The sequence below is a fragment of the Petromyzon marinus genome, unplaced genomic scaffold (genome assembly GCF_048934315.1).
Source record: "Petromyzon marinus isolate PM22_M1 ecotype Great Lakes invasive population unplaced genomic scaffold, UKy_Petmar_22M1.pri1.0 PM_Scaffold_19, whole genome shotgun sequence".
NCBI classification, from domain to species: Eukaryota; Metazoa; Chordata; class Hyperoartia; order Petromyzontiformes; family Petromyzontidae; genus Petromyzon; species Petromyzon marinus.
In genome coordinates, this window is record NW_027423157.1 from 1,400,827 (window position 1) to 1,472,915 (window position 72,089).

The window sequence follows — 72,089 nt, forward strand, 5'->3', positions numbered from 1 at the left end:
GATATCGCCTTGAAGGCAGAACGAGAAGTCACGGATGGTCACGTTTGGTCAATAGATTTCGTTAACTGTGTTAATGAAGTGTTCAACCTCACGGATGTTTGTCAATGAGGTTTACCAAGTAATTTAACCGCGTTATCGATGTTCACTGACGACGTTGTCGAAGTGTGCTCCCGAATGCGATCTTTAAGCACACAGAGCGCGCGTCCACCTCCGTCTGTAACGATCGCCCGTTGCTAAGGAAGTGACGTCACTAGTTGTTAAGGTAACAAACCCCGGAAACCACGTGACCCACTGTATCCTCCAGGCCTCATTAGTTACACGACTGTCAAATTTTTACTTTAAACTTTCGCAACTTGCAGGAATTCATAATTTTTGGTTCTTTCGGTAAAGTCACGTAGATAGAAAATAACATTTTAAGTTAAGGCAAAAAACCCACGACGTTTCGATGGCAACACAAGCGGTCTTTATCACGTGTTGCGATCGAAACGTCTTGGGTTTTTTGCTTTTATTTTAATTAATTTTTATTTTATTGTTATTATTTTCTATCTACGTGACTTTACCTGAAAGAACCAAGAATATAGTAACGATTGTACCCTGGTCGTCACGGATGAAGAGGCCGAGCGGGCTCGGTTCAACTGTTGCCAGGTACCTCCACCACTCAGCTCGCAGCACACACACACACAGTGTCCACTATGTACGGTGTGAAAGAAGTCTAACATACTGTAAACACGTACGGGCCAGTAGTAGACCCTGTGTGTGTGTGTGAGTTGCACGTGCGCGGGTTCGGCACGCGGTGAGGTGGAGGGGCCGTGAGGGCCGCGCGGGGGATGGGAGCGGTGTAGAGGGAGGGGGGGGGCTCTGCCACTTTGCTGTAGAACCTCGTGGCAACTTGCTACGTTGTGCTCAGCCAGCAAAGTTCATTCACGCTCACGGCCAAAAGCAGTAGCGGCGAATATCTGAACCTGTCCCGGGCCTCCCTCAAGGTCGACTCAGCCTTAACCGAGTCGAGTGTGTAAACGTCAACACTGGCAAGACGAAGGTGGCCGGGCGTGGTGCGGACCGCATGGACTGCTCAGTTTCATTTATTTGGAATAACCCTGTGAGCCATTCGGCTCTTGATTCGGGTGCAACCGCGACAAACAATACAATTACAAGATGCATTGATAATTTACTGTACACAAATTGAGACATCCCCTACAAAAACAATGAAATCTTCTAGAAAAAGCACCATTTGTTTATGCTGCGTACTAAAGTGTGCAAAAAAATCCCATTTTGATGTTAGATAACAATAACAATCATAATACAGTTTAAATTACAATTTTAAGTCTAACTCTACACTACATAAAAAAAATCAGGCTAAACTAAACCTTTCTAGAAATTACTAAAATAATGCTATAAAAACAATGCAACAGTGATCAAAAGAAATGTGATTGAAAGTTAACAATAGCGACATATATAACATTACTAAACCTAGCATCCTTCGCTAGCTGCTTGAGTTAATCCATAATAGCAGGAGTAACAATTATGTATGTTGATTAACTGCGAATAACCCAATCAATAACAGATATCCATTGTAATTTACATCAATACATTACCCCCCCCCCCCGTCTTCGTATCGGATCTGCTTACAAGCGACGACGTCACATTTATCCCCCGTCTACGTCTATTAAAGACCGAAACAGGGGAAGGATTTCACCACAACTCTGGCTGTCACCTGACGAGGCGGGTTGTTGTTGTAGTTACAGGCGAAACGTCACGGTACTTGAATTGTAAATGTTGTGGGTTTACTCTCCAACACACCGATGTGCTGAATTAGTCACTAATTGGCATGTTTTGTTTACGTGACAAACTTGGCTAAGATTTATGCGATCTAACCCAAACAAACAAAAACACCCTCTAATAAGTAAATATTTGTATTAATTCCACGAATGGACCTTGGCCTGGGACTGTGCGGATTGAGAAGTTATGGATGCAGCTTCTGTTTGTGCTGCCATCAGAATGACCAACAAATAAATAAATAATACACACGGATTGGTGACTACAGTACTAGACCCCCAGTGCTTTTATATTTAAAAGTGTATGTGCTTTGTGGTTGCTTTATTGCGCATGTTGTTCGTACTGTGTAACACTTGTTTGAACGCAGGTGATGGGGTTGTCCATGTTGGGTGTCATTACAGCCAAAAACAAGCAGCAGTACGAAGACCAGGACGCCGTGGCCGACCATGAGGACGGAAATTGGCCTCGCCCGGTCACAACGTACGACAGCAGCACAGGTTTCCCTCCACACATGCATACACCTACGAGTTTCCCACTGCAGAGACGAGGATCCCCCATATAGCCTTAACAGACTGTTGTGGCAAGTGCTGTTCGCAAGCACCAATGAAGGTCGGCATGGTATACCAGGGGGTAGGTGGCCAACACCACACCCGGCCGCCTTTGTCTCCCAAGTGGTGACGTATTACACACACCGCTCCAGGTATTCATTGAGGTTGAATCGACCCAGGACCAGTTCAGATAAATAATCGTTATTGGTGTTGGCCATGAGCGGGACTCCAACTCGCATGTGTGCGGGGTTCGGAGCGCAGCGTACTATCCACTGCGCCACTGCTACCCTCACATAACGCACACAGAAACAACACACACACACAGGGACCCACACGCACGGACACACAGGGACCTGCTCAACATTGAAATGTGCAGCCCTTGTGTGGCGGCCTGCATTGAATTTGGGCGTTCATCTCGTCACCCATACAAAAGGTCTCGACACAATCATTGGCAGTCCCCCTTGCCCTGCCTGGCATGCACATCGGGCCAGTCACCCCACGCACAGCGCACACAACGTGCGCGTTGCGTATGCCAAATCAAGAGTCGTCCCCGAGTGTCCGGCAAATTGGACCGACTATCCCGGGCCCCGCGCTTTGGGGGAGGCCCCACGTGTAGACATCAGTGTCACATGTAATGCTTCCGGTTTAGTTTGAAGGCATCGGGGGGGGGGGGCCACGCACCCACTATGGACGGCCCTGGTCAAAGCACACGGCAGCGCGGAGCACGCGCGTCACGCGCACGGGCCACGTGCGTCACGGGTACGTGACATCTACAAGGCAAGCACCTGCATCGCGTGGTCATCACTTGTAAGGCATGCCCTTTGTGCATGGGACGTGCGTAGTGTGTGCAACACGTGGCACATGTATGTCACACATGCGCATCGCAATGTGATGTCATGTGTACGTGGCCATTTGAATCGCATGTAGCTGTCTGGTGGGCAGGACGGATCTACGCGTGGGCAAGTAAGGGGGTGGCTGAGTAAGACTGATACGGAGACACGTCAAGCCACACACTCACCACACACTCACCGGCACACTCACACACACCACATTCACCGCACACTCACTTACCGGCACACTCGCACACCGGCACTCACTGCACACTCACACACCGCACACTCACCACGCACTCACTTACCGGCACACTGACTGCACATTCACACACACTCACCGCTCTCACCACGCACTCACTTACCGGCACACTGACTGCACATTCACACACTCACTGGACCCTCACTGCACACTCACCACGCACTCACGGCACACTGACTGCACATTCACACACACTCACCGCACACTCACTTACCAACACTCTGACTGCACACTCACACACACCGCACTCACACCGCATTCACACACACTCACACACACTCACACCGCACTCATTCACTCACACACACTCACTCACACACACTCACACAAATTTACACACACTCACCGCACACTCACACACACTCACACTCACCGGCACACTCGTGTGCATGCACACTAGTGAGCTTCCACAAAATGTGCTGCACATTAGTGAGGCCACACACCAGCAGGTTTACACATCAGTGAGCTTACACAGTAGTGTGCACACACAGTCGTAAGCTTACAGATTAGATAGCGTACACACCAGCTCACCGGTGAGGTGAGCTACACACTGGTGAGTTAACACACCCACCTGTTTACGTGCGCAAAGCTCTTAACCCTAAACCTAACATATCCCAAATGTCATGGCTAAATTTCGATTTAAAGCTTTCGTGACTGCAAGGATTCATCTTCTTTGGTTCTTTCGGTAAAGTCATGTAGAATGAGAATAAAATAATAAATTGATAAAATAAAATAACACAATAATATTCTCATGACGTTTCGGCCACAACAGGAGTGTGGGTGAGTGAGTGACAACTACTTATGCATTTTTTTTATTACAAATACAAGCATTTCCAGCTATTGACATGAAATGTATTAACTCTGGAAGATGATGGTGATACAGGTCGTGGGTAGCGGTAGTGTAGCGTTTAGCACGCTGCGCTATGAACCCGGCGACCCGAGTTAAATTCTCGCTCATGCCCAACGCAGGTAACGACTCTCTGAACCGGTCATGGGCCTCCCCTAGGTCGACTCAGCCTCAAATGAGTACCTGGTGTGGTGTAAACATCACTACTGGGGAGACAAAGGCGGCCGGGCGTGGTGTTGGCCACCCACCCCTCGTGTGCCATGCTGGCCTTCACAGGTACTCGCTAACAGCACTTGCCCCAACAGTCTATTCGGGCTATACGCGGAGTCTTTGCTTTGGTGGTGATGATACAGATGGTGATTGATTATACAGATGGTTAGGATGATGGTAATGATACATTTTGTGATGATGGTGGTGATGATGGTAATATTAAGACACACTAATATAAAATGTAATCATTAAAGCACAATATATAACATTTGTAATTTCTGTTGAGAGCATGTGCTTATAATTGTCACGTGTATTTGTACGTGGTTGTGCATGAATGCACGTGTTTTTTATTTTCTGTATTAGGTGCTTGACGACTGCACTTGGCCCAACAGTCTATATTGGTTGTACAGGAAATCTTTTGTGTTTTGATTTACGAATGTTCCATTCACGAAATTTAGTGAAAACGAAATTGACAAATTAAGGATACTTTTCGACTTACGAAATAGAATTTCAGCGGAAACAATATATCACATGGCACGCACCATGAGATCATCAAGCAAAAAGCTGTCATCCATCCACGACAGTGTCACAGTATCCCCATAGTGCAAAAGTAACGCCTCGTCACCTCTCCAGTCATTCCAACATGCAGATCTTTTGGTGAGTTCCTTGAAGATGTTAATTATTTTTTTAATTGATTATTATTCAACCATTGTAATATTTGTTCTTTATTATTTTTTGCATTGTGAAATATTGGTGTTTATTTTGGGTTTATAGTAGAAATAACTGTCTGAAACACATCGCAAGTTTTTCGTATCCAATTAATCGGAAAAGCCATTCCGATTTACGATATTTTGTTTTACGTGCGTTTTTTGAAGAACGCATCCCTTTCGTAAGTAGAGGCATACATCTACAGGAATCCATTGCCAACCGCTAATTTACCAACCACGAGATTTTAGTAAACACGGATTGACTACTGGACACCTGTTTACTAGCCACGAGCATCTCGCTTTGAGTATTTGCGAGTCGCGCCGAGTCGTGAAATCAAAACAACACGATGTACCTTATGGGGGGGGGGGGGGGGGGGGGTTCTTGTATTTGTTCTTGTATTTGTACGAGCTGTTGTTTGTTTATGTTACCGATGTTTACGGGGAGCGTTAGTGCAGCGGGTTAGCGAGCTGTACTATGGAGCCATAAATCCTGGCATAATTCCTGCTCACGGCCAACACCAGTGGCAATTATCTGAACCATTCCTGGACCTACCCTCGGCCTCAAATGAGTACTTGGTGCATTGTGAAAACATCAGCACTGGCAGAGACAAACCCCATATGCTGTGCTGGCCTGCATAAGTGCTCATAACGGCACTTACTCCAACAGTCTGTTACATGGGGGGATCTTTGTCTTTGCGTGTAAGTGAGAGTTTGTGGACTTTGCATGTTCTTCCCCTGTTGTGCACGCGTTTTCTCAGGGTTCTCAGCTTTCAAAAAAGAACAACCCATTCTAATTGTAAGATTTTACTTGCAAATTACTTAAACAGGGATTACACACTGTGGCAACATCGCCCCCTTCTGTGAAAGCTGGACAGGACCCTCCTGCAAAAGAGTGAGACTTCCCTGAATAAACAAATGTAGCACGGTAATCTTTGAAATAATAAAAAAAACTTCACCCCTAGAGTGGACAAGGTAGCGAGGGCGATCCTAGCAAGCGAGGGAGCTGTGCTCGGACGGAACGGACGACGGCTCCCAGCCGACCTCTTCGCCTTTGTCGATCGTGTCATGGTTGGAGGCCGGTCTCAGCTCTGCGAGGATCGCCTCAAACGTGGGGCGCTCTAACGGCGCGTAGCTCCAGCAGCGGTGCATCACCTTGCGGCTGTGGGGCGAGGGGAGGGTGCGGTGAGGGTGCGAGGAAGGCGAATCGCGCACAAGCTCGGTCTGCGCTTTCACCTCTTCCAGTGCGCGTTCGTTCTCAGAATGGTTGAATGAGTGCTGATGATGTTAATGACGTCACAGGGGGAGGAAGGGGGTCAGGTGGCGAGGGAGGTGAGGGGGGGTGAGTAGGTAGAGGGTCATGAAGGCATAAAATATCTACAGTATGGATTCACACAGCGGCGTCTAAATGCCACTGCATCTCCATACGTAGTGCAGAAACACTGGTCATGTTTATCTCGTAGAGAGAGAAGCAGTCTGTGGGTCTCTACAATGAGGGAAAAAGTATTTGATCCCCTGCTGATTTTGTACGTTTGCCCACTGACAAAGAAATTATCAGTCTATCATTTTAATGGTAGGTTTATTTGAACAGTGAGAGACAGAACAACAACAACAAAATCCAGAAAAACGCATGTCAAAAATGTTATGAATTTATTTGCATTTTAAGGAGGGAAATAAGAATTTGACCCCTCTGCAAAACATGACTTAGTACTTGGTGGCAAAACCCTTGTTGGCAATCACAGAGGTGAGACGTTTCTTGTAGTTGGCCACCAGGTTTGCACACATCTCAGGAGGGATTTTGTCCCACTCCTCTTTGCAGATCTTCTCCAAGTCATTAAGGTTTCGAGGCTGACGTTTGGCAACGCGAACCTTCAGCTCCCTCCACAGATTTTTTTTTATGCGATTAAGGTCTGGAGACTGGCTAGGCCACTCCAGGACCTTAATGTGTTTCTTCTTGAGCCACTCTTTTGTTGCCTTGGCCGTGTGTTTTTTGTTATTGTCATGCTGGAATACCCATCCACGACCCATTTTCAATGCCCTGGCTGAGGGAAGGAGGTTCTCACCCAAGATTTGATGGTACATGGCCCCGTCTATCGTCGCTTTGATGCGGTGAAGTTGTCCTGTCCCCTTAGCAGAAAAACACCCCCAAAGCATAATGTTTCCACCTCCATGCTTGACGGTGGGGATTGTGTTCTTGGGGTCATAGGCAGCATTCCTCCTCCTCCTCCAAACACTGCGAGTTGAGTTGATGCCATAGAGCTCCATTTTGGTCTCATCTGACCACAACACTTTCACCCAATTGTCCTCTGAATCATGCAGATGTTCATTGGCAGGGAAAAAAGTATTTGATCCCCTGCTGATTTTGTACGTTTGCCCACTGACAAAGAAATGATGAGTCTATATTTTTAATGGTAGGTTTATTTGAACAGTGAGAGACAGAATAACAACAAAAAAATCCAGAAAAATGCATGTCAAAAATGTTATAAATTGATTTGCATTTTAATGAGGTAAATAAGTATTTGACCCCCTCTCAATCAGAAACATTTCTGGCTCCCAGGTGTCTTTTATACAGGTAATGAGCCGAGGTTAGGAGCACACTCTTAAAGGGAGTGCTCCTAATCTCAGCTTGTTACCTGTATAAAAGACACCTGTCCACTGAAGCAATCAATCAATCAGATTCCAAACTCTCCACCATGGCCAAGACCAAAGAGCTCTCCAAGGATGTCGTACAAGATTGTAGACCTACACAAGGCTGGAATGGGCTACAAGACCATTGCCAAGCAGCTTGGTGAGGTGACAAAAGTTGGTGCGATTATTCGCAAATGGAAGAAACACAAAAGAACTGTCAATCTCCCTTGGCCTGGGGCTCCATGCAAGATCTCACCTCGTGGAGTTGCGATGATCATGAGAACAGTGAGGAATCAGCCCAGAACTACACGGGAGGATCTTGTCAATGATCTCAAGGCAGCTGGGACCATAGTCACCAAGAAAACAATTGGAATACACTACGCCGTGAAGGACTGAAATCCTGCAGCGCCCGCAAGGTTCCCCTGCTCAAGAAAGCACATATACATGCCGGTCTGAAGTTTGCCAATAAACATCTGAATGATTCAGAGGACAACTGGGTGAAAGTGTTGTGGTCAGATGAGACCAAAATGGAGCTCTTTGGCATCAACTCAACTCGTCGTGTTTGGAGGAGGAATGCTGCCTATGACCCCAAGAACACCATCCCCACCGTCAAACATGGAGGTGGAAATATGTTTTTGAGGTGTTTTTCTGCTAAGGGGACAGGACAACTTCACCCCATCAAAGGGACGATGGACGGGGCCATGTACCGTCAAATCTTGGGTGAGAACCTCCTTCCCTCAGCCAGGGCATTGAAAATGGGTCGTGGATGGGTATTCCAGCATGACAATGACCCAAAACACACGGCCAAGGCAACAAAGGAGTGGCTCAAGAAGAAGCACATTAAGGTCCTGGAGTAGCCTAGCCAATCTCCAGACCTTAATCCCATAGAAAATCTGTGGAGGGAGCTGAAGGTTCGAGTTGCCAAACGTCAGCCTCGAAATCTTAATGACTTGGAGAAATCTGCAAAGAGGAGTGGGACAAAATCCCTCCTGAGATGTGTGCAAACCTGGTGGCCAACTACAAGAAACGTCTGACCTCTGTGATTGCCAACAAGGGTTTTGCCACCAAGTGCAGAGGGGTCAAATACGTATTTCCCTCATTATAATGCAAATCAATTCATAACATTTTTGACATGCATTTTTCTGGATTTTGTTGTTGTTATTCTGTCTCTCACTGTTCAAATAAACCTACCATTAAAAATATAGACTGATCATTTCTTTGTCAGTGGGCAAACGTACAAAATCAGCAGGGGATAAAATACTTTTTTCCCTCACTGTATATGTGCTTTCTTGAGCAGGCGGACCTTGCGTGCGCTGCAGGATTTCAGTCCTTCACGGCGTAGTGTGTTACCAATTTTTTTCTTGGTGACTATGGTCCCAGCTGCCTTGAGATCATTGACAAGATCCTCCCGTGTAGTTCTGGGCTGATTCCTCACCGTTCTCATGATCATTGCAACTCCACGAGGTGAGATCTTGCATGGAGCCGCAGGCCGAGGGAGATTGACAGTTCTTTTGTGTTTCTTCCATTTGCGAATAATCGCACCAACTGTTGTCACCTTCTCACAAGCTGCTTGGCAATGGTCTTGTAGCCCATTCCAGCCTTGTGTAGGTCTACAATCTTGTCCCTGACATCCTTGGAGAGCTCTTTGGTCTTGGCCATGGTGAAGAGTTTGGAATCTGATTGATTGCTTCTGTGGACAGGTGTCTTTTATACAGGTAGCAAGCTGAGATTAGGAGCACTCCCTTTAAGAGTGTGCTCCTAATCTCAGCTCGTTACCTGTATCAAAGACACCTGGGAGCCAGACTTCTTTCTGATTGAGAGGGGGTCAAATACTTATTTCCCTCATTAAAATGCAAATCAATTTATAACATTTTTGACATGCGTTTTTCTGGATTTTTTTGTTGTTATTCTGTCTCTCACTGTTCAAATAAACCTACCAATAAAATTATAGACTGATCATTTCTTTGTCAGTGGGCAAACGTACAAAATCAACAGGGCATCGAATACTTTTTTCCCTCATTGTATGTGAGGAGTCTGTGGGTCGCAACAGCACGTACGGCTGGAAGTAGGACATTCCAGACTAAGATGGTTCATAATGGCCGTGTCAACGAGACTGAACGAGCCAGCACAACTCACTGCCAATAACACATCACGTAATTCACCCTTAAGCAATTGTTCAATCAATTAATTGAATCACTACAATTAAAATCAAAGAATATCCCAGAACAAACACTTCGCACTCTCCTCCGTCAGCCACCTGCATCCACAATAGAAACGCATCAGTCCAGCAGTGGATAAAACCTGGTGTGGGAGGTATGGGGGGGCGGCTTACACTTGCGGTGGGCAGCAGGGGGGTGGCTGCATGCAGTAGCCATCGCAGATCAAGCGGTAGAACTTGTCATCGACTGCCATGCGCCAGGGTAAGGGGCCTCTCCTACACCCACACACGTCACACCGAGCGTCACGCACGTCACACCGAGGAGCACGCACGTCAAACCAAGGAGCACGCACATCACACATCCAGCGGCACGCACATCACACACCGAGGAGCACGCACATCACACACCGAGCAGGTTGCACAGGTCTCCTTTATCAAGACAAACGTGGAGCAGATTACACCTACTACAATACGCCTGTCACAATGCCCCCCTCTCCCCCCCCCCCCAGTTTATGGGGGGGCGTGGGCCTCACTCCCCCCTTCGCGTCAGCCCCCCCTAATAAATGGTCCGGTTGCATTGTGAATGCACCACTCGAATGACGTGCAGTCCCGTGGCGCACTGTAACGGGCTCGTGATTTACTCAATAAAATTCAACGTAAAAAAATAAAAACGATCCCAAGACATTAGTTAAAATAAAGTATGGCCATCGTGTGTCAGCATCACAGGCGAAAATTGGCATGTAAAAAAAAACTTCACTGCGACTCACTCAATTGGGATTGCTCGCAGCAAACAGCACTTGACCTGCTTACAGGTTAGGTGCAGAATAACCGTGTGTCACACAGAGAACAGTTGCCACTGTGGGTGCCCTTTTCAAATGCTTGAGATGAGACGTGATTATCGCGTATAAATGTACACACTCAAATAACGAAAAAATTATAAGCGAACTATTATCGTTTCAGGTGGCAGGGTGGTGCAGCGGTGATATTTGACCCTCGCAACAAGAAGGGCCTTGGTTAATTATCCGACTGGCACTTTGCGGAGTTTTCTATGTTCTCCCCTTTGTTCTGTATGGGTTATCCAGTTTGCTCACATAGCTAGAAAACACACAATCACAATGTAACTGGGTATTGGCCAAGCATCCCAATGCTAAAGTTACCTGCAAATTACTTCATTGGGATGACACTCGGCAGCAGAGCCGGATGATGGCATTGCTGGGGCCCTATGCCATTGTCAAGCTTAAGAGGCCCCTTCTATGAATGCCTGTATATTTTTGTTAGCAGAATGAAAATAACTGCTTTGGAGAGTCTTTTTTTCTCACCGATCTTTATTTATTAAACAATTATGTTAAAACTCTAAACCTCGTGTCTATTTCTTGTTTCGTATTTAGAGACCCCCCCCCCTCTCTTAATGCGAGGCCCTAAGCTGTAAGTGTAGCCGGTGTGAGCTCGCCTGTGATGAATCACACGTATAATTGTGCACTCTTATTTTCTATGGGTGGCCAGGAGAATTTATTATTATTTAAGTGAATGCAATTGTGATCAGGGGATTGGACCCAGAGCCCCACGTAGACAGTAGAGTACAAGGGAACGCCCACAATACAGATTTGAGCTGACCTCCGGATTGAGAAATTGAACTGTTTTGTGACGTGGAGGGTGTTTCTGAACGCTATTGTGACCGACCCGTCCCGACGGGAGGAGAGAGGACAGGGTGGACCGGCTGCATGAGCTTACTCTCCGGCACTGCACAGCACAACATCGCCTCCCTACTGCAATAATAGGACCCTCCTGAAAATAAAAGTCTTCGGAATCAGTGAGGCCTGTCCTTGGGAGGACAGGCGTAGCCTTGGTCGTCACAAGCGAACATTTGTTTCTCCACATTAATTTGTATCCCCGGGTTACCATCAGGGCTGGGCATTGCAAGCTTAGCTTCTGAGATCTGATGAGACTGGTAGCCGTTTTTTAAAAGGTAATTTCGGCATCTGGAGCCCAAGCATGCAACAACTCTATGCAACTTCTTGGTTCTTTTGGTAAAGTCACGTTGAATGGAAATAAAATAATAAAAATAAAACATAATAAAAAATTAAATTCTCACGACGTTTCGGCCACAACGCAAGTAGCCTTCAGGTGAAGGAACAGAACTGTAGGACGACAGCGCTTCAATAACTGCTGCTAAGATTCGCAGCGTCTTTTAAGCTCGCTGGGAGAGGTAAAGCGCCTTGACAAAGGAGTTTACATATCAAACAGGATAATTTAGCATTGAAATCGCTGTGTTAAAGTGTTGGATCAGCAGGGTGTTAAAGTCAGAAATTAGCATGTAACTGGGAGATTAGCATCATGTTAATATGAGGGATTAGCATGTGACTGGTCACGGAAATAGCTATGTTAAAGTCAAAGTTTACATCTCAACAGAGGCGTTTAGTTTATGGACGCTAAAGGACTGCAACTACCCAACTATCATACAATAAACCGATGTGAAAAAACTAAGTATAAACTACATCAATATAATAAATGTACTCAATATATTCTTCAATAAGTTGAGCTATAAACATAAAGTAACTGGGTATACACTACACTATATAATGAATACCATATAGTAAACGAATTAATAAAACTAAAATATAAACTACATCAATGTTATCAATAAACTCTATATACTCTCCAATCAGCTGAGCTACTAACAATAAGTCATTATACATTACAATGCCATATGGCGAAAAAAAGGGTGGCGGTTTTTTCCTTCTTTCCAACGTTAGCACCACGGAGAGCGACGAGCCTCGTTCAGACGGACGAGTCCATCCATGCTCGGAACGGAGGAGGGGGGAGAAACAGCCACGATGTGCTGCTCTGTCCTGTGTTGCGTTACAACCATGCCATAAACTAGACTACTATACATTGTAATGTTATACCTTCCAATCTAAACTACATTGTATAATATCGTATACACAGCCCAATGTAAGCTCGAACATTATGCAGTATATTGATATGTCTCCAACTAAACTTTTTCCTACATTACACAACTATACACCGTAATATACACTACCATAGACAAACCCACCCTTGAATTATACAATGCGTTACTTTACACTACCCTATACTTTAGACTGTAAAATGTTAGACTTGTAATATTACACTATGTATTATTCTACCAACCCTACTGTATACCACACTGCTGTATATTCACTATACAATTACGATACTATATATTGCCTTATGAATTATGTTAAACATTACAATGTTATACTATTTTGTATTATTATATAACATGCTATAAACCATACCATTGATCGTCGTGTGAAGAGGCAGTGCCAGCGAATGGACTGCGGTCTGAAAGTCACCATAAAATACAAGCCGGATGGCTTGCAGAGAACCTCCGTCTTGGAGAAGTCAATGTCATGTGAGCCCACTGAATTATAACAGTGATCTGCCACGGCTAAGGTGTTCGTCCTACAGTGTTTCAAGTCTGCTTTATGTTCACGGATGCGGTCCGAGATATGTCGTTTGTTTTCTCCAATGTAACTGCTACCACAAAGGCAACTTAGTTTGTAGACGCCCAGGTACTGTATGTCTGGAACCACATCTTTTACAGACGGAACCAGATCACGGATTTTATGTACTGTGTTGAACCGGACCTGGATCTTGTGTTTATTCAGGATTTTGGAGATCTTATTTGTGACCCCCGCAATGTAGGGTAAGGTGATGGTTTTGAATGGCTCCTCAAGAGGATCCTTCTTCATGGCTGGAGTGATGGCTTTGCGGATTGTGTAGTCGGAGTAACCATTAGCCTTGAGAGCTTGGTGTACATGCTTGAGTTCACTGGCAATGTGTTCCTGGTCGGAAATGCATTTGGCTCTATGGTATAGAGTCTTGATGAGGGAGTTCTTCTGGGATGGATGGTGGTGGGAATCCGGTTTTAAGTAAGCATCCGTATGGGTAGCTTTACTGTAGACAGAGTGGCTCATTGAACCATCAGCTCTCCTTTTAATTAGGACATAAAAAAGGGTCCCTTGCCATCTTTTTCGACTTCCATGGTAAATCTGATGGCTGGGTATATGGAATTGATGTGGTCGAGGAATTGGTCTAGAGCAGGCCAGCCATGTGGCCAGATGACAAAAGTGTCATCCACGTACCTCTTCCATAACGTCGGGCGTAGAGTGGCAGTCTGGATGGCGTCAGTTTCAAATTTCTCCATGAAAACGTTGGCTACAACCGGAGATAGGGGGGTGCCCATTGGGGTGCCCTCAGTTTATTTGTAGAAAGTTCCATTCCAGGTGAAATATGTGTTGGTTAAGCAGTGTCTCACCAGGGGGAGTACATCAGTATGCAGTCCTTGATGAACCAAGTCTTCAGTGATTGCGATGGTGTCAGGTATCGGAACTTTGGTGAATAAGGAAAGCACATCAAAACTGACAAGCAAGTCGTCTGGGGACAGGGAAATGCCCTTAACCACACGTCGCTCTGCACCTTGTAGAGCCCATGGAACATGCTTTCTGGAGACATGACCGCATGGCCACAAGCACAACAACAATACGTTCAGTAAATTCAGTTCAGGGCAATGCTTCGCGATTCGTCATACGTTTTTTTGCCTGAGGCCACATTCATCTGGCCAAATTAGCGTAATCTAGCCCTCCACTACCCTGAAGGGTTAAATGTGTAATGATATCACGGGATGTCACTGTGTAGTGCCAGGTCTAGTACCGGCCCTAGAAGGGCTCGGTCAGCGCTGATTGATCAGCTGGATGGCATCACGCTTGGCGTGCAGTGCCAGCCCGACAGGATAGGGTGTGGGAATGCCGGCCGTAGTAAAGGGGTTACTAAAGGCCATGGCACTCTGGTTGACCCGAGAGGACACGTGACCGGCTAAGTCTACAAAGGGGCCCCAAGTGGGGGCTAGGGGTGGTCACGTGGTCGGGGTCCAGATCCTGCTGCTCGAGGATTCTAGAAGGTGGTCGTGGCCAAGGGCGGAGCCAGCCACGCCACAGAGAATATAAGCCGGGTCCCCTAGAGGGACTGGCGTTGTTGTTCATCTTGAAGAAACCTTTGTCTGCGTCTACGTTCTACCGAGTCTCCAACACGTGGACCTGGACCCGAGCTGTGGTCCCGGTCTGTCATAGCTAGTCATGTTGTAATTAGTGTAGTTAGCCTGGTGGTCACCACCACAGGTTGTTATTCTGGGCCAGTTACCCCGTGTACCACATGGTGGGGGGGGGGGAGGCGATTTGTAAAATTGCGCCATATTTTAAACTGTCGGCAGAGCAGAGAGATTGAATCCAATTACCGACCTCTGGATTGCAAGTCCAGGGTGGGAGAGCCATTGCACCACCGTGTGTGGCAGCACCCCCACTCTTTTTTTCTTAGGGGCTGTGCAAAATAAAATAAAAACATTGAGTACAATTAAAGTGATGGGCCTTCTATCCCGATGATGGTGATGACATTAGCGATACTGATAATGATGCTGATGATGCTAAGTAAGGTTAAGGACTCACATTGCCCTTCACCACGTAGTTGGGGTCAAGCTGGACATCCCGTGCCAGCCCAAAGTCGCAAATCTTGGCGATGTGTCCATGGGTTACCAGCAATTTCCTCGCAGCCAGGTCGCGGTGGATGCACTAAAAAAAAGAAAAAAAATCCCTGTGTGGCCTTCAACAAACTTGGGGCAACTTCTGTGAAGGTCGGCCACGGTACAAGACGGGGTGGGTGCCCAGCACCACGCTCGGCCGCCTTTGTCTCCCCAGTGTAGATGTTTACACACCGCACCAGGTACTCATTTGAGACTGAGTCCACCTGGGGAGGCCCAAGACCGGTTCAGATAATTGTCACTGGTGTTGGCCATGAGCGGGAATCGAACTCTGGCCGTTGGGTTCGTAGCGCAGTGAACTAACCACTGAGCGACCACTCGCCACCCAGACAGCCATATTAAGGGCAACAAAGACGTGCACCACAGACACAGTCACATACAAAGACACAGTTAAACACGCACAGTCACAGAGACACAGTTAAACATACTCTTTGGTTCTTTCGGTAAAGTAACATAGGTATACAATTAAACAAATCACGACGTTTCGGGCGCTAAACCCTGTTTGTTTAGTATGCTTCTCTCTCTGTGTCCCCTGTTGTATCTGTGTTAGTTCCCCCCTACTTGTGTGTCTGTATATACATCTGGGGTTATGTGTTTCCTCTCTCTCGTAAATTTAGCTCTTCTGTACCTGATGATGGCTGCTTGTGTTGCAACCGAAACGTCGTACGCTATTATGTTATTTTATTATTTCTTATTTATACGTGACTTTACCGAAAAAACCAAAGAGTAATTCCTGCAGTCACGAAAGCTTTGAATCAAGTCTGTAGTGCCTCTTGTTAAACAGTGCTTCAGTTAAACAGGAAAATTAATAAATCCAGCAGGCATGACTTGAAAAGTAACAAATTTACATTTTGGGTGGCACTCTAAATCGTCCGGTAAATCGTGTCGCCAATTATAATTTCTGCGTTTATCTGCGCGTGTCTGTGTACCCCCAGTGGAGGAATACGTGCGCAGCTTGCTGGACAACCCTGAGTTGATTGACCGTCTGGCACTGGCCTCGGAGCAGGTGAGACTCCGTATGCGTGCATCAGCTCTGCCCCCCCCTCATATTTTTGGTGCGGGCCTGTACCCTTGTCCGACCCCTCACTTCCGCGTTGCATCCAGCTGCCTCACTGAAGAAAGGGACACTTGCCTTGCGCTGAGTACGACGTTTCGCTGGTTGTAATCGCCAGGGAAACGATATACTCGATTTGTAAGTGTTGTGGGTTTACTCTCCAATACACTGGCGTGCTGCAGTAGTAACTAATTGACACGTTTTGTTTTACGTAACAAACCTTACTAATTGGCTGTACCGGGTTAACTACACCAATTTACGTGCTCTTACCCAAAAAAACCTTTATTATGGATAATATTGGTCGCAAAATAATACGTGTTAAACAGCTCCCTTTTAGAATGTCTCATCCTCACCAGCAATGGTCAATCAATCAAATAAATCGGTTTAACACGTAGGCTTTCGCGACCAATATTATTCATAATAAAGGTTTTTGGGTTAGATCGCGTTATTTATAAATGTCTCGTAACCCTCCACCACCTGACACGGCCAATCAGTAAAAAAAGTGTCACGTTGACAAAAGACAAATAATTCACTACTTTAGCCCACCGGTGTGTTGAAGAGTGAATCCACAACATTTACAGTTTGAGTACTCAATTGGATTCACTCTTCAACACACCGGTGGGCTAAAGTAGTGAATTATTTGTCTTTTGTCAACGTGACACTTTTTTTGCTGATTGGCCGTGTCGGGTGGTGGAGGGTTACGACACATTTATAAATAACGCGATCTAACCCAAAAACCTTTATTATGAATCAAATAAATCCTAGATTTATAACGTGGAATATTTATCAAAAAGCAGAGACGGAAGGGTGAAACTCTAGAGGTAGCTCTATGATATCCGCTTTTGTGGAACGTTCTCTAACACGGATGGCCGTACTGCTCTGAGATAAATCAGAATGGATCCTTCGTTTCGTTACGTGATGGCGGTTGCAAAATTGTTGTTGACGCGTGCATGTGCCGTGCATGTGCTGTGTACGTGTGCAGGATGTGGTGGAGTCCTGGGTAATCTTCCCCGAACATCTCTCGCTGTCCCAGCTGCAGCAAGGTGTGCGCTCCGGCCGGTTTGTCCAGGGAACCTTCCTTGCGAGTCGTGAGAATTACCTGGAGGGGACTCTGAGGGTGCGAGGGGACGGTGACAGTGATAAAGAGGTACACGTTTCACAAGCCTGCGTCCGGAAGGAACAATGCTGTTCGATCGTATCTGTGTGAGTTTTAAAAACAAATTTATAATGAAGCAGTGGCATAGCGTTCTTGGCATGAGCAGTAGCTCTTAACCTTTACTGAAAGGCTGCAGTAAAGGTTAAGAGCTACTGGGCTAAAATATTTGTATTTTGAACGTCTTTTGCACCCTACGTAGGTGTCGTAGCCTGGCTCCTGCCCCCCCGGCCTGTGGGTCCTGGTGCAGTTGCACTGCCTGCACACTCGATAGCTACGCCACCACAACCACAGTATATACGTTAATTGTGACTACTTTAATAATAGGGTTTTTCCCTTTTTTTCTGGCAACAAAACTGAAACCTTTTACAAGGAATCATGTGTGCATTAACTACAATACTTGTGGTCAAAATGCAAACAAAAAACACACTATGATAATATATGCATTGTCCTTGAGACTGATTGGTCCACACCAGGGACGGCTTTCTTTTGAGCCTCGACCCAATTGGTGCGAGGCCAGAGGACGCCAAAAGGCGTACGCATATATGGCAAATATTATCAGTGTGTTTTTGTTTGCATTTTCACCACAAGTATTGTGGTTAATGCACACATGATTCCTTGTAAAAGGTTTCATTTTTGTTGCCAGAAAAAAGGGGAAAAACCCTATTATATTTTGGTACTGGCAAAGGAGGTCTAATGATGGTTGTGACTACTTTGTTAACAAAATGAATGGTCTATTTCCACCTCCAAAATGTAACGTTAAATAACAATTAGGTACATTGGCCCTTTGTTGGAAAAAAAAACCCAGTCCAGAAATTGCCCTGCTTGAACATATGTTACTGAAAAACATTGGTTTCAGAAGATTCATGGGCTCACTCTTGTACAGTAAAACCTTGGATTGCGAGCATAATTCGTTCCGGAAACGTGTTTGTAATCCAAAGCACTCGTATATCAAAGCACTCGTATATTAGTTGTGATCACGTGACGCTCGGCAGTACAAAGCTGCTCGTATTGCAAGACCCTCGCTCGTTTATCAAATTAATATTTATTAAAAATTTTGCTCGTCTTGTAAAACACTCGCAGACCAAGTTACTCGCAATCCAAGGTTTTACTGTATATGCTGCTCTCTAACAGCACTTGGCCCAGCGGTCTGTTAAGGCTATAGGGGGGATCTTTTTTTTTCCTGCGTGCAGGTGTTGATCCAGGGGCTGCAGCATTTAAACCGCGCGATGCACGACGACATCGTGTGCGTGGAGATGTTCCCCGAGGAGCGCTGGGTTGCCCCCTCCTCGCTGGTCCTGCACGATGAGGGCGTCGCAGGGGACGTTGCAGAAGAGAATGAAGAGGATGTGGTGAGTGGAGCGCCAACACTGCCGAACCAAAATCAAACCCAGACACCTGCAGTGTGCGTGTCTCTCTCCCCGTGGTCGCATGGATTTTTCTCCAGGTCCTCCGGCTTTTCCCTCCACAGTTACAATCTGACATGCACTTAGAGTATTTGGCTGCTATCAATTTCAAATGTGATAAGATACTTCATTGAACAATCATTTGTGGCCAGGTCACTTAAAAAGAGCTATATAGCTCTCAGGGTCCTTACCTGGTAAAGTTATTTAGTTTATAGTTTTTAAATAGTTTTAATATAGTTTAAACAAAGAATAACAACAAAGACTCAACCACTTCAAGAGAGACCTTAGACATAATGAACACCGTGTGACCAGACAACAATCCACATTAGAGATGCTGTTAGCTTGATTTTGCGTTTATTAAATGACTTTACATTACATTACTTCAAAATCAAGTCAGGAGTGCTAATCATTTCGTACTATTTTTGTATGTACGTAGGGGTTATTTGACCATACTTCGGTGCGGGTTGGTGAAGGGGGGGGGCATAGATCAGGAGCATAGAAGGACAGGATAACAGTTTATTTTGCTGTACTGCGCTCTGCTGCCAGCAATTTTGGCGCAGAGCCTATACCACCTGTTATGCATATCCAGGCTCAACACGGCGTCGCTTCCACGGTCTGAGCTCCTTTTTAATGTTCATTTTAATTAACTTAATTAGAACTCAAGAGATCAGGACACGTATCATTTGCGAGAGTGACCTGGGTCACAGGGTGGCCTCTATATTGAAAACTAATTTCTTTAGTACTGCTTTTTGTATTTAGATTGTAGTCCTTGCCACGCACCTCTTTTTAGCATGGTTGGCTGTGTACGGTGCGAAATAAGTTCTACATGCATACATACCACAGTGACAAAATGCAAAACATAATAAAGTACAGCAATGAAGTTAATTGAAATTGGCACAAAAACAACCGTGGTTTATGAAAAGTCGACAATATTTCACAAACATAAACAAGTGTTAGATATGAAATCGCATGTAGTGCAAGTTGGCTTGGGCAGATTATTTATATACTGATCATTGCACAGTTATACTTATAAAAACGTTACGTAAACATTAAACACATATAGGGTGACTGATGTGCTAAGCAGGTAAGAGAAAATGTCAATCACAATTGCAAGTGAAATCATAAAGAATCGAGAGATTAAGCATCAAATTGTGAATTAGATGGGAGGGTAACCTTTGTTGTACATAATATTGGTCGCAACAGCCTACGCGTTTTTTTAAACGTGTGGTATCTGATGGGCGTGTTCTGGTTGATTCTATCAATCGCCAGAACTGTTTTAACTTATAAATATTTACTGAGGACTCCTCACTGTGATCTTTTGTCATTTTAACAAAGCGTCAGTCTCATTATTGACATTGATGAGACACAGCATGAAACCACATCCGCAGGTTAAGCGCTATTGTTTTGGATTGCTCCTTCCCCTGTAAGCCAAATTGTATTGTGTTACGCAGTGAGCTGGTAAAAAAATAGTTATTTAATTACTTCAGTGTGTGAGAGAGACGCCACTGTGGTGAGTGCTCATTTGAGTTTGAGTTGTCATCTCCCGGTGCTATCCCAGCTGCTGCTGCTGCTGTCATCGCTCTTGCTTAGATTAAGCAACACGATGTTTGTCCTTTGTTTTGGTCTCCAGCTGAAAGCCGAAAGTGGGAAGATGCGTCGACCCACTGGCAAAGTGGTCGGCATCATCAAGCGGAACTCGAGGCCGCTGTGCGGCATGCTCATGCCCAGCCCAATCAAGGAGGTGGGCTGATCTTCATGTGTGTGTGTACGTGTGGGGAGCGGTGATGTAGCGGTTAGCGCGCTGCGCTACGAATTCTGGGACCCGAGTTGGATTATATTTATCGCTCATAACCAATAAACAGCGGCAAATGTCTGAACCTGTCTTGGGCCCTTCCCTAGGTCGACTCGGCCATAAATGAGTCTCTGATGTGGCATGTAAACATCAGCGCTGTGGAGACAAAGGCGGTCGGGCATGGTGCTGGCCGTACCCACCCCGTCGTTTGCCGTACCAGCTTGAATAGGTGTGTGCTGACGGCACTCGCCCAAACAGTTTGTTGAATGCCTTACTGGGGGCTCTTTGTGCGTGTTGCAGGCCACCCGCCACCTGTTCACGCCCGCGGACCGCCGCATGCCACGAGTGCGGGTGGAGACAAGACAAGCAGCGTCCCTGCAGGCCCACCGCATCGTGGTGGCCATCGGTGACTGGCTGCGACACTCCCGCTACCCGAACGTACGACTGCACCGTGACGCCCCGCACGCCGTGACACCTCACCCGTCCGTCCCGTGGTCGGCATCGTCGGGCTCATCCTTCTGTCACTTGACGCGCGGCCACGTGGCTCTGTATGCAATACAGCCGTCGAACCCAAAACACGAACGGTGACACGGTGAATTGGAAGTCAGGGTGGATGAGCTGGCACCACTGTGATTTATTTGTTTGAAAGCATGGCAAACTCACCTGTGATTCAACCTAGGTTATTAAGGTGTTGTAAGTTGATAGTCTCAGCCCAGTCACCAATAACTGCACCAAAAACGATATTAAATTTGGTCGTGCACTTCTATTGTTTAATTTCAATCTCTGAGAAAACTACTGCGTTTGACTGCCATGTGATGAACATTACTTTGATTGGCAGAGTGGTTGGAAAAGCACTGCCCCCCTACAATTTGGACTGCATTTCACTTCAATGGATCTTAGAAGTAGCTCTGTTATGTCTGCGCCTGTGGGTCGTCCTTGACCACGAAGGGTTTGTATAGATTGCTTGTTTTGTGTGATACCATTAACACAATGAGAAACAAAATTGGTGAAAAGTTAAATATATTGTTAAGATGTATTCTTTGGGTTGTATCTTTGTTTAAACAGATGCCGGTTAATATTCTACATAATGTACGTTAGGTACAAGGTTGGCATTGTGGTTGTGCTTTTCATACCTATTTGCCACTGCACAACCGAGCGGCACCATGGCTGGCACGGTTTAGTAGGCTGCAGGTTGTTTATCCACTGCAAAAGCAGATCCATGCCATGGACGGTCAATGCTTTGAACAAGTCTAGGCACATGCAGATGACGCTGTGGTGCCACGTCCCCGTGGTGTACCGACTGCCGTCACACAATTAACGTGTCTCTAGCCCCGCCCCTGGCCTTCCTCGGCCCCCGGATAGATTTGGATGCCTTGTGGGGCCAGCATATCACGGTTTGGTTCTGGTTCAACACGGCAAAAAGCCAGTGGGTGACCACAGACACCTCGAGAGCTCTGCGCTGTCTGGGTTCCAATGTACCGGTGGAACAGGGATACCGGTGACGATTGGCCACGTATGTGCATATGCATGTTGAACTTCTTCCGTACCATACGTAGACAACCGTGCTAATCGTCGGTGTGCTTGTGCAGGGCCATTTTGTGCGCTCTCTGGGCGAATGTGGGGATAAGGAGACGGAGACAGAGGTGCTGCTGCTGGAGCACGACGTGCCACACCAGCCCTTCAGCCAGGCCGTACTTGCATGCCTGCCCCCTCCCACGTTCAGCATCACAGCAGAGGTATGCATGAGACATGTGACGATATGTCAATTCATCGATTGAGTTCAATTCTTACGCCTGCGGTGTGTTGGTGTGTTCGGTCGTGCATGTGAGAATCCTTTACTTCAGTGCTCTTTATTACAAGGCCCACGGGCCACTGGTGGCCCCTGGGTGGCCTTTGGTGTGGCCAATGACGTGTGGATCCCCGACGTATAGGCCCCTGACAATAGACAAATGCGAAAACACCCCCCATCATCATCATCGTGCTGTCAAACCTCAATAGTTTCAAGATGTTTGGCCTGCGTAGAATACCTTCTAGAGGGCCTCTCTGGAGCTCTCCCTCCAGTCGAGGTCCTTCCGCTGCACTGGCATAAACGAGAAGCCACGGGGCTCTACACCTTTACCGCAGACCGGATATAGAAAAGCCGTCGACCTGAAAGAAAGTCGATGGCTCGGACACATTATCGTAAGAAGAGAGGAAATTCACATCGGAGGAAGGAAGGCGACGGACTTATGGAAGCACCAGGGCGGAGACCCGAGAGGCAGGCCTCGAGAGATGCGGATCAAGGTGGTGAGCCAGGATATGGAGGACTCTGCAGTAGCCGTGGAGATGGTCCAGTACAGAAATAAATGGAGCAAGGGGACTACAGACTTTTTTCCTATAACGCTGTACTTGCGTTCCTGAACAACACCGAATTGTGGAAAAATCGCATAATAAATAATATAGGGTAAAGCACAGTCCGCGATAACACGTGATATGCGTACGCAGGCTTAACAAAGACTTCGGGTACGTGAGTAGCATCTAGAAGCATCCAGAAACATCCCGCCTTGTGTGATGCTACACCGAGGCAACCGTACAACCGCTTATTCTGCCTCGCACAACGCAGTTCTGTTCACTCGATCGCCTTTTATCCAATTCGCATCCATGTTATGAAAAAAATGTGTTCCCTAATGCATTCATCGCATTATATCTAATTCACGATATGAAAACACGCAGAGTTATAGGAGAACGGACTGTACTTTCAAAATATTCAGTCGCCTATTGAGAAGATAGAACGCCATTAGCATGAAGTTGGTTTACCCATGTATGGCTCACCCTGTATTTTGTTTGTTGTAAGGCAGCGTTTTGTTGAACCTGGTGCTGTGTGTGTCCCGTACAAGGACCAGGCTGGCAGGGAGGACCTCCGTGCGTTGTCCATCTGCAGTGTGGATCCTCCAGGCTGCACAGACATCGACGATGCCCTACACTGCAAACCGCTCGACAATGGGAACACCGAGGTATTCATTTGGTGGTGGTAATCGTGGTCACGGTCGCGGTAATTCGTGCCTATTCCTTTCATGGTTTTGTCAATGCTAGCGGAGGTGACAAGGGGAGTTTAGTGGCACAATGATAAGTGCACTGCACATTTATCCTGTCAAGCTGGTTTAGTTCCAGTCATGGCTAACACCGGTACAGAGTGATATCTAAAAAAACTGCCCAAGTTCTCCCCTTCACCACCTGCATTGACCATCGTAACAAAGCAAGGTCAAATGACAATCGCGACCAATTACGGCATGGAGAAGCCCTCATCCTGCAGTGGATTGACAAAGGGGTGGACAATATTCCCGTTATTAAGTTTCCAAACATTGTTGCCTTAGTGCCCGTATTCTTGGTCTCTGCTCGGCTCAGGACTGACTTCAAAATGGCTCGGTTCTGGCTTGATCTGCTCCGTTGCCTCCAAAGAAGTATGAGTGGCTCAGCTGTGCCTTGGCTCAGGCTCAGCTCACGGAAATTCTGAGCGTGGCTGGGAGCATGCAGAGATATACGAGGAGGCACAAGAGACACAGAGGCTCAGGGCTGGAACCATGCTTAGAGGCAGCTGAGGTTTTAAGTGTTGATTTGATGTGGCTTATTGAGAATTAGAATCAGAATATTTATACTGGAGGAATCCAATGAGCTATAAAGCTATTTTTCACATGTCCAGTAGAGTCGGGTAAGAACGTTACAACAACAAACAGTGAAACAACATAATAGTAGTGCAAAGTACAAGAAAGATAAACAAATAACCCAAACACAAACAAATACAACGAAACCATCCCCATCCTACCAGGCAAAGCCCACTGAGGCATTGATTTATTTTTGATTAGTGACCTGGCCACAAATGAATAGCTCAACAAAGTGGCCCATCATTTGCACATTTATAGCAGCCAAAATAATAGAAATAATCTCAATGCATGTTGCGCGAGAGCCAAGCCTGAGCCAAGCCATGGCTAAGACCCCACTGGCCTAAGTGTCCACGTCACTGACCGAATGCCTGGTTCACAATGAATGCACCAGGTAGTAATGGATGTGCATTTCATTTCACATTATTGTGCTTTGGTTGAAGTGGCTATGGTGGAGGTTATACATGCATGTGGAGTGAGCGACTTCCGACAGACGTCTAGTAGAAGGCGTCTTCTCCTCCCTGTTAGTGAATGGGTTTCCTCTGCATTCATCAGATTTCCTCTAAATAAAACCCATACAATCTTAACTGGCATTCACGAAAACATCTCCTTGCTGAACAGTTACCTGCAGGCGACTTAATCATGTGTGGGTTTGCTTGCAAAACACTCGTTGAGTTGGTGCATATGTATTCGCCAGATTGTGTTTATTGACAGAGAAGTGTTTGCGTTTATGTGTTTGTGTGCCTGCAGAGGATTGATATGGTGCCAGAGTTATTGAGCTCAAACCTGTGTTCGTTGAGATCCAACATCGACCGTCGAGATGCACCAACAACTGTTAACTCGCGAGTGCGCACATTGCAACCCATACTCAGCAGCTAACGTGCGTTGTTGCCAGGTGCACATGTAATCTCATGATGCGTGGCACTGTTAAAGTGTCATTGTACAGATCCACACAAGCATGTGTACATACATAAGCAGCCAAACCAGGATGGCACAATAGTAACACGTGTCTCACAGCAAGAATGGCCTAGGATTGATGCCCGACTTGGTTGCCTTTCCATGTAGATTTTGTATGTTCTCCCCCTATTTAGCATGGGTTGACTCCAGGTTATCAGGTTTCCTCTCATCGCTAACATAAACGTGTTATTACTACTATGATCCTTAACCAAGGAAAGCCTCACTGAATCTCATAACTTCGGGAGGGTACTGCAAAGCTTTTGCAGTCGAACAATGGTTGCTACGTATATATTCCAGTTGAATAATTTGTAACAACCCAAACCGGTATTTGGCCAAACATCCCGCTGCTGAAAGAATGACTCGACTACCAAAAACTTGGCAAGACCCTCCTGAAAAAGAGTCTCGAGACTTTGCGAGGCTTTCCTGAGTGAACACCCTGCACCACTCCAATGACGACTCCGCCACTCGACGGTGAATGGCGACGGTGCATGTGCTGTGCGCGTGCAGGCTGGCGTTCTCGTGCATATGGGAGATGACTCCAAAGGATGAGATCGTGAGCACACGTTTTACCAAGAGCATCATCAATTCCAAGGTGATTTCCCCCCACCCCCACAGACGTTCAGTTTTTGTAAAACTCTCGTTTGCTTTCACGTTTATTGTATCGATGCCTTGCTATGTTGGTGCAGTTGAGGTTTCCGGATGGCTGAGAGGTCAGAGCATTGAGCTTGCACCTCTGGGTTCACAAGTGGAGCGAGAAGAACCGGGTTCACAAGTGGCAGTATGTATGTTGAACTTCTTTTGCACCGTACGTAGCCAACTGTGCTAATCGGAGGTGCGAGGTAGAACATGAAAGTAGTGAGTTGATGGTCTCTGTCCAGTCAACAATCACTGCACAAAACACAGGTTTTTTTTTTAGGTTAGATCGTATACATATGTAAATGTGTCATTAAACCCACCCCCACCCGACACAGCCAACTAATAAGGGTTGTCACGTAAACAGAACATGCCAATTCGTCACGAGTACAGCACACCGGTGTGTTGTACAAGTGACGAATTGGCCACGTTCTGTTTATGTGACAACCCTTACTAGTCGGCTGTGTCGGGTGGTGGCGGGTTTAACGACACATTTATGTATTTACACAATCTAGCCCAAAAAACCTGTATTATGGATGATATTGATCACGAAAGCCTACGTGTTAAACTCACTGCACAAAAAAACACCAAATTACATTGCACTAAATTTGGTTAAATTCCAGCTTTGAGAATTCAAAAAATATAAATTTTGCTGTCTTTGGGTGAGCGTAACCCTCAGTGGTCATCGGGAGCCACGTAGACATCTGTTGAGTTCTGGCTTGGGCTTGGATCAGGCGTGGGCATTGTGTAATTGCGAGGACCCCATGATTCACCCGTGGTGTGTTCATCGTATCCCCGCAGGCGTCTCTGACGTACGCAGAGGCTCAGCTAATGATGGATGACGCCGGGCGGAAGGACCCGGTCACCAGCAGCTTGCGTGGCCTCAACTCCCTGGCCAAGATCCTCAAGCAGAGGCGCATTCAAAACGGGTAACTCATTGTCAAGATCCTCATCCCCTCCACCGCCTCTGGAGCGCTGAGCAGTATTAATGGGTGCACCACATTTAGTCGATCGGCAGGTCGCCTGTGGCGCGGTAAAGTGTGGTTACTCCCGTGTCTTCTAAGACATCCGGCCAGCGTGAAAGAGTAGGCTAAAATACATTGAGAGGGACTGTAAAAGGGTGTATCTCTAGAGGGGCCCCCTCTTATGGGAGCCCCCTTCTTCCAGCAGTGGCTTGAGCAAGCAATTGCAAGGCTGCACCTGTAGCTTTTTTTGACCCCATGATGCATGAGGCTTGGGTGAATACCATGCACAAACAAGTGTTACAGGATTCATACTCTTTGTTTTTTTTTCAGTAAAGTCACGTAGGTAACCTCCTCTTCTTTGGTTCTTTCGGTAAAGTCACGTAGAATGAGAATAAAATAATAAATTGATAAAATAAAATAACACAATAATATTCTCACGACGTTTCGGCCACAACACAAGCGGCCTTCATCAGGTGAAGGGGGCGAGACTGTCTGGTAGGACAGCGCTGGAGGTAAAACTATAAAATAACTAAATTAAATCACGACGTTGCGGGCGCAACACAAGCGTCCTTCTTCAGGTGGGACAACCACAGACAGAAAAAATTGCTGAAGTGGGCAAAAAAGGGCTGTTGTAACAAGAGGCTATATAGGTAAGAGAGTGTTGGGAAGCAAGGGGGGAGAGATAGAGAGGGGGGATGTGGGATAGGGGAAGTGGGGTGCTGCTAGAGGGATTAAAGGGGCGAGCACGGCAAAATGCCGGGGGGGGGGGGAAGTGAGCGGGGCTGGGAGTGGGAGGCTGAAGAAGCTGGAGATGCGGAAATGAAGGCAACAATAAAGAAGTTAAGGTTTTACCTGGTTAATAACATCCTTTTAGATTGGAGTGTTACAGGCTGCTGCGGGGCTACATTGTGGGCAATAGAGGACAATGCAGTGACACAAATTGTTTTACTCTTCTTAATGCTCCCATGTCTGTGCTCCCCCACCTTTGCCAAAGCGTACTGACCACCACGGTTAAGTACCACCCCACGACCCGCATGACATGGGGCGGCCCTCATCCAGCAGTGGATTGACTTAACGAGCTGTGCATGTTCAACTCAAATATCTGAGTTTGTGAAGTGTCTTATATTAAGATTCTGTGTTGTTTTGGCTGGACATGATACTCGCTCATGTCCCTTCTCCACCCGTAGGGCATTGACTCTGGCAGCCCCTGAAGTCCGATTCCACATGGACAGCGAAACCCACGACCCGATCGACCTGCAGACCAAGGAACTCAAGTGAGTCTCGTCAACAAGACACCTCCCATGACTGCAATCCGACTGTTGTGCAGATCTCTCTATCAGAATCAAAATATATTTCTACTGGAAGAATCCGATGAGCTATAAAGCTCTTTTTTCACAGATGTCCAGTTGGGGCAGGTCACAACGTTACAACAACAAACAATACAAGCACACGTTAGGATTGCAAAGTATTGGAAAGGTAAACAAATAACTTAAACAAATATACAAATAAAACTAAACTATTTTTATCTTATTCTTAGTTTTTTCGGTAAAGTCACGTTGAAGAGAAACAACAAAATAACAAAAGTAAAACCCTGACCACAAACGATAGCTGAACAAAGTGGCTTATCACGTAGGAAATTTATTATCGGCAAAATAATCTAAGATAAAGATTCTTGACCCTTGTGGTTGATGTGTTGTGGTGGCGGAAACTGGTGCGTGTACACAGGGAGACCAACTCGATGGTGGAGGAGTTCATGTTGCTCGCCAACATCTCCGTGGCGGAGCGCATCGTAGGCGAATTCCCCGAGTGTGCGCTGCTCCAACGCCATCCGGCGCCTCCGCCTTCCAACTACGACATCTTGGTGAAGGCGGCGAAATCAAAGGTAGAGTTAGAACCCCTTTTAACGACCACCCTTGTTAACTAATCGCTTAACAACGGGCCTCCATAGAGCTCAATGTGTAGGCTTAACCGACCATTTCCCTGTTAACGACGAGCTGTTGTAGGTACAATAAATATGAATTAATGCCACGTAGAAGGAAAACAATAAAATAAAAAAAGATATAAAACAATAAAATTCTCACGACGTTTCGACTGCAACACAAGCAATCATCATCAGGTGTGAAAACCACAACAAGAAAATTTGAAAAAAGTGGCAGTTATTTTTAATGTTAGCACCACGGAGAGAGATTTGACAGTTTGTTCAGATGGACGAGTCCAACTATGTTCGGAAAAGAGGAGGGGGGAGACAAAAAATAATGGATGCGTTCTGACAGCCACCTTAAGCGTGATCAATCAATTAAGACCCGAAATGGTTTATCAAATCTCTCTCCGTGGTGCTAACGTTAAAATAACCACCACTTTTGTCACATTTTCTTGTTGTGGTTTTCACACCTGATGATGATTGCTTGTGTTGCAGTCGAAACGTCGTGAGAATTTTATTGTTTTATATTTTTATTATTTTATTGTTTCCCTTCTACGTGAATTTACCGAAAGAACCAAGAATATGAATCCCTGCAGTCACGAAAGCTTTAAATCAAAATGAATTAATGCATTTATTCACAGTGTTTATTTTAATATGATGTGCTTATAATGTTAGTATCTTTATGTATTAATATCCATTGTTTAAATATTATAAAGTACGTTTTTTGGGTGAACAAGGGAAACTTTCGATGCTATCGGACCGAATTAAGCTTTTAACACGTATTTCCTATACTCGCTTAATGACCAAATCCTTTAATGCTCGGGTTCGTGGAACCAATTACCATCTTAAAGAGGGGTTCTACTGTCTCTAGATTGCTGTTAACCTAACTTCAATATCATCCTCCTCGCAAGGAATTCAGAGGTCGCCGGGTGGCTCAAATTTTTGTTTGAGGTCTTTTGGTTTAACCGGGTGAGAACTCAAGAGACCATAATAGTCTCATTTGCAAGGGTCACCTGGGTCACCCTATGACGCAGAGATTACAGCTGGGACCCTGGCTTCAAAATCCAGCAGCCGCATTGAACATACTGTGTTATCAAGTGTAGGGAGTTGAAGGACTCGGCTCGTTTCCCAGCTACTCCACAGAAATAAGCAACAAAAAACCATCACGATAAATGTAGTACTGTATTTAATTTTAGATAAATTCCAGCACTGAAATGTTTAAATATCAGGTCGACTTATTGTGATGAACATTATGCTCAAGATGGGTGGGAATGTGCTACCCCCTACTGTGAAGCAGAGGTGTCTTGAAACGATGTCAGTATTGGCCTGAGCGAGCAGTTGCAGGGCTGCACCTTTTACCTTTATCTTGAGATGTAGCCGTATAGTTTCCACTCGCCCTTAGAGGCAGAACAACTCAAAAGCTGTGACGAACCACAGACAACGCTGGAAGGCAGCCAGGCACTGTGCCAGATGTAGATTAATCCACTTGCTGTACTGCCTTCTCCTGGCAAGCCAGGTTATGGAAACCTGAATGCCTACAGGAAGTGCGCTGAATAACGTTTTCTTTCCAATACACCACAACCCTTGCTGCTTCCCCAGCACTGAACTACAAGCCACGTGTGGGATAGTCACCTCACAAACGCCGGTGTGCCCGATTTTTTTGCGCAGAACATCGAGATCCAGGTGGATTCAGCTAAGGCGTTGGCCGAGTCCCTGGACCGGGCGGCGGTGCCGGGAGCGCCACCATACCTCAACACTCTGCTGCGCATCCTGGCCACGCGCTGCATGATGCAGGCCATCTACTTCTGCTCCGGCATGGAGCCCGACACCCACCACTACGGGCTCGCCACCGCCATCTACACCCACTTCACGTCGCCCATTCGACGGTGACGTGCTCTGGCGTCAGGCACACGCGTGAAATCGACCTTCGCGATTATTGAGGGGACTATGTTGTTGTCTTGGTGTGGTCTGGGACTGTGCTGCCTTTCCCAAGTTTAGGAATTTATTCATTAATTGATGTACTTATGCAATGTTAATTTGTCATTATGGCACACCTCCGATTAGCACGATTGGCTACGTACTTGTATATCTTTTTTCTATTATTTACTTTTAGTGATTTGTTTACCTTTCCTATTCTTAGCACTCTCTATCATCTACCAACTGGACATCTGTCAAAAAGAGCTTTTATCACGAATCGGATTTCTCCAGGATAAAGATTCAGATTTTGACTTATTTTTCTAAAAGGTCCTATAAACGGGAAGTTTGGCCAATTCCTTAAATGGTTGTTTGGCTTGTGTTGGAGAAAAACTAGAGGATCGGGAGAACACCAACGCCTACAAGGACGGTGACAGTGTTCCACGTGCAGAATCAAGAATCCATTGCCGTGTTGTAGCGGCGGCCAAAAGTGAATTGCAATTCTGCCATGGATCGCTAACGATTTTGTTGTGGATCTTAAATAAGAACACAGATATGAGCAGGCAGCAATTTGCATTACATCTGATGACAAATTAAAAATCCTCAACAAAGAATTAAATTCATACATTAACAAAGATAATTTCCACCAGCAGATGGTGCTAGAACGTGGTATGTCCAGAGTACAGTATTCTATCACAGCGTTAAATCCATCTGAGTCATTGTTTGCGTAGCTTTCTGGTGGATCGTGAAACCCGCTGAGATCCACCAGAATGAATCGCGGTGCTTGGTGGATTAATACCGCTGCTCCGTTGGCATCTCGTGGCCATACCGCAGCCTGTATCTACTGTAAATTTAATCTTCATATTAAATAGAGGCTACAACAAATGTGAATATTGTTGTTGTCTCCCTGTACAGTTACAGATACTCGGATGTGATTGTGCACCGGCTGCTGGCCGTGTGCGTGGGCGCCGACCCCACGTACCCGGCGCTCACCGACAAGCAGAAGCAGCAGCAGCTCTGCAACAATCTCAACTACCGCCACAAGATGGCGCAGTACGCCCAACGCTCGTCTGTAGCTTTCCACACGCAGGTGGGAGGCGGAAGTGTCGGCCACGTGGAGCTTGCACGGCTTGTGCTTAGGCACCTGATAATGTGTCCATTCGTCTCTTGAAAACCATTTTTAAGGTCACGAAAGCAGGCATCGTATTGTGCGTGTAGTAAGAATCAATTGTTTTCTATTCGCACGCTTACGTGTGGTGGTGCCGTGGCTGTACTGGTTGGCTACACTTGACATTGCTTTTCAGCATTCTTCTGTGTTTGCTGAAAAACCTAGTCACTTGGCACATTTGCCCATGATGTGACAACTTTATTTGATTGGCTCTGTCAGGTGATGGAGGATTATAGTCAATACAATTGACATTGTACCTTCACGATTGAACTCAAACTAATCCCCATGACATGATGCCAATAGCACAACTGGAATAAATTAGCGGGGGGATGCAGAAAAATACCTTAAATTTTGTTAAGTAATTATGGGCTTGGTAAGTGATGCGCGTGTGTCTGCTCTTGGCCACGTAGCGGTGATTAACGGCTGCTGTTGTTGTGGTCTCAGTTGTTCTTCAAGAGCAAGGGAGTGGTGAGCGAAGAGGGCTTCGTGCTGTTTGTGCGCAAGAACGCCGTGGTGGTGCTCATTCCCAAGTACGGCTTGGAGGGGACGGTTTTCTTTGACTCCAAAGATCTCAAGCTCAACGTTACCTTCGACGAGGAGGTAGGGCATGTGTTCACTTAACCGGGAGGCATTGGCATTTCCCGAACGGCTGAATTCTGCATTTAAACCCAGGACTGGCTTAATGCACTGGGACCCAAGCCCCCTGACCATCTCTGTACGATTAGGTTTCTATCAGACACACAGACACTTGGTTTAAGGTGGAAGAACGCAGTGAGATACGAAGCTCCGTTTTTTTGCCATTTGGCAGTGTGGACTATTACAGAGGAAGTTACACCGGTGGATACATTAGAGTCGGATGGCTCACAGGGCTATACCAAAATAAACTGAAACTGAATTAAATGATGTAAATGCGTTTCAAATATAAAACGGTCACAATTAAATGTGCTTTGGAAATAACTGCCATGACGGAGCCCGTATTGTCACGGAGAGGACATCACATTAAAAATACTGTAAAATCCCTCAGATCCGGAAGAATTATAGAGAAAATTTAATGCTTTCTGTAAACAATGAGAAACTCGAAGGGCAGAAAAGTACTTGTAGAATAAAAACAAATGAGGGAAATAGTAGTTGATGCAAAAAATGATCTCTAGATGGCAAAAAGCACATTTGTGACCAGTGGATCTGGTCCTTTCCAGCATGCCTTGTATGCCGCATTACATTGTCACTCTGCGTGGATAATGCACACAGCCTAATTTGGACCAGAAGCTCAAAAGGGTCAACATTTGCAGCCATATTTTAGGTATGTTCTTAACTGCAATTGTACACTCCATATAACCTAAGGGGGGTTGCATCTACTCCTTAATGATGGCCAAATAAGGCTTTAAAATTCCTTGGCTGGCCCGCACATCACGATCCCTCGGTTGGTTTGGTCATTGCAGCCATCGGCTTCTCATGCCTGGTTTTCAGCTCGCGGTGTTGTACGTTTGTGCCATTTGTGTGTCCGCTGTCACAGATTCCAGGCTACAACCCTGTGGAGTCCACCCCATGGGGCTCGCCTTCTCCCCGGCCTAAGAAACCCAGACAGCACTAGTGTATCGTGGATGCGGTGTCAACAAGATGTCGGAGGAGGTGCATGAGTGGGCACACACTCTGGGTTTTACATCTGCAGAGTTAATTAAGTGTACATTTTGCTCGCAAGCAGAGGTGAACAATTGAAAAAAAAGCAGTGGCGGTTATGAGAAATGCTACCCTGAAGTAACAGACGGTTTGGACTCTGAATTTGCAATCCAGAGGTCACCGGTTCTTCGTTCTCCTGTCGCAGCGGTTCAAATGGTAGCGCAAATTTTTTTTTTATTTAGAATTTTTACCTTGCCAACCAGTACAATCAGCCAATTAAGGTGTATACGCGTCAAGATGTATGAAAGGTTTAGGATATCTTATGCCTCACTTCTTTGCCAGCCAAGACACTGACCCCCTTGTGATGAAGGTGATTTCACAAAAATATGGGTTACTGAATCGGTGGTGTTTATTGACTAACGCAGCAGTGTCCAACCCACAAAGCACTGTGATCCATTCTGGTATATCTCAACATGTTCCGTGATCTACCAGCAATATATGACCAACAGTTACCCGGATGGATTTAACCGACTAATAGAACACTGTAGACATGCCAAGTGCTAGTGCGATCTATTGGTTTAAAATATATATATTATTTATCCATTAATTCTTAATCGGGGATTTTGTTTTGCCATCTGCTATAACAAGAATTGCTTTATATTAGAGGTGTTTATTCCTATTTGTCCCGAGATCCACAATCAAAATCTTTTGCGATCATCCACACATGGATCGCGATTCACATATCGGCTACCACTGATCTAACAGTTGAAAACCAGTTTAAGACGTAGGCTTTCGCGACCAATATCCATAACACTGGTTTTTTTGGTTAGATCGCGTAATAAATATTTAAATGTCGGTAAACCCGCCACCACCCGACACAGCCAATTCGAAAGGTTTGTCACATTAACAGAACGTGCCAATTCGTTACTAGTAACATCACACCGGTGTCTTGGAGAGCAAAGCCACAACATTTACAATCTGAGTACAATGTTTCACCAGTAATTACAACCAGCTTCATCAGGCGACAGCCAGATTCGTGGAGAATCCTCGTTCCTTAATGCGCATGCATAATGTGTGTTGATTAACATATAAATAACCCAATCGGCAATGGATACCCATAGTCATATGCATTCATTGATTCCCCTCCCAATTCGCGAAAGAAGTGCTCACAAGTGATGGCTGTCGCCTGATGAAGCTAGTTAGTGCTGGCGAAATGTTGTACTTAGATTGTAAATGGTGTGGCTTTGCTCTCCAACACACTGGTGGACTGTACTAGTAACGAATTGACATGTTCTGTTTATGTGACAAACCTTACTAATTGGCTGTCGGGTGGTGGTGGGTTTAACAACACATTTATATATTTAAACGATCTAACCCATAAAACGTGTATTATAGTTGAAAACCTACAATTGTTCCAGGTTTGGCCTGTCGGAGTGGGCCATTAGGGTGGCCACTCGGAGGGCAAAGCTCTGGGGAATCCGAGCAAGAGCTTCGAAGTATGATTGTGCACGGTGACACCCGCAGGGGTCTCGTGATGGATGGCAAATGGAAGATTTTTTATCGCGAGAGGATTCCCTGCAAGGGATGTTAGGTTACTTATTCTTGTGAGGATGCCATTTACTGTATGAAGGGGCAGCGGTCAGCTGCATAGAACAGAGTATAAAATTCCCCGAGCTGTTGCTGTTTAAATCGTCGGTTTAACGGAGAATTTCACCGCAGGTTTTTTTACACAGCTGCCCCACCCCTCATCGGACTCTGTGCAATTACACAAGGAATGTTTTTGGAAAAAATGTCGGTGTCAGAAAATTTTAAGGTTTAATCGTTTACAAATGCGCATTTCGTTACAGCTTCTCTTGTCCTTTAGACGTGCAAAGATAATTTCTGACAAAATATTGACACGTTTTCAAATTTTTTCGTAAATGGTCGTAACTTTGCTCACGTATATACAGTACTTGGGCAATAATTCTGAGCTCCTGGAGTAATGGTAAAGATTTAAGCGAGTTGATGTCTTTGCGACTTTGTGTAAATGTGTTTAACATTTTTTAGCTGAATCGTATATTTACAAGCATGTACACATGAGTTATACGCGTTTATATACAAAATTAAACCGATTTATTTTCCATGCATCTTCTGTTATTTTGGTTACTTTAAGTTACGTTTTCCACTGCTGGATGAACATCTCGCCACGTGATGTTGGATGTCAGGTTTAGTTTGACCATACTTCACCATGCTGGTCACTGTTGGATGATAATAATGTCCACTTGCAATGCACCACTGCGCAGTATTCACTTGCCTTCGAATCGAGTCCTGCACCGCCGTTTCACATGCAAATTTGATTCTCAATCCTTGGGCCAACTTGCTCCTAATTAGCATGCGATTTGCCACATTTCGATCTCGGAGGTGATTAAACGCGCCGGCTTCCAGGCTTGTTGAGCCGCTCGGAGCCCAATTAACGAAAATTGTTGCCAAAGCAAAAGCGTGAGCTTGAATGTTTGTCCGTGTTCTTTTCAAACCACCAGTCGAACGCCGGCCTCTGTCCACACCGACCGTGCGGAGGCCCTGGCCGTCGGGGAGGCCCTCATGGTGCCTCACAGCAAACGTGGGGCCCGGGTGGGCGCGTCGACGGTTGATCGCGTACAGGCGGTGCAACTCCCACAAATGAAACATCACACCTTGCTGATATCGTGTCCAGGAGCATAAACGATAATCACGCAAACTCCGGTCATCCTCGCAGCAGCAGCTCTTGGCCATCGAACAAAGACGATCACCGCTTCCTTCCGATATTAGAAGCCACGAGCTATGAACGACTCGGAGGTTCGAGCAACCACAGCCGAGTGGGAAGGCAGCAGCAGCCCAGGCGGTGAGCCAGCTCCAAAATCCCCCAAGCACTGAAGTTCTCGATTTAGTACATTGAAAAACACGACGGTAAGTGAAACGTAAATCGAAACCAATTTTGCCATTCACTTGAGGGGCCGTCCATAAATGACGTCACGCAATTTTTGACCTCTCGTCACTCGGCGTCACAAAAAGTCAGACCCCCCCTCAAATATGACGTCACAAAGCGCTGCCAACCCCCCAAAACCATATTTCCATTTTGAAAATAAAACAATGCTTCAACTATTGTCATTGTAGTGCATGGCGCTGCACTGATGTAGGAGTGTTATAACAATTAGTGTTATAACAATTCTATACTTAAAGTTGCGCATTTTGATGTGACATCACATTTCTCAAACCCCCCCCCCTCCCCCTCGTCACACATCGTCACAAATGTCTGACCCCCCCCCCCCCCCCGAGGTGCATGACCGCGTTACCGTGTTCATTCTGTGAAGGGATGAGGAAAAGGAAGAGGGAAAAGCATCCAGCGTCGCCGCACGCAGGCAACGTGTTTATCACACAGTGGTCAAAATATAAAAATATATATGTAGTGGGTTCCACGGAACGGAGACTGGAGACGTCTTTAGACGCAACACGGTTTATTTGTAACTATGAACAGAACTCCCCTTAACTCCCACTATCTAGGGAGGTACAGCCTCTGGGCTAGCGTGCCCTCGCACTGATCAAACCTGGCTCTCAGCCCTCTGGCTATCTGTGCCATAGGGGAGGCTAACTGACCCGACCCAGCCAAGGTGCGGGTCCTGACCACTGGTCCGAGCTCGGCCCGGCCCTTACAAGGACGTCGGGCTCGAGGTCCCAGGGTCCTAGCTAGGGAGGCTACTCTGACCCGACCCAGCCAAGGTGCGGGTCCTGACCATTGGTCCGCGCTCGGCCCCGACCCTTATAAGGATGTCGGGTCCCAGGGTCCTAGCTAGGCTGGTCTTCTGTTCTTCGTCTTCGGAGCACTGCCCCGAGCTGTCCCAGAGGTGCCCCTTTAATACACCTCTTGGGGGCTCTCCGCCCCCGGTACCGCCCCCTCTCTAGAACCTTCCAGGGGGCTCTGGAAGAACCCCCCAACCCCTCACCTGGGGCCTGGCTCTCTCTGTCCTTCCCCAGCTCAGGGTGGCACCCCCTATGGGCTTGTGCCCGCAACTGCAGGTAAGTATACCGACGGTATAGGATGTGCATTTATTACGCTACATCTATGCGAGAGAGGCTGTGGACAAGAGTCTGCTCTGCGGGAAGCAAGCATTGCCATACGAATGAGATGAGCTCGCGTTCGATGCGGGCAGTCTTGAGGACGACCGTCGACAGGCACGCGTGGAGGCACGCCGTGGTCACAGCGCAGCGCCGACTCGTGTAGGTGGTGATGGCCCAGTTGTAGAGAGGAATGCCGGAGCTTCGAGCAGATGTAGCCGAATGTAGGATAGAGCATCTTGAGGAGCGTTGCCCTCGACCCCATCCGGGAGGCCGTATGGTTTACTTGGCACTTCCGTCCCTTAGAGTCCAGTCTGATGTAAGCCTCCTCAGGTTCCAGCAGCCTGGCTTCGTAGGTCTTCATTGCACTGCTCTGCTCGTCTAGCATAGTCTGAAGGGTCATATGTGGCTGCCTCCTGAATCTTCACCCTCCTGCAAACCTTACTCGACATCTCGTTGAGGACCCGAAGAAGGGCAGTATTCTCTTAGTTTTTTTACAAAAGGGCTTGTAAGAGCTCTCGTTCCTCCCACCGGGATCTCTGGTGTCAACTTGAACGGGGGGGGGGGGGGGGGGGGCGGGGAGACAAAGCTATGGCTTTTTTCCCAGGGGATCTGTCTTCCATGGAGCACAAAGATACAGACGGAAGGTCCCCTTGGCCTAGCCATGAGGTCAGGCTCGAGTTGCTTACTGAGGACCCTACACCTAAGGAGGCTGTGGATCGCCCTAGGAAGCTCCAAAGTAGAAAACCAGCTTTCCAAGGCCCCCTATAAAGTGCCTGAGGCCAGGTAGAAAAATAAGAAAACTATCAAACAGGAAAGCGAGTGGTTATGTTGGGTCGAAAAAGGTAATGTTCTAATGTAGGGGTTGGAGCGGTCATTGCTGCTTACTCGGCCATGACGTCACTGCAACTCGTTTGATTAACACTTTTAAAATACAAAAATCACGACGCGTACTGAACATATTATTCCGAATCGGTTTTACCACCACTACCACCATGACACAGTGGCAAGGCTGGCACATCGCAGTGCAGCTGCTAGGCTGAATCATATGAATAAATATAATCAAATCTAGAAATATCCTTTATGTACCCAGGAGAGCCACATTGAGTCTCGAGACTCATTATTAGCTCCGTGCTGCATTAAGATGTTTGGACAATTTCAAGCATCAGGGTTCGGCACGTAGGAGGAAACCGGAGAAACGCGCAAATGTTGTGAAGCTGGCTTGGTGGTAGAAGTCAGTCCAGAACATTTGGCCCCACACCTATCACTGTAACGAATCAGTGTTCTACGGGGGCATTCTAAGCAAGGACTGATTGTATTAAAATCTACTTTGATCTACGAATCGTAATGTATCAATAATGTTAACGTGTAACATGCCCCACGGTTTTTCTTAATCTGGAAGGAGAGAACAACTGATGATCTGTGTGCTGATGATGTTGGTGATGATCTCGTAATGGCTGTTCACTTCGAGGAGTGGGAGAGTCTGATGGTGAACCTGGATCGTGCCAATAAGAGGTAGGGCCTTACCATTTGCCCTAGCAAATAAATCAAAGCAGTACCTGCCTTGATATTTTGTATGTCTTCAAGGACTCCACCCCCTCAACTCCGCATGATAGGTAGTTGTGGAAAGAGTGGAGGTATTCCCATATCTGGGCAGTTGTTTATGACCAGCTCTGATTTCAGAGCGGAGGTCTTACTCTGAATTAGTTCAGTGGCATATCCTTTTTTTCAGCTGCTTAGCGCTGTATAAAAGTTACATGGCCTATCACTTCATACAAAGCTCTGGTTCTTTTCTGCCAAACTTGTCCTCTCCCTCCCAGCTATAACCTCCCGAAAGCAACATGTGACCTTTGTTTTGGCGTAACAAACACCAGTGAAAGCAAAACAGCGAAAGTGTAATGACTACACGTAATGCAAGAATCTCAGTTGTATTTCTCAACGGGTATTGAATATGAAGTCCCAGGAGTGGTGAAGGTTCATCAGCCTGCAGACCCACAGGTGGCAGCGGTGGATTGGCCTGCAGACGTTGGGGTGGTGGTGGATTGGCCTGCAGACGTTGGGGTGGTGGTGGATTGGCCTGCAGACGCTGGGGTGGCGGCGGTAGATCGGCCTGCAGACGCAGGGGTGTCGGTGGTGGATCGGCCTGCAGACGCAGGGGTGTCGGTGGTGGATCGGCCTACAGATGTAGGGGTAGCGGCGGTCGATCTTCCAGCAGTAGCCGACCAGTGAAGTTCTCGAATAAATTTACGCAATTTGCCGAACCTGGTGGCTTTGGCACAGGCGGTGGTGGTGGTGGTGGATCTCCCAGCAAAAGCTGGGGAGGCAGTGGTGCATCTGCCAGCATGAGCTGGGTTGGGATGACAGCGTTGGATCTCCCGGCAGCAGCCGGGGTGGTGGTGGCGGTGTTGGAGATGCCAGCAGCAGCCGGGGTGGCAGCGCTGAATCTGCCAACATCAAGCGCCATGGCGGTGGGGGTGAATAATATGCCAGAAGCAGTTGGGGTGGGGGTGTCGATGCATCTCCCAACAGCATCCCTGGTGGTGGCGGCGGAACTGCATGTGGCTGCCAGGATGGCGTTTAAGGCAGTGGTGGTGTTGGTGGAGACCGTGGCCGTGGCTTTCTCCAGCTCCTTGAGTTATCGACGCATCATTTCCAACTGCAGATGGCGCTCCACATTCTCCCGTTTGTATACTTGAGTGCAGGGAAATCATCGACAGTTTGGTCAACATTAGCCCCTACACGAGCCTTCTAATCATCGCAACTCTTCAAACTATATCGCTTATATAATGTACATCGTTTCAGTCACAACAAAAATTACATATAACACATCGGGGCTGTGAAAATTACGGCTTCGTATTACCAATATCTTGCCTGTCCAGAGAAGCCCATGAACTAACGTTGTACATACAAACTCATAGACTCAGAGGGCCATAGACTGAGTCACAAAGAGCAGTGGATAGGGCCCGGAACGGTGTGGTGGTAGTGAAAATATGAACCCAACTGCGTCCTTTTCAATGGAACCAGGGACCCAAGTGTCATCATAGGCTTTCCCTCGCAATCGAGGATTGCTTTCCAGAGAAAATTTGGATTTTCTGTGGGTCCAAAGATGGCTGAAGAGACCAATCTGGGATCGACAGATTCTGCCGCAACTCTGGCACATGTGTCCAGAAATAGTGGTGGGTGGAACTGCATTAGTAAGTCGGGCTGCAGGCTGTTGTTTCCGCCATTCCCACTTTTTCTGTTTCTGCTGTTAAGTTTTAAAATGTTTGGCTTCTTGAAATAGACTCTGTCTCCATCTGAGGTGATCCTGGGAAAGATACTCCCTTGAGTTAGTGTCGATGGAGCACTTCTTCATGTTGGACTTGAGGACATCCTTGAAGCACTTTCTCTGACGAACTACATTCTCCCACTTTTGGTTAATCAAGTTTGACAGTTTTTCATTGAGGCATTGGCGGAAGAGGTCTTGCTTAATGGAGTGCTATAAAGCTTCAATGTTAATCTTCTGTAGACATCTCTTCCGATGAAGCCGTCATTTGGGAGCCAGTTTTATGAGCATGGTTGAGCAGATGAGTCGATGATCAGTCCAGCCACCAGCAGCTACTAGAACAGCCTGGATGATGCAGACATCTTTGGGATCCTGGGCATGGACAATGATGTAATCGATCAAGTGGCGGTGCTTAGATCACGGATGATGCTATGATGTTTTGTATTTGTTTTTCTGGCGTAACAGGGTGTTAGAATTGACTTTACCCACTCCTTCTTTCCCGATGGTTCCATTACAGAGGTTTATGTTTCTTCCAACTCTGGCATGCATATCACCGAGCAGAATACGTTTGTCTCCCACAGGAACAGTAGAAAGGATCTGATCAAGGTTGACGTAACATTCATAATCGGAGTGAAGAATCAGGGCATATACGCTGATAACAGTAAAATATTGGCTCCCCACCAGTTTGAGACATAGAGTCATGAGGCGCTCACTCATCAAGTTAATTCTTGATGGAGAAACCAACTCTGTGCAGCCGCCGCTGTTCTTCCTGTCTGTCTTTCCAGAAGAGGGTACAGCCAGCTCCTTGTTCCTTGAGCTGCCCCTCCTCTTATCGTAGAGTATCATTGAGGGCAGGTACGTCAGTGTTGTGTCGTCTGAGTTTCTGGGCCACGATTAAGGTGCAGCATTCTGGGCGTTCACTTTTAGTGTTGTCCATGAGGGTCCTGACATTCCAGTTCCCAAAGGTAATTATCTGACTTTTAGTTTTGTTTCCACCACAGTAATGGGGATCCTTCTGAACGTGGTTATCCAGTCGGGAAGGAGTGAGACAGACTATGTTTAGGGCCACTTTCCTAGCTCCTTCCCCACGTGGGGTGAGCAGAGTGGATCATTTGAAAGGACTTCTTAGTCGCAGGAACAGCTGCAGAAACACACTCTTGTTTCTGCTGAGTGTTAGACGACCTTCTTGTAGCTGCCACTAGAAGCTTCCAGACTTCACAATCATGCTCCCGTCGTCACTAGCTGGTCACCAAAAACATTGTATTGAATGGGCCAGAAGATGTTGTTCCTTTAATGAAACACGCCTGTGCATGATTTATTTTATTGTGGAGAAGCTGATAATTGTTTTTTTACCCTGTTATCTGGCAACAAAACTGACACCTTTTTTTACAAGGAGTCATGTTTGCATTGACCACAATACCTGCGGTCGGAATGCAAACAAAAAACATAACTCTGATAATGTATGCACTGTCCTTGAAATTGATTGGTCCACACCCGAGACAGCTTTCCTTAGAGCCTAGTCTCACATGGTGTTGGACCAGATGACGCCAAAAGCTGTTGTACAGTAGCTTCCACACAGTTCTTGAGAGAATGGGACCATGAATCCAATGGCAAGGAGACCAGTACGATTGGAGATATCGTTCTGCTGCAGTCTTGGTCCGCCTTCACAGCTGTTGAGATGTTAACATCTTCTTCCGCCTGCTCTGCCGTTGAGGACTTGTTAACCCATGGCTGGTGGCAGACATGCTTATTATAATGGCGGCCTATACTCGCAATGTGGCAGCATCGTTAAAGGGTATATGTCGCTTTTCAAGAGGAAAACCATTGGCATGTTCAGTCCTAACCACACCCTGATGGTGCTGTCACTACTTGGTCCACAACTGCTTATCCGCCTCAGCAGCTTTCCCCCTCTTTCTTCTTCCTGATGACGATCACTTGTGTTGTGATTAAAACGTCAGAGTTTTTTGTTTATTTTATTTTTATTAATTTGAACCTATCTACGTGACTTTACCGAAAGACCCAAATAATATGAATTCCTGCAGTCACGAAAGCTTTAAGTCAAAATTTATAGTAATGACTCTTCCTCAGATCTAATTAGATGAAATAATTACCAGATGTATTTGCACCATTCCTACAATGCAAGGCTCTCACGAAGGTGATATGTTTTACAGATGGGTAGAGTGTGCCATGGTTTCACATTAAGGGCAATGCTGCTCTGTGGTTTTAACCAATTGGATAATTGGAAAGTATTATTTAAAGTCTGGTAAATTTGGACTGTGGCACTGACGCATATGGCCGGCTCTTTTTTGAATAACAACCACCATTAGTTTAACAAGCCTAACTGATGAAACCCAAATGGAAGCCGGTATAATTATATTGCTTAAAACAAATGCTGCTGGGGAATGTTGGTGGGAAAAGCCATTAGGCTGATGTATTTAAACATCGTATTCTGATTTATGTGGAGACACAAAAAGCGAGTTATGCTTCTACAGTATTTGCTTGTGCAAAGCATGGACAATCATTGCCACAGTGAAAGAATCAGCTCGGTGGCTAGGAGATGTTAACTACCTCACCTGGTATGGAGGAGGCCGAGGGTTTGATCCCGACCCTGATGCCTTTATAAGGAGTACCTTGGATATCGAGGTGTTTAAATTTTTGGAAAGTGCAGCAAAAGCCAAAAGCGTGATATTCAATACTTAAGCTTGACCTAAATAATGAGCTTACATACACGGCAACCAAAAATAGACACATCACAATAGAAATGTGCTGTACTGAATGCCAAATTTACTACTATAATGAGTAAAGAATGTCTGTGTCCTGCACGTGACGTCACTCACGTCGAGCAGGCCCCCTCATTAATACTCATGAATAGACTAATCTCTCACAATACAAAGGCCACTGCCACAGCCATTGACATGCTAATCTCACAATACAAAGGCCACTGCCCCAGCCTCTGTGGTTGGACCATCTCTAGCTCCACCCACCTACCTTGATGCACTCATCTCAGGCCTATATAAGACCTTGTCTCAGCAACTTTCGGGTGACGTCACTCCACATGGGGGGGGGCGAGGTGCCTCCTCCCCCCTCCTCAGCGTCAACTTAGAAACTCAGTACAAAGGCAGAACCCTCACGTCATGCGATCTCCCTAACGCTATTGAGACATCGAAGTAAAAAGGACGTCATGATGAACAAGGGATTATAACCTTTAAATGAAAAAGGTCTGTCACTGCGGCTTTACAAATTGCACACAAATGGATGCAATGAATATCACTTCGCGGTCTGATTTACTGCAATAGATTTACTGCAATACACCCATCCTTGGATGGGCAAAAGGCTAGTAAACAAATAATCCCCTCGCCCGCTCCCCACCACGATATCACACAATGATACAGTACTTGTACAGTATACCCGCTAAAGACCAAAACTAATCCCCAAGATAGGTAAATTGATATACATAGAGCTTGCCGGCGATAGGTCTAAACCACGAACTATGAACTCGTGATATTCAAGGGTCTCCCGTATTTGGAGTTTGCATGTTCTCTCCATGGGCACGTATCCTTTTCTCCAGGTCCTCCGGTTTTTTTCTCCACATCTAAAAACATGCGTTAAGATAATTACTGCTATAAATATTCACATAAGCCACTTCATTGAGCAATAATATGTGGCCAGGCTGCTTCTGGAAAAGAGCTATATATCTCAGTGGGCCTTACCTGGTCAAATAAAAATAGGTCGCTTACAGGAGCTGCATGGATTGCCACATCACAGGGACGCAAGGAATCGCAGCATGGAGAGGGCTTCATCCAGCAGTGGATTGATCCTGGTTTATGTTTTGCAAATAGTAAACTGCAGTGTGCACTTCCAAATGAAGGTGTTTAAAGTGTCTGTTTATCTTCTTTGGTTATTTCGGTAAAGTCACGTAGAATGAGAATAAAATTAATAAAATAAAAATAAGACAATAAAATTCTCACGACGTTTCGGCCACAACACAAGCGGCCTTCTTCAGGTGAAAGAACAGAACTGTGGGGACGATAGTGCTTCAATGAGTGCTGCTGAGATTCGTGGCGTCTTTTAAGCTCGGTGATAGGTGTGAATGACCTAGAAAGCAGGAGAATTTAGCATTGAAATAGCAATGGATTAGCTTGTGACAAAAAATAGCTGTGTTAAAGTCAAAGTTTACATATCAACAGAGGCATTTAGTATATGGACGCTAAAGGGCCTCCAACTACCCAACTATCATACAGTAAACCAATGTGAGAAAAAACTAAGTCTATATTACATCAGTATAATAATTGTACTTGATATATTCTTCAATAAGCTGAGCTATTAATCACAAAGCAACTGGGTATACACTATACTATATAATGAATACCATATAGTAAAACCAATGAAAACCAAAATATAAAGTACCTCAATGTTATCAATAAACTCTATATACTCTCCAATCAGCTGAGCCACCAACAATAAGTCGTTATATATCACAATGCCATATTGCAAAAAATGGCGTTTTTTCTTCCCATCAACGACCAGCACCACGGACAACGAACGAGCTTCGTTCAGACGGACGACTCAATCCATGCTCAGAAACGGAAGAGGGAGAGAGACAGCCATAATGCGTTGTTATACTCCATGTTATAAACCATACCATTAACCGTGGTGTGAGAGGTATTAAGAGGCAATATCAGCGAAAGAGCTGTGGTCTGACAGTAACCGTAAAATACAATTAATTAAGAACCATTGGAAAGATGTTTTAAACCATTTCGGAACTTCTTTAAATTTATTAGCTGGTTGGGGAGGCCATATTAAGTTTGCGAGGTCTGAAACTCCAGGCCAAACATAAATAAACTTCCGTTATCTCCGAAAAAGTAAGATGGATTGATGACCAAGCTGTGGAGGTCTGCCTAAATTTATAAGATGTCCATTGTTTCACAAGAGATAGCATGAATCGGATAAGAAATACACTATTAATTCTTATACACTGGTCCATTCATACAATTAGTATATTAGTGGGCTACATTAGAGAAGATAAAGGGAGGAGAGGAGAAGAGGAGGGCCGGGGTGCCCGGAGCCCAGAGAGTGCCCAGAGGGGCCAGAGAGCCAGGGGCAACCCTGATGTTTATGTTGGCTGGATAGCATGTGCTCCTGTGCATGTGAGGTTGCTCTCAACAGAAGTCGTTCCTTGCACGAGAATGGCTGAAACGTTGAGTAACCACTCAGAGGTATAGTGGTTAAGCAGTGAAGACGGTATAGTGGAAAAACAGTGGAGATTTCTGAAGCAGAGTTTACGATTTGCAGTTGTCAAATAATATTGAGCCGATCCATATGGCAAGTGAAATAAAGAAGACTTAAAGTGTGTTGCTAAAACAATCTTGGAGGAAAGAGGATACATGTGTGCCTCTTGGAGAAGGAAAGGCATTGCTCAAAACTGTGCTGCAAGGTCACGTGCCATGAATCACATGAGTTTAAAAAACGTGACTGTAAACCAACAAGCTTGTGAATAATATTCATGGTGAAGACACCTCTATACTTTGGATACTGCACTTTGTCTTTTCATAAATGTCATGTTGGCACTGGGTTTTGGCTTATTAACCTAAATTCTGAATTCAGCTATTCATGTATTTCTATTACAGTATCACATATTCTTTGGACCAAGTGTCAATTGCCTATTTGATGACTGGTACTCTGATTATTTTTTGCAAATAAGGGACTTGTTTTAATTAAAATGTGTCTGTGTGTGTGGTTGAACAGTGTAAAAAATCCATGCGTTACATGTGTAGTGTTGCAGCGCCGACCTGGGCAAGGCCTATGATACAATCAGTAGGTCAGGGCTCTGGATTGTTATTCGTGTTTTCAGAGTTCCTTACCCTCTGCTCACAATGATTAAGGACCTTCACGATGGTGGGCAGGCCCGGATAAAGTTGCGTGCCCGGGAGTCAGAGCAATTTCCTGTTTACAGTGGGGTGTGACAGGGATCTACAGTGAGGGAAAAAAGTATTTGATCCCCTGCTGATTTGTACGTTTGCCCACTGACAAATAAATCATCAGTCTATAATTTTAATGGTAGTATTCGACCCCCTCTCAATAAGAAAGATTTCTGGCTCCCAGATGTATTTTATACAGGTAATGAGCTGAGATTTTGAGCCCACTCTTAAAGGGAGTGCTCCTAATCTCAGCTTGTTACCTGTATAAAAAACACCTGTCCACAGAAGCAATCAATCAATCAGATTCCAAACTCTCCACCATGGCCAAGACCAAAGAGCTCTCCAAGGATGTCAGGGACAAGATTGTAGACCTACACAAGGCTGGAATGGGCTACAAGACCATTGCCAAGCAGCTTGGTGCGAAGGTGACAACAGTTGGTGTGAGTATTCGCAAATGGAAGAAACACAAAAGAACTGTCAATCTCCCTCGGCCTGGGGCTCCATGCAAGATCTCACCTCGTGGAGTTGCAATGATCATGAGAACGGTGAGGAATCAGCCCAGAATTACACGGGAGGACCTTGTCAATGATCTCAAGGCAGCTGGGACCATTGTCACCAAGAAAACAATTGGTAACACACTACGCCGTGAAGGAATGAAATCCTGCAGCGCCCGCAAGGTCCCCCTGCTCAAGAAAGCTCAAATACATGCCCGCCTGAAGTTTGCCAATGAACATCTGAATGATTCAGAGGACAACTGGGTGAAAGTGTTGTGGTCAGATGAGACCAAAATGGAGCTCTTTGGCATCAACTCAACTCACCGTGTTTGGAGGAGGAGGAATGCTGCCTATGACCCCAAGAACACCATCCCCACCGTCAAACATGGAGGTGGAAACATTATGCTTTGGGGGTGTTTTTCTGCCAAAGGGACAGGACAACTTCACCGCATCAAAAGGACGATGGACGGGGCCATGTACCATCAAATCTTGGGTGGTTCTCACCCAGGGCATTGAAAATGGGTCGTGGATGGGTATTCCAGCATGACAATGACCCAAAACACACGGCCCAGGCAACAAGGGAGTGGCTCAAGAAGAAGCACATTAAGGTCCTGGAGTGGCCTAGCCAGTCTCCAGACCTTAATCCCATAGAAAATCTGTGGAGGGAGCTGAAGGTTCGAGTTGCCAAACGTCAGCCTCGAAACCTTAATGACTTGGAGAAGATCTGCAAAGAGGAGTGGGACAAAATCCCTCCTGAGATGTGTGCAAACCTGGTGGTCCAACTACAAGAAAATTCTGACCTCTGTGATTGCCAACAAGGCTTTTGCCACCAAGTACTAAGTCATGTTTTGCAGAGGGGTCAAATACTTATTTCCCTGATTAAAATGCAACTCAATTTATAACATTTTTTACATGCGTTTTTCTGGATTTTGTTGTTATTCTGTCTCTCACTGTTCAAATAAACCTACCATTAAAATTATAGACTGATAATTTCTTCGTCAGTGGGCAAACGTACAAAATCAGCAGGGGATCAAATACTTTTTTCCCTCACTGTGTGTGAGGAGTCTGTGGGTCGCAACATCACGTACGGCTGGAAGTAGGACATTCCAGACTAAGAGGGTTCATGATGGCAATGTCAACTGCACTGAACCAGCCAGCAAAACTCACCGCCAATGACACATATCACATAATTCACTCTTAAGCAATTGTTCAATCAATTAATTGAATCACTACAATTAAAACCAAATAATCTCCCAGAACAAACACTTCGCACTCTCCTCCGTCAGCCACCTGCCTCGACAATAGAAACGCATCAGTCCAGCAGTGGATAAAACCTGGCGTGGGAGGTATGGGGGGCGGCGGCTTACACTTGCGGTGGACAGCAGGGGGGTGGCTGGATGCAGTAGCCATCGCAGATCAAGTGGAAGAACTTGTCATCGACTGCCATGCGCCAGGGTAATGGGCCTCTCCTACATCCACACAAATCACACTGAGCAGCACACACGTCACACCGAAGAGCACGCACGTCACACACCGAGGAGCACGCACATCACACACCGAGCAGGTTGCACAGGTCTCCTTTATCAAGACAAACGTGGAGCAGATTACAACTACAACTCTTCTACGCCTGTCACAATGCGTCCCCTCTCCCCACCCCCAGTTTATGGGGGGCCGCGGGCCTCACTCCCCCCTTCGCGTCAGCCCCCCCTAATAAATGGTCCGGTTGCATTGTGAATGCACCACTCGAATGACGTGCAGTCCCGTGGCGCACTGTAACGGGCTCGTGATTTACTCAATAAAATTCAACGTAAAAAATAAAAACGATCCCAAGACATTATTTAAAATAAAGTATGGCCATCGTGTGTCAGCATCACAGGCTAAAATTGTCATGTAAAAAAAAACTTCACTGCGAAACACTCAATTGGGATTGCTCGCAGCAGACAGCACTTGACCTGCTTGCAGGTTAGGTGCTGAATAACCGTGTGTCACACAGAGAACAGTTGCCACTTAGGGTGCCCTTTTCAAATGCTTGAGATGAGATGTGATTATCGCGTGTAAATGTGCACACTAAAATAAAAAAAATCATAATTATAAGCGAACTATTATCGTTTCAGGTGGCAGGGTTGTGCAGCGGTGATCTTTGACCCTCGCAACAAGAAGGGCCTTCTTCTTTGGTTCTGTCGGTAAAGTCACGTAGAATGAGAATAAAACAATAAATTAATAAAATAAAATAACACAATAAAATTCTCACGACGTTTCGGCCACAACACAAGTGGCCTTCATCAGGTGAAGGGACGAGACTGTCTGGAGGACAGCGCTGGAGCGAACACAGCCAAGCTCAGACCGCGACCTTTAAGCTGTGTGATTAGAAACAGAGCGCCTTGACAAAGGAATAAGCATAAAAAGTTAGCATTTAATTGGCGGACTTAGCATGATGAACGGTGTAGAGGGGGTGAACATGTGCGGACAGGCGAGGGGGGGAGGGGTAGTTTACATATTGATGGTGTGAAAAGGGAATTTAAGCTGCTGCGAAAGTTTGGGATACCATCACTTGAAAAATATACTGTACCATTGAAAATTAGTTTAATGTTTGGTTCCGATAATTTAGCATTGAAATAGCTGCGTGATTAGCTTGTGACTGGTCACAGAGATGACTATGTTAAAGTCAAAGCCTACACATCCACAGAGGCACCTAGTACAAATCAAACAGGATAATTTAGCATTGAAATAACTGAGGGATTCGCTTGTGACTGGTCATAGAAATAGCTATGTTAAAGTCAAAGCCTACACATCTACAGAGGCACCTAGTACATGGACGCCAAAGGGGGCTGCATCCAATCGACTATCATATAGTAAACCAATGTGAAAAAAACCTGTCTAAATTACGTCAATATAATAAATGTACTCAATATATTCTTCAATTAGCTGAGCTATTAACAGTAACTGGATATACACTACACTATATAATGAATACCATATAGTAAACCAATAAAAAACTAAAATATAAACTACCTCAATGTTATCAATAAACTCTATATATTCTCCAATCAGCTAAGCTACCAACAATAAGTCGTTATATGTCACAATGCTATATGGCGAAAAAATGGGTGGATTCTTACCCTCAACTTTAGCACCACGGATAGCTACGAGCCCCGTTCAGACGGACGAGTTCATCCATGGTCGGAACGGCGGAGGGGGAGAGAGACAGCTGCGACGCGCTGTTATACTCCATGATACAAACCATACCATTAACCGTGGTGTGAGAGGTATTAAGAGTCAATGCCAGCGAAAGAGCTGTGGTCTGAAGCTCATCGTAAAATACAATTAATTAAGAACCTAAATGGTTTAAAACATCTTTCCAATGGTTACTAAGCCAGAATCCATCTTCTCGATTGAAATTGGCTCTGTGCTTGTATATGTGAATGGCTTCATGAACGAATCTCTCATGGTAGCCGGTTGGTTTGCAAAGAACCTCCGTCTTGGAGAAGTCAATGTCATGTGAGCCCACTGAATAATAACAGTGAGCTACCACGGCAGAGGATTTCGTTCTACCGTGTTTCAAGTCTGCTTTATGTTCGCGGATGAGGTCCGAGCTATGTCGTTTGGTTTCTCAAATGTAGCTACTACCACAGAGGCACTTTAGTTTGTAAACGCCCGTGTACTGTATGTCTGGAACAGCATCAAGAAGGGCCTTGGTTAATCATCTGACTGGCACTTTGCGGAGTTTTCTACGATCTCCCTTATGTTCTGTATGGGTTATCCAGTTTGCTGACATAGCTTGAAAACACACAATCACAATGTAACTGGGTATTGGCCAAGCATCCCAATGCTTAAGTTACCTGCAAATGACTTCATTGGATGACACTCGGCAGCAGAGGCGGATGATGGCATTGCTGGGGCCCTATGCCATTGTCAAGCTTAAGAGGCCCCATCTATGAATGCCTGTATATTTTTGTCATCAGAATGAAAATAACTGCTTTGGAGAGTCTTTTTTTCTCACCGATCTTTATTTTTTAAACAATCATGTTAAAACTCAACCCTCGTGTCCATTTCTTGTTTCGTATTTAGAGCCCCCCCCCCCCCCCCCCCCCAGTGTGAGCTCGACTGTGATGGATCACACGTATAATTGTGCACTCATATTTTCTCTGGGTAGCCAGGATAATTTATTATTTAAGTGAATGCAATGGTGATCAGGGGATTGGACCCAGAGCCCCACGTACACAGTAGAGTACAAGGGAACGCCCACAGAACAGATTTGAACTGACCTCCGGATTGAGAAATTGAACTGTGTTGTGACGTGGAGGGTGTTTCTGAACGCTATTGTGACCGACCCGTCCCGACGGGAGGAGAGAGGACAGGGTGGACCGGCTGCATGAGCTTACTCTCCGGCACTGCACAGCACAACATCGCCTCCCTACTGCAAAAAACTCGGCAGGACCCTCCTGAAAATAAAAGTCTTCGGAATCAGTGAGGCCTGACCTTGGGAGGACAGGCGAAGTCTTGGTCGTCACAAGCGAACATTTGTTTCTCCACATTAATTTGTATCCCCGGGTTACCATCAGGGCTGGGCGCTGCAAGCTTAGCTTCTGAGATCTGATGAGACTGGTAGAAGTTTTTTAAAAGGTAATTTCGGCGTCTGGAGCCCAAGCATGCAACAACTTTATGCAACTTCATGGTTCTTTCGGTAAAGTCACATAGAATGGAAATAAAATAATAAAAATAAAACATAATATAAAATAAAATTCTCACGACGTTTCGGCCACAACACAAGTAGCCTTCTTCAGGTGAAGGAACAGAACTGTCGGGACGACAGCGCTTCAATAACTGCTGCTAAAATTCGCAGCGTCTTTTAAGCTAGGTGGGAGAGGTAAAGCGCCTTGACAAAGGAGTTTACATATTAAACAGGATAATTTAGCATTGAAATTGCTGTGTTAAAGTGTTGGATCAGCAGGGTGTTAAAGTGAGAAATTTACATGTAACTGGGAGATTAGCATGATGTTAATGTGAGGGATTAGCATGTGACTGGTCACGGAAATAGCTATGTTAAAGTCAAAGTTTACATCTCAACAGAGGCATTTAGTATATGGACGCTAAAGGACTGCAACTACCCAACTATTATACAATAAAACCGATGTGAAAAAAAACTAAGTATAAACTACATCAATATAATAAATGTACTCAATATATTCTTCAATAAGTTGAGCTATAAACATAAAGTAACTGGGTATACACTACACTATAAAATGAATACCATATAGTAAACGAATTAATAAAACTAAAATATAAACTACATCAATGTTCTCAATAAACTCTATATACTCTCCAGTCAGCTGAGCTACTAACAATAAGTCGTTATACATTACAATGCCATATGGCGAAAAAATGGGTGGCGGTTTTTTCCTTCTTTCCAACGTTAGCACCACGGAGAGCGACGAGCCTCGTTCAGACGGACGAGTCCTTCCATGCTCGGAACGGAGGAGGGGGGAGAAACAGCCACGATGCGCTGCTCTGTCCTGTGTTGCGTTACAGCCATGCCATAAACTAGACTACTATACATTGTAATGTTATACCTTCCAATCTAAACTACATTGTATAATATCGTATACACAGCCCAATGTAAGCTCGAACATTATGCAGTATATTAATATGTCTCCAACTAAACTTTTTCCTACATTATACGACTATACACCGTAATATACACTACCATAGACAAACTCACCCTTGAATTAGACAATGCGTTGCTTTACACTACCCTATACTTTAGACTGTAAAATGTTAGACTTGTAATATTACACTATGTATTATTCTACCAACCCTACTGTATACCACACTGCTGTATATTCACTATACAATTACGATACTATATATTGCCTTATGAATTATGTTAAACATTGCAATGTTAAACTATTTATTATTATATAACATGCTTAAACCATACCATTGACCGTCGTGTGAAAGCTATTAAGAGGCAGTGCCAGCGAATGGACTGCGGTCTGAAAGTCACCATAAAATACAATCAATTAAGAACCGAAATGGTTTATAATGTCTTTCCAATGGTTACTAAGCCAGAATCCATCTTCTCGGTTGAAATTGTCTCTGTGTTTGTATATGTGGATGGCCTCATGAACGAATCTCTCATGGTAGCCGATGGCTTGCAGAGAACCTCCGACTTGGAGAAGTCAATGTAATGTGAGCCCACTGAATTATAACAGTGATCTGCCACGGCTGAGGTGTTCGTCCTACCGTGTTTCAAGTCTGCTTTATGTTCACGGATGCAGTCCGAGATATGTCGTTTGTTTTCTCCAATGTAACTGCTACCACAGAGGCAACTTAGTTTGTAGACGCCCGGGTACTGTATGTCTGGAACCACATCTTTTACAAACGTAACCAGATCACGGATTTTATGTACTGTGTTGAATCGGACCTGGATCTTGTGTTTATTCAGGATTTTGGAGATCTGTTTTGTGACCCCCGCAATGTAGGGTAAGGTGATGGTTTTGAATGGCTCCTCAAGAAGATCCTTCTTCATGGCTGGAGTGATGGCTTTGCGGATTGTGTAGTCGGAGTAACCATTAGCCTTGAGAGCTTGGTGTACGTGCTTGAGTTCACTGGCAATGTGTTCCTGGTCGGAAATGCATTGGGCTCTGTGGTATAGAGTCTTGATGAGGGAGTTCTTCTGGGATGGATGGTGGTGGGAATCCGGTTTTAAGTAAGCATCCGTATGGGTAGCTTTCCTGTAGACAGAGTGGCCCATTGAACCATCAGGTCTCCTTTTAATTAGGACATACAAAAAGGGTAGCTTGCCATCTTTTTCGACTTCCATGGTAAATCTGATGGCTGGGTGTATGGAAGTGATGTGGTCGAGGAATTGGTCTAGAGCAGGCCGGCCATGTGGCCAGATGATAAAAGTGTCATCCACGTACCTCTTCCATAACGTCGGGCGTAGAGTGGCAGTCTGGATGGCGTCCGTTTCAAATTTCTTCATGAAAACGTTGGCCTCCGTGGTGCCTCACCACAAACGTGGGGCCCGGTCAGCCACGTCGACTGTCGTGATCGCGTACAGGTGGTGAAACTGCCACACATGAACCATGATACCTTGCTGATCTCGTGTCAAGGAGAATAAACCAGCAGCCCTTCGTTAACAATGGGAATGATCGGTAAGGGAACACATTGGGCTCTACAGAGGCACTCCACTATTATACACCACTACTCTACAGTACACATTGGGCTCTATGGAGGCCTGTCGTTAAGGAATTACTCGTTAACATGGGGTGGTCGTTAAGAGGGGTTCTATTGTGTATAACAAGTTTAAATATTTAATAAGTTAATAGAGAGTACTCAACTGAGATGGCGGAGGAGTTTGCTAAACTCACAATACAAAGGCCACTGTCCCAGCCTCTGTGGTTGGACCATCTCTAGCTCCACCCACCTACCTTGATGCACCTATTTCAGGCCTATATAAGACCTTGTCTCAGCAACTTTATCTCTCACCTGAAGACGATTGCTTGTGTTGCGATCGAAACGTCGTGATATTTTTATTATTTTTTTATCTACGTGGCTTTACCAAAAGACCTATAGAATATAATCATGAATAGGTTACGTACTCTACATGGACCCCCCCCCCCCCCCATTATTAATCATGAGCAGGTGACGTCCTCCAAATGGACACCCCCCTCCATTGATAATAATTAGTGGGTGACATCACTCCACATGGGGGGGGCGAGGTGCCTCCTCTCCCCTCCTCAGCATCAACTTATAAACTCACTACAAAGGCAGAACCCTCACGTCACGTGATCTCCATAACGCTATTGAGACATCTAAGTAAAAAGGATGCCATGATGAACAAGGGATTATAACCTTTAAATGAAATAGGTCTGTCACCGCGGCCTTACAAATTGCACACAAATGGATGCAATGAATATCACTTCGCGGTCTGCTTTGCGCTTGCAAGTTTCAGATTTACTGCAATACACCCACGCTTGGAAGGGCAAAAGGCTAGTAAACAAATAATCCCCTCGCCCGCTCCCCACCACAATATCACACAATGATATAGTACTTCCTTGTACAGTATACCCACTAAAGACCAAATATAATCCCCATGATAGGTAAATTGACATACATAGAGCTTGCCGGCGATAGGTCTAAATCACGAACTATGAACTCGTGATATTCAAGGGTCTCCCGTATTTGGAGTTTGCATGTTCTCCCCATGGTCACGTATCCTTTTCTCCAGGTCATCCGATTTTTTTCTCCACATCTAAAAACATGCGTTGAGATGACTGCTAAAAAATTTCACATAATCCACCTCGTTGAGCAATCATATGTGGCCAGGCTGCTTCTGGAAATAAAAATAGGTCGCTTACAGGAGCTGAATGGATTGCCACATCACAGGGATGCGAGGAATCGCAGCATGGAGAGGGCTTCATCCAGCAGTGGATTGATCCTGGTTTGCTTTGCAAATAGGTGCACTTCAGCATGCACTTCCAAATGGTGTCTAAAGTGTCTGTTTAGTCAAGTACACTTTTTTTTACATACGAGAGAAAATAATGTGTGTACTCGTGTGTCACGAAGCACCTCTCTTACTCCCCAAATGCATTAAAATGTTATAAAAAGCCTACTTGAGCAATTTTCAATCCACAGCTGGACAAAGGCCTCTCCACATCATGTCATCCATAGGTGTTTTATAACCATGTATTACCACGCTGCTCAGTGCAGATTAGTGGAGGGAAGGGAGGACACGATATCACTCTCCACTGATGTTAGCCATTGCTTGGAACAGCCACCCCTGGTAATGGCGAATCGGGGCAACTTCCCTGGGCCTCAGGCTGTGGGTGGACCCTGTGCTTTGACGTTGCGGTATCAGATATAAAACTTCTGGTTTAAAATTTGACTAAAAGCTTTTGTGACTGCAGGAATTCATATTATTTGGGTCTTTCGGTAAAGTCACGTAGATAGGTTCAAAGAAAACCAAAAAACTGTGACAATTCGATCACAACACAAGCGATCGTCATCAGGAGGAAAGAGGAAAGCTGCTGAATGCAGACTGTTTTATAGGGTGTCGTCCTAGGGTCTTAAACGAAGTGGGCGGGGCTAGTGATGTTAATGTGAGACATTAGCATGTTGATGTAAGCTCGGAGAGCGGCGTCCACGACGAGTGCATGGGTGGCGATGATAATGTCAGAGATTAGCGTGTTAATGTAAGATCGCAGAGCCACCACGACGTAGAGGTCGGCATCCGTAGTTGGCCACGTTGGCGCGATAAATTCAACCTGTTAATGTGAAATCGGAGAGCCGAAGCCACGGGAATTTTTTTAAATTTACATCGAAAGGTGGCATGAAGCATCACAGCCAGTTATGCCTTAAACTGGTTGATAACGTCCTTCCAATGATTTCTAAGTTTGTACCCATCTTCTCGGTTGAAATTGTGTCCATCTGCATATATGGATGGCTTCATGAACGAATATTTGTTGATAGCCAGTGGGTTTGCAAGTACCTTCATCTTAGAGAAATCAATTTTGTGAGCCCACCGCATTAAAACAATGATCAGCCATGACCGAGGTATTGGTCCTTCCGTGTTTCAGATCTGCCTCATGTTCACGAACACGGTTCGAGACATGTCGCTTAGTTTCCCCAATGTAACTACTGCCACAGACACAGATTAGTTTGTAGACGCCGGGGGTATTGCATGTCAGGGATCACATCCTTCACAGATTGGATCAGATCACGAATTTTATGTACTGTGTTAAATCGAACCTGGATCTTTCGTTTGTTCATGATTTTGAAAATCTTTTTGGTGACCCTTGCTATGTATGAACCTATCTACGTGACTTCCAGTTTAGTTTGAAGGCTTCAGGAATCCCACACGGTGAGATTTGCACCAGGCCCCACACTCCCTATGGATGGCTGACTGGTTTATAGTGGAGTGCACCAAATCAATATTCCACCACCGTGGACGACATTGTTTTGTGTGTAGAGCTGCCGTGACGTCACCTGTATAGCTGAACACGAATGGGAACTGAGCTGTGACTTCACGTACGACTTGATGCATGGAAGGAGACTGAGAGAAGCGATCAATGATTTTCTGAATGAGTAAATGGATTAAGTGCCTAATTAATTAATTAACAAATACCTCATTTAATGAACCTATGAATTGAAGAATGAACAGATGAAAGACGAAATGAACGAACCAGTGAGTTACTCAATTAATGCTGGTGACGCGCTCCCTTTTGCGCTGTCACTATCTGCTGGGAGTGCACAGACTCCATGAGTCTCGGGTTCAATATGAGACTGGGGACCATGGTGCATCATCATCAATACATCGATTACAAGCATTTCTTGAGGCGACCCCATACATGAGCTATAAGTGTAACTTGGTTGCATGCAACTGAATAGGGTTAGATCGCGTAAATATGTCATTAAAACCCGGCACCACTTGACACAGCCAACTAGTAAGGGTTGTCACGTAAACAGAACATGCCAATTCGTCACTAGTACACACCGGTGTGTTGGAGAGCCAAGCCACAAAATTTACAATCTGAGTACGACGTTTCGCCAGTAATTACAACCAGCTTCATCAGGCGACGGCCAGATTTGTGGAGAAGTCCACGTGTTTCGTTCCTTATATAGAGGCATAGATGTGGTGACCACACTTCTGCGAGCCCTTTGATCTTGTCCTTCCTGTCCATTGTGTGTGTTAAAATAGCCGTACCAACAGTAATCCCTCTTGTAGTATGGTACTCTGTATAGGCATGCATTAAAAACAATGTATTATTTGATGATTTGCTTCCACTCAGCACTAAGCTCGTAGCTATCGAAACGGTTAAAATTATTTTTATTTATTTCAATTTCGATAGATTCTCTAATTAGTCTTGGGCAGTCATAGCTAGTTTTGCAAATAACTTCAACATTATCAAAATCAATTGAGTGTTCTTGTTGACACGTGTGTATTTAATATTTCTCTGATGTTCTTTTAGTCTCGTGCTGATAATTCGTCCTGTTTGCCCAACATAACATTTGCCACAAGTGCAGTTAATCCTGTACAAACCTTCTGTTGATAGCTTCAGTAATACATATTTTGTACCAGAAGTAGAGTTCAAGAAACATAAGTACGTTTTTATTACAATTGAAATATATATAAATATCCATGTCCATCCAACCACGTCTCAATGTCTGTGTCTGGGAGAACACGCTAGTTTCTCCCTCTGCGGAGTCTCCACCACTTTTCTTTCTTCTTGTTTCCCGGCTCCTGGTCTTGGTGCTCCTTCCCTCTGTCTCCTCCTCGTTCATTCTCCTCTTCCTCATCTTTCTCCAGCTGCCGTGTGCAGCCCATGAAGCTCCAAATTGCCCAACGCCAGAAACTGTTCTTTCTCTCTCCCTTAGAAGATGGGATGTGCTTAATCTCTTTCTTCTCTTCCTGAACACTCTCTGCCCTCCAAGGTTGCTCACATCTTCCTTCCTCATTCACCACTTGCTGCTTTGCATCGTCTTCAATCGTGTCGACCTCCTTCAGCTCTACTTCATTTGCCTTTAACTCAAAAGCTCCTACTTCTTTTGCCTCTACATCATTCTCCTCTACCAAAATCCCCTCACTCTCCTCCACCTCAATAGCCCCTACCTCCACTTCTACCTCAATCACCTCTACATCATTCGCCTCTAACTCATTCGGCTCTACCTCCATAACCACTTCCTGCTTGGCCTCTCCCTCAATCTCCTCTACCTCTTTTGCCACTTCCTGGATGGCATCTACTTCATATGCCTCAACCTCATTTGCCCCTTCCTGCTTTATCTCCTCCACCACGTTCTCAACTTTTTTTGCCATTTCCTGTTTGGCCTTTACCTCATTTGTATCTACCTCATTGATCAAGACCTGCATGGCCTTTTCTTCGATCGTGTCGACCTGAATTGCCTCGACCTGTTTCACCAATTCCTGCTTTGTATCTCTCTCAATCCCTTCTACGACATTGGCCACTACCTCTTTCACCACTTCCTGCTTGGCCACTGCATCAACCTCAATCACCACTACCTCTACCTCACTCGCCACTTCCTTCTTGGGCTCTCCATCATTCCTCTCTCCCTCAATCTCGTTTTCCTTCATCTCTTCTACTTCCCGAACTTTCATCTCAGTCCTTCGTAGCTTCCTATTCCTACGTTTCCTCTGAACACCATCCTCTCCCTCTTTCTTTGTCTCCACAACATTATCAACTTTCTTAGCCACTTCCTGTTTGGCTATTCCCTCATTCCCATCTACCTCACTTGCCTCTACCTCTTTCCCTAAGTTCTCCTTGGCATCTCTCTCAATCCCTTCTACGACATTGGCCACTACCTCTTTCACAAATTCCTGTGTGGCCACTGCATCTACCTCAATCACCGCTACCTCTACCTCACTCGCCACTGCCTTCTTGGGCTCTCCATCATTCCCCTCTCCCTCAATCTCGTTTTCCTTCATCTCTTCTACTTCCCGAACTTTCATCTCAGTCCTTCGTAGCTTCCTATTCCTACGTTTCCTCTGAACACCATCCTCTCCCTCTTTCTTTGTCTCCACAACATTATCAACTTTCTTAGCCACTTCCTGTTTGGCTATTCCCTCATTCCCATCTACCTCACTTGCCTCTACCTCTTTCCCTAAGTCCTCCTTGGCATCTCTCTCAACCCATTCTATGACATTGGCCACTACCTCTTTCACAAATTCCTGTGTGGCTACTGCATCTACCTCAATCACCGCTACCTCTACCTCATTCGCCTCTACCTCACTCGCCACTTCCTTCTTGGGCTCTCCAGCATTCCCCTCTCTCTCAATCTCGTTTACCTTCATCTCTTCTACTTCCCGAACTTTCATCTCAATCCTTCGTAGCTTCCTATTCCTACGTTTCCTCTGAACACCATCCTCTCCCTCTTTCTTTGTCTCCACAATATTCTCAACTTTCTCCACCACTTCCTGTTTGGCCATTCCCTCATTCCAATCGACCTCATTTGGCTCTATCTCTTCTGCTAATACCTGTTTTGCATCTCTCTCAATCCCCTCTATGACATTGGCCGCTATATCTGTCACCACTTCCTGCTTGGCCACTGTTTTTACCTTAATCACCGCTACCTCTGCCTCATTTGCTAATTCCCGCTTGCCATCTCCTTCTAACACCTCTACCTTATTCAACTCTACCTCATTCATCACATCCTCCAAAGCCACTGCCTCAATCATCTCTACCTCAATCGTCCCAACCTCCACCACTTCCTGCATGGGCTCTCCCTCACTCCCCTCTCTCTCAGCCACCTCTTCTTTCACTGTCTCCTCCAGAACTTTCTTCTTGTTCTTATGTTTCTTCCTACTCCCACGTTTTCTCTTCATACCATTTCTCTCCCCCACTTTCTCCATCTCTTCCATCTCGCTCTCAACCTTGTTGCTATTCTGACATGTCTGTTGCACATCCTCATTATTAGTGTTGACGTTTGCCTCCTGCTGCTCTTCTGCCTTTTGCTGCTGCTGCTGCTGGTGGTGGATGATGAAGTTCTTCAGCTCGGTGCTGTTCTGGAATTCCAGCAGCTCCCGCTGATACTTGGCCTGCTGCTGTGCACAATGATCCATCAGGATCATCTCAAGCTCCCGAATGTGGTGCTCAGCTTCTAGTTTTGCAGCACAGAGCATCCTCTTGTGCTGCCTCTTCGAGCGACGGTCTGGGGAGTCACATGGGGAGGAGAGAGCAGCACCACAATTGATTCGTTAATGGGTGTTTGAGTATTTCCAGTATGATAATAGGTTTTTCCCATTTTTTCTGGCAACAAAACAGGTATTAAGATGTTAAAACACCAAACTGAAACCTTTCACAAGGAATCATGTCTGCATTAACCACGATGCTTGTGGTCAGAATGCAAACAAAAAACATACTCTGATAATATATGCATTGTCCTTGAAACTGATTGTTCCACACCAGGGACAGCTTTCTTTTGAGCCTCGTCTCAAACGGTGTTAGACCAGAGGACGCCAAAAGGCGTATTTCCTGTATGTTATTTTGGTAAAGAAACTTGGCACCATTGACAGGAATCTAACTTAACTTGAGACCGATGTAACAATGATAACACTGTAGGGAGGTCTGGAGGTTGACTCATATGCCGGAGACACCTCCTCCTCCAAAGAACTTTATTAGATTAATAAGCTGGCTGGGGAGGCCATATTAAGCTTGCGAGGTCTGGAAACTCCAGGCCAAAACATAGATAAACTTCCGTTATCTCCGAAAAAGTAATATGGATTGATGACCAAGCTGTGGAGGTCTGGCTAAATTTATAAGATGTCCATTGTTTCACAAGAGAGAGCATGAATCGGATAAGAAATCCACTTTTAATTCTTATACACTGGTCCATTCATACAATTAGTATATTAGTGGGCTAAGTTAGAGAAGATGAAGGGAGGAGAGGAGAAGAGGAGGGCCGGGGTGCCCGGAGCACAGAGAGTGCCCAGAGGGGCCAGAGAGCCAGGGGCAACCCTGATGTTTATGTTGGTTGGATAGCATGTGCTCCCGTGCATGTGAGGTTGCTCTCAACAGAAGTCATTCCTTGCACGAGAATGGCTGAAATGCTGAGTAACCACTCAGAGGTATAGTGGTTAAGTAGTGGAGACGGTATAGTGGTAAAAGAGTGGAAATTTTAAAAGCAAAGTTTAAGATTTGCAGTTGTCAATTTATATTGAGCCGATACATATGGCAAGTGAAATTAAGAAGAGTTAAAGTGAGTTTTGCAGAAGAAATCTTGAAGGAAAGAGAGGATACATGTGTGCCTCTTGGAGAAGGAAAGGCATTGCTCAAAACTGCTGCAAGGTCACGTGCCATGAATCGGATGAGTTTAGAAAAACGTGACTGTAAACCAACAAGCCTGTGAATAATTATCATGGTAAAGACACCTCTGTACGTTGGATACTGAAGGAAATCCATCGTGCTACACATCGTCAAAGCACGACAACAACTGACATTCGAGAAAGAAGTACAATTTCATCGTTCTGCACATCCTCAATACCCCACCACATCTGGAAAGTCACCAGCTGCATCAAGCACCTGACTGTTGTATTGTTCGAAAGACACTGTGTGTAACGACTTTACATCCACTGGCACAGCGGGTTTCTAAACGCTTGCCATGTCACCTTCTCAACACTAGCGTCAGAGACCGTCTGATACAGACTGAAAGCTGATTTCCTTTGTTGCACTATTTGCCTTTTCATGAATGTCATATTGTGCACTGGGTTATGCCTTATTAACCAAAATTCTGAATTTAGCTATTCATGTATTTCTATTACAGTATCACATATTCTTTGGACAAAGTGTCAATTGCCTATTTGATGACTAGTACTCTGATTCTTTTTTTACAAATCAGGGACATGTTTTAATTAAAATGTGTCTGTGTGTGTGGTTGAAAAGTGTAACAATTCCATGCGTTACATGTGTAGTGTTGAAGCGCCGACCTGGTGAAGGCCTATGATACAATCAGTAGGCCAGGGCTCTGGATTGTTATTCGTATTTTCGGAGTCCCTAACCTTCTGCTCATAATCATTAAGGACCTTCACGATGGTGGGCAGGCCCGGATAAAGTTGCATGCCTGGGAGTCAGAGCAATTTCCTGTTTACAGTGGGGTGCGACAGGGATCTACTCTGGCTGACACATTATTTAGCATCATCTTCGACCACATAGTTGTAGAAGCTTTTCATGGCTGTACCGGTGGATTTTTTTCTATTTGCTACAGATACAATGGGAGGCTGATTGATGCCTGGGTGAGGTCAAGGGATTGCTCCCTACTGGTCAACTATGTTATGTATACTGATAATTTGGAAGTTGATGCTCACACTGAAAAATAGTTGGAGGTTCTGCTGCTAAGCCTGGAGCGTGCGACAAAGAGGTGGGGCCTTACCATCAGCACCACCAAAAGTAAGCACCCGGCTGAGTATGTTGTGTAATTTAATACTCCGCCCCCTCAACTACTCTTCAGTGATGGGGTAGTTGTAGAGAGAAGAAGTTTACGTACCTGGATAGTGTGCTTATGCAAAAATTCCAGTTTGGCAGCAGAGGTGTCACTCCGAATCGGCATATTTTCATCAGCTTCGTAACACTTTGGGGTATCTACCTGGTCTGTCACTCGACACAAAGCGCTGGGTCTTCTTGGCCAATGATGGAATAAATAAAAAATCTGAACCAGCTTTAAACTTTCAGACTGGCCTGCCTACGATCCACCCTGGGTTTAACTAGGCTGGAATGTGTGAAGAGCTCACAGTGAGCTCCACTGGTGGGCAGGGCTGCATTGCCTGGGTCATGTAGCCTGCTTGCTCAGCCACCACATGCCCAAGCAGCCTCTGTTTTCTAGATAGAGGGGGCTAAATGGGCGTGGCACGGCCTGGAGAAGAGATGGACTGATGCAGTGCAGGAGGATACGGAACTAAGTGGACTTGCCAAAGACTGGTACCACTGGTGTCAAGATCTGCCTCTATGGAGGAAGCTCGTGAAGGATGCTTATGGGAAGTTGGTGGCAGTTGCCCTCAAGCAAAAAAGGAGGGTGAGAGGAGCGACGCTCACAACAACAGACGGTGCACTGGATGACTAAAACGCAGCAAGTTGGCACAGTAGGATGCAAAGGTGGTGCGTCTGCCAGTCATCTCAGTCAGTCAACCCATCGCACTGGGGTCTGTCCCCTGATCTCCTGTCGGCAAGCCTTCGACACTTCAAGTGGCCTCACAGTGTACCAGGCCTGGCACAAGCGCCATGGTGACGTCTCCGTCACTTAGTGGCGAATGAGGGCTGTTGTTATTATCTGAGTCGGTTAGGGGCCTCCCCTAGGTCCACTCAGCCTCAAAAAAGTATCTGATGCGGTGTGTAAACATCGCAACTTGGGAGACAAAGACGGACAAGTGTGGTGCTGGCAAACCACCCCTCGTGTGCGGTGCCGGCCGTCATAGGTGCTCACTAACAGCACTTGCTCCTACAGTGTTTCAAGGCTATACACAAGATTTCTGTCTTTGTTTGTGTCTATGTGCAGTGTCTGTATGAGTGGTTGGGAGCAGTTGTGTCTGTGGGGATCGACCTGAGTTCGATTCCCATTCACAACCATCAGTGACTAATAAATAAAACCGGTCGTGTGCCTCCCCTACATCTACTCAAACTTAAAATAGTACCTCGTGCAACGTATAAACATCAACACTGGGGAGACAAAGGCATCCGGATGCGGTGCTGACCACCCACCCCATCATAGGTGCTAACTCGCTAACAGCACTTGACTCAATAGTCTGTTAAGGCTATACGGGGATCTGTCTTTGTATACATGTGCATGTGTCTGTGTGTATGTCTGTGTGTGGAATTACAGTACTCACTTCCCGTCGGCTTGCTCTTCTCTCCACCCTGCAACAAAATCACAGCAGCGCACGTGAGACTCTAATCACATCACAGCTTACAACCACCACCACCATCATCATTACCGTCCTCATCATAACCACCATAACGATCACCATGGTAACCATCATCTTATTTCTCACTCCCCGTGCCCCTCCCCACGTGTGTCACTCCCCATACCTAACTTCACGTGTGTGGATACCGCTTCGACCAATTACTGCAAAGTATTGCAAGTCTACGGAAAATAGAACAACGGGACGCCCCCCCACTTGCCCTCTGCCTCCCCCCGTGGATCCCACATCAACTCCCGTGCCCCCACCCCTATCCCGCCCGGGCAGGGGGGGGGGCGGCTGTAGGGGGCCACGCGGGGGTGAGGGAATAGAGAAAGGTCGACTAAGCTTTCACTGATGACCCAGTGCGGTGTATAAACATCAACACTGGGGAGGGAAAGGCAGCATGGTGCGGACCAAAAGGATCACTCATTAGCTGCCTCAGTCTAAATAGAAGCACACTAACGATGCTTTCCCCAGCGGTCCATATGAATCTAGGGTGACATTCATCTGTGTGTTTGTTTGTGTGAAGGCGACACGGGGGTGTGTGTAACATATGTGCATGTGTGTCGACGAATGCGAGGGGCAAATGTACTCACGGGAGACATGGTCTTGACGGTACAAGAGATGTCGTGGATCTTCACCTTGTCAACGACTTTGTTAACGATGTTACGGACGTGTTCAACCTCGTTAATGTTAGTCAACGAAATTTACCAAGTCAGTTAACTGTCAACGATGTTTTTTGGCAATGTTGTCAAAGTGTGGTCCCGTATGCGATGTTGAAGTGCACAGCGAGTACGTCGGATCCTCAAGGTGAACTGAAGTCACTACTTGTAAAGACTGCGTACCCACAGCACCTAGACGCCACAGATAATGAAGCAGAGTGAGCTCGGGTCCAATGTTGCCAACTAACTCCACGACTCACATCTTATGGCACCTATACGTATACGTACAGTGTCCACCATGTACGGGTCAGTACCGAAAGAACCAAGAATATAGTGATCAAGCTATGACATTTTAATATGTATGTCGAAATTATTGATCATTGATTCAGCAGTGATCCAGATATGACATTTTTAATACAGGTGTCTATGTGTTCGAGCTATGACATTTCGAATACACGTGTCTATATGATTGAGCATTGATTGAGCAGTGATCGAGCATGTGTCTATTTGTTCGAGCAGTGATCAAGCCATGACATTTTTAACATGTGGCTATCTGATCGAGTAGTGATCGAGCTTTGACATTTTGAATAAGTATGTTTATGTTTTCGAGCAGTAATTGAGCTGATATTTTGACAATGAACTAAAAACTATAAATATTTTTTTTTATTTTACCAGGTAAGGCCAACTGAGCTATATTGTGCTTCTTGGGAAGCAACCTGATCCAAAAATTATAGCCTGGCCATAAATGATAGCGCAACTAATTGTTTTATCGTGTGGAACTGTAGAGCAGACAATTAATCAAAATGCATGTTTCAAAATTTGAAAAAATAATGGAGGACCTGAGAAAAACCCACACGACCAGGGTGAGAACATGCAAAGTCTGAATATGCAGGGGTCAGGGTTAGGATCAAAACCACAACCTCCTGTATACCAGCCGAAGTCGTGAACATCTCGCCTCTGTGGCACCCCCATTTCTTGTGTCTGTGTGATGAAGCATTGATCGAGCAGTGATCGAGCTATGATATTTAATACTTGTGTATACGTGATCAATCAGTGATTAAGCAAAGGTGATTTTTTTGATCGGTAAAGTGATTTCTGTAAGACGATTTACGTATCGTAAAAAAGACAATTTGTAGATCAAAAAAGCCCAATGGTGGATTTTTTTGGCTGTCAGTCCTCCCATTGTACCTGATTGGCTTTCCTAAGCATGAACATAATGTATAATTAATTTTGTCGTAGATTAATTTAATTCTGTTACAGCGCCTGTGTGCATGAATGCGAGGGGAGAATGTACTCACTGAAGATGTCGCCGTGACGGTACAAGAGATGTCGTGGATCTTCACCTTGTCAACGACTTTGTTAACGATGTTACGGACGTGGTAAACCTCGTTAATGTTAGTCAACGAAGTTTACCAAGTCAGTTAACTGTGTCAACGATGTTTCTTAGCGATGTTGACAAAGTGGGTCCCGTATGCGATGCTGAAGTGCACAGCGAGCACGTCGGACCCCCACGGAGAACTCAAGTCACTACTTGTCGAGCCGCTTGCGGAGATCACGTACCCACAGCACCTAGACGCCACAGATAATGAAGCTGAGTGATCTCGGGTCAAATGTTGCCAACTAACTCCATGACTCACAACTTGTGGCACCTACCGTATACTTAGTGTCCACCATGTATGGGTCAGTCGAGAACGAGCTATGACATTTTGAATACATCTGTCTATGTGTTAAAGCAGTGATCGAGCTATGACATTTTGAATACATCTGTCTATGTGATCGAGCAGTGATCGACCTAAGACATTTTGAATACGTGTCTATGTGATCGAGCATTGATTGAGTAGTGATCACGGTGTGACATTTTGAATACATGCATCTATATGATCGAGCAGTGATCGAGCAATTAAATTTTGAATATTTGTTTCTATGTGATCGAGCATTGGTCGAGCGTTGACAAATTAGATAATAAAAAACGATTAATTCCTAATTTACCAGGTTAGGCCCACTGAACGACATAGCTCTTTTTCAGACGTGTCCTGGCCACAAATGATAGCTCATTGAAGTGGCTTATCACCTGGAAATTTATCTCAGCCAGGGCTCAAACCCACAACCTTCTGTACACCAGACGAGGTCGTTAACATCTCGCCACCATGGCACCACATTACATGTGTCTATGTGATCGAGCATTGATCGAGCAGTGATCGAACTATGATTCTTAATACTTGTGTTTACGTGACCAAGCAGTGATCAAGCAGAGGCATTTTATTTCAATCGGCAGTGATTCCTGTCACACGATTTGTGGATCAAAAAAGCACACTGGTGAAATTCCTTGGCTGTTAGCCCTCCCATTGATGCTGATTGGCTTCCCTGAGGATTAACATAATTGATCAGAGATTAGCTTTACTACCCGGCTTCGCCTGGGACTTGGATTATTGTCTTGGATTAATACACGGCCTACGCGGAGGGTGGGGGGGGGGGATGCGTGACGTCAGCAGGCACACTGCGTAACGCTGCCGCATGCCGGTGACATCACAGATGTGACGCCACTTGTGCAATATATTATATCCATTATTCCCCCCCCCCAAATTAAAAAAAGTATATTTTTTATACTTTTTACATTGTGTACAGTATGGAAGCTAGCCACATGCCAAATTTAAAGTTTGTAGCCTAGTATATTATATCCATTATTTCCCGTCGCCCCAGCCGCGCATTTGTGCGGGATACACGGCATACAAGGAGGGTTGGGGGCGGGGGATGCGTGACGTCAGTAGGCACACTGCGTGACACTACTGGATGCGGGTGACGTGAACAGTGACGTCACTAATGTGACTAATGTGACATCACTGCTCACTTGGCGTGCAATATATTATATCCATCTTCTTTGGTTCTTTCGGTAAAGTCACGTAGAATGAGAATAAAATAATAAATTGATAAGATAAAATAACAATAATATTCTCACGACATTTCGGCCACAACACAAGCGGCCTTCATCAGGTGAAGGGGACGAGACTGTCTGGAGGACAGCGCTGGAGTGAGAAAGCCACGCTGAGATCACGACCTTTAAGCTGTGTGAGAAGAAACAAAGCGCCTTGACAAAGGAATTAGCATATTATTTAGCATTGAAATGGCTGAGTGATTAGCTTGTGACTGGTCACAGAAAAGGCTATGTTAAAGTTAAAGCATACACATCTGCAAAGGCACCCCTTGACAAAGGAATTAGCATAGAATTTAGCATTGAAATAGCTAAGTTAAAGTATACACATCCGCAGAGGCATTCCTTGACAAAGGAATTAGCATAGAATTTAGCATTGAAATAGCTGAGTGATTAGCTTGTAACTGGTCACAGAAATAGCTATGTTAAAGTCAGAGCATATACATTCACCGAAGCAACTAGTAGAAATCAAACAGGAGAATTTAGCATTGAAATAACTAGGCGAATTTAGCATTGAAATAACTGAGTGATTAGCTTCTGACTGGTCACAGAAACGGCTTTGTTGAAGTTAAGGCCTACACATCTGAGCTATTCACAGTAACTGGGTATGCAATACAATATAAAATGAATACTATATAGTGAACCAATAAAAAATACTAAAATATAAATTACCTCAATGTTATCAATAAACTCTATATTCTCCAATCAGCTAAGCTACCAACAATAAGTCGTTATATATCACAATGCTATATGGCGAAAAATGGGTGGATTCTTACCCTCAACTTTAGCAACACGGATAGCTACGGGTCCCATTCAGACGGACGAGTTCATCCATGGTCGGAACAGAGGAGGGGGAGAGAGACAGCTGCGAGGCGCTGTTATACTCCATGTTGTAAACCATACCATTAACCGTGGTGTGAGAGGTATTAAGAGTCAATGCCAGCGAAAGAGCTGCGGTCTGAAGGTCATCGTAAAATACAATTAATTAAGAACGGAAATGGTTTAAAACATCTTTCCAATGGTTACTAAGCCAGAATCCATCTTCTCGATTGAAATTGTCTCTGTGCTTGTATATGTGAATGGCTTCATGAACGAATCTCTCATGGTAGCCGGTTGGTTTGCAAAGAACCTCCGTCTTGGAGAAGTCAATGTCATGTGAGCCCACTGAATTATAACAGTGATCTGCCACGGCAGAGGAGTTCGTCCTACCGTGTTTCAAGTCTGCTTTATGTTCGCGGATGCGGTCCGAGATGTCGTTTGGTTTCTCCAATGTAGCTACTACCACAGAGGCACTTTAGTTGGTAAACGCCCGGGTACTGTATGTCTGAAACAGCATCTTTTACAGATGGAACTAGATCACGGATTTTATGTACTGTGTTGAATCGGACCTGGATCTTGTGTTTATTCAGGATTTTGGAGATCTTTTTAGTGACCCCTGCAATGTAGGGTAAGGTGATGGTTTTGAGTGGCTCCACAAGAGGATCCTTCTTCATGACTGGAGTGATGGCTTTGCGGATTGTGTAGTTGGAGTAACCATTAGCCCTGAGAGCCTGGTGTACGTACTTGAGTTCACTGGTAATGTGTTCCTGGTCGGAAATGCATTGGGCTGTATGGTATAGAGTCTTGATGAGGGAGTTCTTCTGGGATGGATGGTGGTGGCAATCCGGTTTCAAGTAAGCATCTGTATGGGTAGCTTTCCTGTAGACAGAGTGGCTCATTGAACCATCATGTCTCCTTTTAATTAAGACATCCATAAAGGGTAGTTTGCCATCTTTTTCGACCTCCATGGTAAATCTGATGGCTGGGTGTATGGAATAGATGTGGTCGCGGAATTGGTCTAGAGCAGGCTGGCCATGTGGCCAGATGACAAAGGTGTCATCCACGTACCTGTTCCATAAGGTCGGGCGTAGAGTGGCAGTCTGGATGGCGTCAGTTTCAAATTTTTCCATGAATACGTTGGCTACAACCGGAGATAGGGTGGAGCCCATTGGGGTGCCCTCAGTTTGTTTGTAGAAAAAGATAACACATTACCAGTTAACTCAAGCATGTACACCAAGCTCTCAAGGCTAATGGTTACTCCGACTACACAATCCGCAAAGCCATCACTCCAGCCATGAAGAAGGATCCTCTTGAGGAGCCATTCAAAACCATCACCTTACCCTACATTGCAGGGGTCACTAAAAAGATCTCCAAAATCCTGAATAAACACAAGATCCAGGTCCGATTCAACACAGTACATAAAATCCGTGATCTAGTTCCATCTGTAAAAATGCTGTTCCAGACATACAGTACCCGGGCATTTACCAACTAAAGTGCCTCTGTGGTAGTAGCTACATTGGAGAAACCAAACGACATATCTCGGACCGCATCCGCGAACATAAAGCAGACTTGAAACACGGTAGGATGAACTCCTCTGCCGTGGCAGATCACTGTTATAATTCAGTGGGCTCACATGACATTGACTTCTCCAAGACGGAGGTTCTTTGCAAACCAACCGGCTACCATGAGAGATTCGTTCATGAGGCCATTCACATATACAAGCACAGAGACAATTTCAATCGAGAAGATGGATTCTGGCTTAGTAACCATTGGAAAGATGTTTTAAACCATTTCCATTCTTAATTAATTGTATTTTACGATGACCTTCAGACCGCAGCTCTTTCGCTGGCATTGACTCTTAATACCTCTCACACCACGGTTAATGGTATGGTTTACAACATGGAGTATAACAGCGCCTCGCAGCTGTCTCTCTCCCCCTCCTCTGTTCCGACCATGGATGAACTCGTCCGTCTGAACGGGACCCGTAGCTATCCGTGTTGCTAAAGTTGAGGGTAAGAATTCACCCATTTTTCGCCATATAGCATTGTGATATATAACGACTTATTGTTGGTAGCTTAGCTGATTGGAGAATATAGAGTTTATTGATAACATTGAGGTAATTTATATTTTAGTATTTTTTATTGGTTCACTATATAGTATTCATTATATATTGTATTGTATACCCAGTTACTGTGAATAGCTCAGATGTGTAGGCCTTAACTTCAACAAAGCCATTTCTGTGACCAGTCACAGGCTAATCACTCAGTTATTTCAATGCTAAATTCGCCTAGTTATTTCAATGCTAAATTCTCCTGTTTGATTTGTACTAGTTGCCTCGGTGAATGTATATGCTCTGACTTTAACATAGTTATTTCTGTGACCAGTTACAAGCTAATCACTCAGCTATTTCAATGCTAAATTCTATGCTAATTCCTTTGTCAAGGAGTGCCTCTGCCAATGTGTATACTTTAACTTAGCTATTTCAATGCTAAATTCTATGCTAATTCCTTTGTCAAGGGGTGCCTTTGCGGATGTGCATGCTTTAACTTTAACATAGCCTTTTCTGTGACCAGTCACAAGCTAATCACTCAGCCATTTCAATGCTAAATTATATGCTAATTCCTTTGTCAAGGCGCTTTGTTTCTTCTCACACAGCTTAAAGGTCGTGATCTCAGCGTGGCTTTCTCACTCCAGCACTGTCCTCCAGACAGTCTCGTCCCCTTCACCTGATGAAGGCCGCTTGTGTTGTGGCCGAAACGTCGTGAGAA

The 72,089-nt window shown here is 45.4% G+C and overlaps 2 protein-coding genes and 1 long non-coding RNA gene across 3 annotated transcripts; all 3 read left to right on the forward strand.

Annotated features, from left to right (window-relative positions):
• Positions 1 to 218: 218 nt before the first annotated feature.
• LOC142922847 (uncharacterized) lies at positions 219 to 17,360 on the forward strand. Its single transcript, XR_012940384.1, has 3 exons — positions 219 to 645; positions 2,178 to 2,273; positions 16,474 to 17,360. It is a non-coding gene; the product is annotated as an uncharacterized LOC142922847 (long non-coding RNA).
• Positions 17,361 to 17,399: 39 nt separating this feature from the next.
• LOC142922849 (exosome complex exonuclease RRP44-like) lies at positions 17,400 to 27,087 on the forward strand. The gene is made up of 8 exons (XM_076063791.1): positions 17,400 to 17,739; positions 18,939 to 19,097; positions 20,782 to 20,892; positions 21,244 to 21,381; positions 22,533 to 22,679; positions 23,820 to 23,936; positions 26,046 to 26,130; positions 26,973 to 27,087. The coding sequence occupies exons 1-7, from the start codon at positions 17,554 to 17,556 to the stop codon at positions 26,085 to 26,087; spliced, it is 900 nt and encodes a 299-aa protein (XP_075919906.1). The 5' UTR covers positions 17,400 to 17,553; the 3' UTR covers positions 26,088 to 26,130; positions 26,973 to 27,087.
• A 1,324-nt stretch (positions 27,088 to 28,411) lies between these two features.
• LOC142922851 (exosome complex exonuclease RRP44-like) lies at positions 28,412 to 35,876 on the forward strand. The gene is made up of 3 exons (XM_076063794.1): positions 28,412 to 29,018; positions 30,726 to 32,061; positions 32,584 to 35,876. The coding sequence occupies exons 1-2, from the start codon at positions 28,875 to 28,877 to the stop codon at positions 30,945 to 30,947; spliced, it is 366 nt and encodes a 121-aa protein (XP_075919909.1). The 5' UTR covers positions 28,412 to 28,874; the 3' UTR covers positions 30,948 to 32,061; positions 32,584 to 35,876.
• The last annotated feature ends 36,213 nt before the right edge of the window (positions 35,877 to 72,089 follow it).

Excerpts from the sequence above, each read along its gene's own strand:
- LOC142922849 (XM_076063791.1), top strand. The coding sequence starts at position 17,554 with ATGTGCTGTGTACGTGTGCAGGATGTGGTGGAGTCCTGGGTAATCTTC. Across the intron at positions 21,382-22,532 it reads GACACTCCCGCTACCCGAAC|GGCCATTTTGTGCGCTCTCT; the intron begins GTACGACTGCAC and ends GTGCTTGTGCAG. Across the intron at positions 23,937-26,045 it reads TCGACAATGGGAACACCGAG|GCTGGCGTTCTCGTGCATAT; the intron begins GTATTCATTTGG and ends GTGCGCGTGCAG.
- LOC142922851 (XM_076063794.1), top strand. The coding sequence starts at position 28,875 with ATGGTGGAGGAGTTCATGTTGCTCGCCAACATCTCCGTGGCGGAGCGC. Across the intron at positions 29,019-30,725 it reads TGAAGGCGGCGAAATCAAAG|AACATCGAGATCCAGGTGGA; the intron begins GTAGAGTTAGAA and ends TTTTTTGCGCAG.